Source organism: Schistocerca serialis, chromosome 3, assembly GCF_023864345.2.
Source record: "Schistocerca serialis cubense isolate TAMUIC-IGC-003099 chromosome 3, iqSchSeri2.2, whole genome shotgun sequence".
Classification (NCBI taxonomy): domain Eukaryota; kingdom Metazoa; phylum Arthropoda; class Insecta; order Orthoptera; family Acrididae; genus Schistocerca; species Schistocerca serialis.
Window position 1 is genome coordinate 914,780,151 of NC_064640.1, and position 72,089 is coordinate 914,852,239.

The 72,089-nt window shown below is 42.5% G+C and overlaps 1 protein-coding gene across 1 annotated transcript; it reads left to right on the forward strand.

Annotated features, from left to right (window-relative positions):
* The first annotated feature begins 15,198 nt into the window (after positions 1–15,198).
* Positions 15,199–57,925, forward strand: LOC126471319 (uncharacterized). The gene is made up of 3 exons (XM_050099441.1): positions 15,199–15,300; positions 28,246–28,312; positions 55,638–57,925. The coding sequence occupies exons 1-3, from the start codon at positions 15,199–15,201 to the stop codon at positions 56,000–56,002; spliced, it is 534 nt and encodes a 177-aa protein (XP_049955398.1). The 3' UTR covers positions 56,003–57,925.
* Positions 57,926–72,089: the final 14,164 nt, after the last annotated feature.

A 72,089-nucleotide genomic window follows, 5' to 3' on the forward strand; every position in this document is an offset into this window, starting at 1 on the left:
GTAAAAATTCCAAACAAGAAATAGGTCCTCTTGATTTCGGTGGTTGAAAATCAGAACGCATATCAATGAGTCAGTTGTGTGGCGTAGGGAACGTGTATTTCCTTTTTTGATAATTCCACTGGTTCGGGAAGCCAGAGCGGAGGTATTAAGTTGTATTTGGGGCCTCCCTCCCCACTCCATTCACCGACAACGTGATGGCAACTGAATCAGTATTGGGCCTTGACGGATGCAGGTCGGCCATTAGCGTCTCTCATACCTCACAGCGTCCATATCACGTTTCTGTGTGAGTCAAGCCCGGTTCTAGGTTAGTATCCTTCGGAAAGAATTGGATTACAGGTGTGGTGACGCGGAGTAAGGTAACAACGATCTAGCAAATGCCCTTCTTTCGAGGAATTACATCATACGCTCCAGTTTCTTGTTACGTGCCCTTGATTGGCTACTCGTAACGCCACAGGTGCACTGCAGACAGTTGGCCCCACTATCGGTGTGGGAAAATGTCGGCTGCGACCCTGCACTGAAAATGCAGCTCAGGCAGCCGTTTAACCTTCGGAGAACTGTATCATTCAGAGTATCAGACGAGACAAAAAAGAAGAAAGGTCCTTAGAGAGGTAGCACAACCTCAGATTGCACACAGAGCTAGGCAACTGACCGTGTCCTTTCGAAGAGAACAATTCCGATAGTTGCCTTAACTGATTTAGGGAGACCAACGAAAATCTATATCTGGCTGTCTGATTAATGGTTTGAATCCCACTGAAATCTCATTGAGAGAACATAGAAACGGATGTGAGATACTCGACTGCTGGCATTACGAACAAAACATTACATTAATACTTGTTCCATTGATCATGAATACGACATTTCGTAATGATGTGGAACGTGTCAATTTAATATAAGGTTTCTTTACACGATATAATGATCTTTTTTTACAATTACCACTTCATACCTAAAAATTCATGCATTGAGTCGAAGAAGTTATCATTCAGAAATTCTTTTAATTTGCTTTGAGGTGCTGGTTGGGTATCTGTCAGACTTTTAAGGTTATTTGGTAAATGACCCAAGACTTTTGTGACAGCATAATTCACCCTTTCTGTGCCAAAATCAGATTTAACCCAGAATAGGAAGATGATCCTTTCTTCTAGTGTTGTAGCTATGCACTTTGGCATTATTTTTGAATTAGGATGGTTTATTAATAACGAATTACGTAAGTGAGTATATGTATTATGAAGGTACTGTGAATATCCTTAGTTCCTTAAATAAATGTCTACCAGGTAATATGGGTAGGTTCCAGCTATTATTCTAATTACACGCTTTTGTGCAACGAATACATTTTCTCTTAATGATGAACTACCCCAGAATATGATTCCATACGAAAGCAGTGAATGAAAACAGGCATAGTGGGCTAATTTACTGATACGTTTATCACAAAAATTAGCAATAACCTTGATAGTATAATTAGCGGAACTCAAATGTTTCGGCAGATCATCAATGTGTTTCTTCCAATTCAATTTCTCATTAATGGACACACCCAGAAGTTTTCAATATTCTGCCTTAGCAACAGACTTCTGCTCAAAGTCTCTATTTAACAATGGTGTTATGCCATTTACATTACAGACCTGTATAGACTGTGTTTTCTCAAAATTTAGTAAGTGTCCATTTGCAGAGAACCACTTAACAGTTTTGTGAAAGACATTATTTACATTTTCCTCTACTAATTCTTGTTTGTTGGCTGTAATTACTATACTTGTGTCATCATCAACAAAAATTGGCTCTGCATCTTCATGAATGTAGAGTGGCAAGTCACTGATGTATGTTAAGAACAATAAGGGACCCAAGACAGAATCCTGTAGCACACTGTTCTTGATAACTTCCCAGTTAGAGGCCTCTGCTGCTATTTGCAGACTATCTATACTGCTAATTTCAACCCATATTCTTCCAGTTAAACATGAATTAAACCATTTTTGCACTGTCCCACTCATACCACAATACTCAAACTTATCTAGAAGAATTTCATGATTCACACAGCCAAAAGGCTTTGAGAGATTACAAAAAATCCCAGTGGCTGGTGTTCGGTTATTCAGTGCATTTAATATTTGATCTGTGAAAGCATATATAGCATTTTTTATCGAAAAGCCTTTCTGAAAACCAAACTGACATTTTGTTAGTACTTCATTTTTCCAAGTACATGAAGCAACTCTTGAATGCATAACTTTTTCAAAAATTTTGGATAAAACTTTCAGAAGTGGGACTGGGTGGTAGTTGTTAGCATAAGACCTATCCCCCTTTTTGTGCAATGGTTTAACAATAGCATATTTCAATCTATTTGGAGAAATGTCCTCTTTCAGTGAGCTACTACATACTTTGTATATGGCTGCGAATCTTACTTATTTGTTGGGAACAAGCTTTTAGTACTCTGTTGGAAATGCCATCAATTCCATGCGAGCTTTTACTTTTGACTGAATTTATTATTTTCCTAATTTTAGTAGGAGAGGTGGGTTGAATTTCATTTTTATCAAGTTGCATAGGTATTACCTATTCCATGTACAGCCTTGTATTTTCTAATGAACAACTGGATACTATTTTCTCTACAATACTTAAATTTAACAAACTTTTTATTGAGTTTGACAGAAATACGGTTTTACTGCGCTCTCAGTTGCCCTGTTTCCCTTTTAACAATGTTCCAAATTGTTTTAATTTTATTATCAGAGGTGCTAATCTCAGACATAATGAACATACTTCTAGACATTTTAATAACTTTTCGAAATACAGTGCTGTAGTTTTTATAACGTTTGACGGTTTTGGGACTATGTGATGTTCAGACAGGCATAGTGCATCTATTCCACGCTCAGTTTCTAAATCTTCTAAACAAACAACAAGCTCAGCTACTTTAATTATTAATCCCCTGATATTCTGAGACAATATGCTAATATTATTTTTCACTGTACTTTTATGAGAGTCTTGTGATATTTTAACATCTCTAGTACAGTACCTGCCTGTCTGAGCTTCTCATTAAACTTATATTCAATGTTGAATCATTGGGCACTGATCCTAGCCTAAGAAGTCGTACTCCCACGAGTTTCAGTGCGACCCCCTCCCCCCCCACACACACACACACACAAACACACCCTTAAAGATTTTGCTTTTGCTATCATTCCGGCCAATTTACACTATTGACCTTCCTGAAAGAGTTGTTCAATTGGCGCCGATTATACCGCATGAAAGCACGATCCAAGCCAACATTTGTATGGTTCCTTGTAGATGCTGTTATTGCTAGGTGACACTCAGTATTGTAGCCCTGATCCGTATCAATACTGTTTTGTGCTCCACCCACTATCACAACAACTTACTTTGTAAAACCCTTGCACAATGGTCCTACATCCTCTATCACTTGGCTAAGACATGCATTGGGCTTGAAAAAACTTATGACCTGGTACCTGTCGCCTAATTTTTCCCGCAAGATCTGGTCCACACTTTTTCCATGGTTACTACCTAACAACAATATACTATTAACATGAAGAATCTCTATCTATCCGCATTTATCTTCATTAATAATGGAACCAGCAACCGAAAAATTATTTTGGATTTCTGCAGTCATTTCTGTTATAGAAGAAACACTGAGTATTACTGCGCCACGTCAGTCCACCTTGTACTAAATGTGTCTGCATTAAGGTGAAACGATTTAGAGAAATCAACAGAAAAGAATGATTTGAAAAAGATTTGAACTCCGCTCCTTCCGGATGCGAGTCGGGTGTCTTAACGCATGCGTCACCACAGGTAGTGCCTCTATTAAAACATCCATAGTAATTCCCTAGGCGTAATTCTAGGAATACATTACTCCACCTGCATTCATCACAATGACTGAGTGACTGACATTCTACGATCCCTGCACCAGTCTGTAATCTTATCATAGAGAAGATATTCATACACGGCTGCCGTGATTCTATTTTGATCAGCTCGAATAGCTTAATATGCAGTATCATAATTGGCGAGACATTAAGGTGATCTAGTCCATATTATATCTCCGCGTGCTCGGGTAACAACCTTTGGTCTTATCAAAGGCCTGAGAGTCTAGTGCCTAGACGCAGTCTGGAATCGCGCGACTGCTGCGGTCGCAGGTTCGAATCCTGCCTCGGGCATGGATGTGTGTGATGTCCTTAGGTTAGTTAGGTTTAAGTAGTTCTAAGTTCTGGGGGACTGATGACCATAGATGTTAAGTCTCATAGTGCTCAGAGCCATTTTTTTTTTTTTTTTTTTTTTGAACTGATGACCACAGCAGTTAAGCCCCATAGTGCTCAGAGCCATTTGAACCATTTGAATCTAGTGCCTAGACGGTTTTCCGCTCTTGTCTAGGCAATCGCCGATCTGATCTCACATCTTGGTCGCTGAAACACGCACACTCACTCACTCACACACACACACACACACACACACACACACACACACAACAGTTAAATAACGAATAGACACTGTAAAAAGTTCACACGATTCACAGATCGATGGCGCATGAGTCCTTCCTTCCTTCCTTGGCGTAACTGCCGATTGCGGAGATAGGAGAGGCATCCAGCAGCAGAAATACAGTAATTACAGCGTAGGTGGGTGATTAAATTCTCCATTACTGACGTTGGAAAATGCAGATGATTCGCGTGATGCTATTTTCTCTAAATGCATGTAAGCAAACAACAATTTACGACTGCAGTTTGGTTACTTGAGTATTGTAGTATAGTATGGAAAATAAGGTCCGTTCGCAACTTCACAAGTTAATACATAACAGAAAGGAATTTCACACGGAAAAGTTAATAGCAAAACTTACAACAGATAAGCTACGACGCTAAGAACTAAGAACTTGTACACACTGAAGTCTCAGATACGGTGTATGAGTCTATTTTTTGATCCTGAGCCCTATTTTAAATTGTATTACAAAGACTCTTTAAAGAAAATAACTTGCCTAGGTATTTGTAATCCCTATCCTGTATCGCTTAGTTCACGACACGGGCTGTAGTGATGCCACCGTTGCGGAGAATAAATAGTGCACTAAATTTATTGTTGTTTGGAGGGAACAAAGAGGAAACAAAACAGGAGTGTTACTGAGCCATCATACTTCATCAGTTACTTAAAATATACCCTGTTTTTCTTGTTGCTTCCAAGGAACTATCATAATCTTATACTTGGCTAATTTCTGCTTTTCAGTTATCTATCTCATTTCCTTTTTTCTTTTGCGGCCACACACCCTATAACTCATAATCTGAGTTTCTCAACAGTGAGTTACAATGGTGAATGAGAATAATTTATACGTTCTGCATGTGTATCGCGTAATCATTTTGCCTCTGCAATTCTTCTTTAAAGTTGTAATGTTTGTGTAGCGAGGATCTTCGACGATTATGGAAACAGTCCATCATTAGTTTAAGAGTAACAGAAACCTGCCTAACAATCTCTGAAACTGAGCGGCGTCTTAGGCATCGGTCGTGAGACTTTATTCAATAACAGATTATTCTTAGCATAGCACGACTTTGTTCTAGAGATTATCGTAGTATGTTTCTTATGTCCTTTATACCGCGCGAGATTGACCTTCTTTACTAACCAGCTTCCAGAGGTTAAAACTCTCCTGCATCTCAATGCCTATCATTAAAAAAGTAGCTAATATTACTGCTCTAAATCCTAAAATAAACTTAAACTGATTTATTGAGTGAGTCATAAATGAGGATAAATAGCCGGCCGGTGTGGCCGTGCGGTTCTGCCGCTTCAGTCTGGAACCGCGTGACCGCTACGGTCGCAGGTTCGAATCCTGCCTCGGGCATGGATGTGTGTGACGTCCTTAGGTTAGTTAAGTTCTAGGGGACTGATGACCACAGATGTTAAGTCCCATAGTGCTCAGAGCCATTTGAACCATTTTGAACCATTTGAGGATAAATATTCCTAGGACCACACGCTGATTGGTACAATTGTCAAGAACCGTCATTTTTCACCTAAATTTAACGTTCAGAGATTAAAGAAAAAAGTTAACCATTTAACGAGACCATGATGACCTTCAAGATCTGGATATGTTATCCCCTTACAGATACATCACACGACACAACGAAGTCCCGATCTGCTTCAGCTGACGCTAAGAAGTTTCGGGAGAAAGAATTCATCTCGCTGTAGAGTACGAGCAGTCGTTTAAGAATTAGTGAAGCACACCTTGCCGACAGTGGCAGAGTGAACAGTTCTGTTTCCTAAGGCTGCTGTTTGTGACGCACGCGCTGTCTAGTCTACTCAAACCACAGACATTCTCAGGACTTTCAAGACTAATGTCCGTAATGACCTTTTTCTGCGGAAGAAGAAGCGGAACCACGTGAACAAGACTGATTGCTAGTCTTTCTGAGTATATGTCACAAAGCATGTACTCAAAGGCCAAAAGTAGTACCCAACAGTTATTCTAACGATTTCCACTGCCGTATCTGTGGTGTCACCGCCAGACACCACACTTGCTAGGTGGTAGCCTTTAAATCGGCCGCGGTCCATTAGTATACGTCGGACTCGCGTGTCGCCACTGTCAGTGATTGCAGACCGAGCGCCACCACACGGCAGGTCTAGAGAGACTTACTAGCACTCGCCCCAGTTGTACAGCCGACTTAGCCAGAGATGGATCACTGACAACTACGCTCTCATTTGCCGAGACGATAGTTAGCATAGCCTTCAGCTACGTCATTTGCTACGACCTAGCAAGACGCCATAGCATTTGATATTGAGATTATAACATGTACCGTCAAGAGCAATGTACACCAATTGTGGATTAAAGTTAAGTATTATATCAACTACGTACTTTATTTGCTACTATTAATTCCCTTAACTGTTCCAGACCTCGCGCCAGCCAGCGTGTAATTAAACGCGTGCATTTCGGCCTCCTCTAGCAACACAGTGTTGGCTCTTCTGCCAACACTTCAATATCGATCACTTTCCTAATTAGAATTTCAAATAGGGAATATATAATAGTGACGTAAGGCTACCACTGAACTTACCTACCTTTCCACGGCAGTGTACAAACCGAGAGCCAAACGCAACTTGTGCATACGACATCACTACACTCGATTCCGTCCGCTAGTAAAAATGGTTCAAATGGCTCTGAGCACTATGCGACTTAACTTCTGAGGTCATCAGTCACCTAGAACTTAGAACTAATTAAACCTAACTAACCTAAGGACATCACACACATCCATGCCCGAGGCAGGACTCGAACCTGCGACCGCAGCGTCACGCGGTTCCAGACTGAAGCGCCTTTAACCGCACGGCCACACCGGCCGGCCGTCCGCTAGTAAAAGGTCCCTGTAGTTAGGTCTGTTTCATGCTGTTTCGTAGGCCAACTACACTCCTGGAAATGGAAAAAAGAACACATTAACACCGGTGTGTCAGACCCACCATACTTGCTCCGGACACTGCGAGAGGGCTGTACAAGCAATGATCACACGCACGGCACAGCGGACACACCAGGAACTGCAGTGTTGGCCGTCGAATGGCGCTAGCTGCGCAGCATTTGTGCACCGCCGCCGTCAGTGTCAGCCAGTTTGCCGTGGCATACGGAGCTCCAGCGCAGTCTTTAACACTGGTAGCATGCCGCGACAGCGTGGACGTGAACCGTATGTGCAGTTGACGGACTTTGAGCGAGGGCGTATAGTGGGCATGCGGGAGGCCGGGTGGACGTACCGCCGAATTGCTCAACACGTGGGGCGTGAGGTCTCCACAGTACATCGATGTTGTCGCCAGTGGTCGGCGGAAGGTGCACGTGCCCGTCGACCTGGGACCGGACCGCAGCGACGCACGGATGCACGCCAAGACCGTAGGATCCTACGCAGTGCCGTAGGGGACCGCACCGCCACTTCCCAGCAAATTAGGGACACTGTTGCTCCTGGGGTATCGGCGAGGACCATTCGCAACCGTCTCCATGAAGCTGGGCTACAGTCCCACACACCGTTAGGCCGTCTTCCGCTCACGTCCCAACATCGTGCAGCCCGCCTCCAGTGGTGTCGCGACAGGCGTGAATGGAGGGACGAATGGAGACGTGTCGCCTTCAGCGATGAGAGTCGCTTCTGCCTTGGTGCCAATGATGGTCGTATGCGTGTTTGGCGCCGTGCAGGTGAGCGCCAGAATCAGGACTGCATACGACCGAGGCACACAGGGCCAACACCCGGCATGATGGTGTGGGGAGCGATCTCCTACACTGGCCGTACACCACTGGTGATCGTCGAGGGGACACTGAATAGTGCACGGTACATCCAAACCGTCATCGAACCCATCGTTCTACCATTGCTAGACCGGCAAGGGAACTTGCTGTTCCAACAGGACAATGCACGTCCGCATGTATCCCGTGCCACCCAACGTGCTCTAGAAGGTGGAAATGGCATGGCAAGTCGTTCCACAGGACTACATCCAGCATCTCTACGATCGTCTCCATGGGAGAACAGCAGCCTGCATTGCTGCGAAAGGTGGATATACACTGTACTAGTGCCGACATTGTGCATGCTCTGTTGCCTGTGTCTATGTGCCTGTGGTTCTGTCAGTGTGATCATGTGATGTATCTGACCCCAGGAATGTGTCAATAAAGTTTCCCCTTCCTGGGACAATGAATTCACGGTGTTCTTATTTCAATTTCCAGGAGTGTAGTTGACCCGTGGTCAGTCACCGGAATCGGTTAACTATACGTAGGCGGAAATGACTGAAGGAAACTGCAGCAGCATCATTTATTCGCTTTCATATGCATTGCCTGCAGAACTGTGTTCACCGTCATAACGGTAAGTGAAATACAGGGTGATTCAAAAAGAATACCACAACTTTAGGAATTTAAAACTCTGCAACGACAAAAGGCAGAGCTAAGCACTATCTGTCGGCGAATTAAGGGAGCTATAAAGTTTCATTTAGTTGTACATTTGTTCGCTTGAGGCGCTGTTGTCTAGGCGTCAGCGTCAGTTGATGCTAAGATGGCGACCGCTCAACAGAAAGCTTTTTGTGTTATTGAGTACGGCAGAAGTGAATCGACGACAGTTGTTCAGCGTGCATTTCGAACGAAGTATGGTGTTAAACCTCCTGATAGGTGGTGTATTAAACGTTGGTATAAACAGTTTACAGAGAATGGGCGTTTGTGCAAAGGGAAAAGTTCTGGACGGCCGAGAACGAGTGATGAAAATGTAGCACGCATCCAGCAAGCATTTGTTCGCAGCCCAGGAAAATCGACTCGCAGAGCTAGCAGAGAGCTGCAAATTCCACAATCAACTGTATGGAGAGTCCTACGAAAAAGGTTAGTTATGAAACCTGAACATCAACTACCCGAGGCGATGGATCGGCCGCCAGGCAGCCCGTGACAGAGCACTTCATCACTGGCCTCCAAGAAGCCCTGATCTTACCCCCTGCGATTTTTTCTTTTGGGGGTATGTTAAGGATATGGTGTTTCGGCCACCTCTCCCAACCACCATTGATGATTTGAAACGAGAAATAACAGCAGCTATCCAAACTGTTACGCCTGATATGCTACAGAGAGTGTGGAACGAGTTGGAGTATCGGGTTGATATTGCTCGAGTGTCTGGAGGGGGCCATATTGAACATCTCTGAACTTGTTTTTGAGTGAAAAAAAAACCTTTTTAAATACTCTTTGTAATGATGTATATCAGAAGGTTATATTATGTTTCTTTCATTAAATACACATTTTTAAAGTTGTGGTATTCTTTTTGAATCACCCTACACAACGTGATCACACTTCGATTTTATATTGCGCAAATTTTGTTGCTGTTGAAGCTGAACTCTCGTACCGGGTCGAATTCGTTATTGGCCGTTGGTACGGTAAGCCCGTGAATGTGTAACTTACCTCGCTGGAATCATCTCCACAGGCAGCCAGGACATAAGGCCATCCATGTGGGCAACTCAGTGAAAAGTATCCTGTGTTGAACATAGCATGTAAATTCTAGTATTCCTTGCCATTTTCGAAATTCTTAGTCTTCATATTACTTTATTCGACGACCAGTTAGCTGAGGGATAGTTGTGAGGGCGTGTTACTATTATAATTCTTAATTCAGTTACATGACACATTTACTTCTCAAATTTTCAGACGATTCTTTTAAAATACTGTATTTCTTTGGACTGCAATTTCTTGGAAGTTATGCAAAAGACGTGTTCTACGCACTATGAACAAATTATTGTTATTATTATCGTTATCATTATTACATTAAAATATTTCATATATTTGAATGCTGTTATTATAACGTAGTAGGGGAAAGAAACGGAAAGATGCCTAAAAAACACAACTCCATGGAGTCGCCAAGCCGCGCGGGATTAGCCGAGCGGTCTGTGGCGCTGCAGTCATGGACTGTGCGGCTGGTCCTGGCGGAGGTTCGAGTCCTCCCTCGGGCATGGGTGTGTGTGTTAGTCCTTAGGATAATTTAGGTTAAGTAGTGTGTAAGCTTAGGGACTGATGACCTTAGCAGTTAAGCCCCATAAGATTTCACACACATTTGAACATTTGGAGTCGCCAATCAATCAAGCCTAAAAAATAAGTCCGGGTAACAGAGCAACAAACATGGGACCCTACTGCGATGCAAAAGGCAACTGAAGCTGTGAAGAATGATAACATGCCTATTTCAGCAGCAGCAAAACAATTAAATATTCAACGTAATACGCTAAAACGAAGAGTCCTTGGGAAAAACAGAGACGCAGTTGGCAATAAAAAGATTATGGGCACCTAAGGTCAGTGTTCAGTGGAGAACACGAGCAAGAAAACCTCAATTACATTTTTGAAATGGAAAAGCGATTTTATGGAATTACGGTGAATGACCTGCGGCGATTAGGAGTCCAGTTGCCAGAATGTAACAAAATACCACATCGTTTCAACAAAAAGTCTGAAATGGAAGGAAAAAACTTGGTGGCGTTTTCAGACAACGGCATACTATTAGTCTTAGGAAGCCAGAATCCGCCTCTATGGCTAGAGCACAAGCGTTTAACTAGGTGAACGTAGACGAGTTTTTTGATATCCTTAAAACATTGTAAGATAAATGATCCTGCTTATCGTACTTAGAATGTAGATGAAACAGCTCTTCTGACAGTTCAGTCAAAGAACAGCAAAATCCCTAGTTAATCGTTGGTTTTCGTATTTACATCATTAGGAATAATTAATGCTTCTCATTTGTTGACCTTCTTGTACCAACAATGTATTGCAACACGTTTCTTTCTCATTTGTATTATTGTTCTCCTAATTATAATCAATGGTGAAATAAAAAATATAAGCTTGCACATTTTTGAACTACATAGTCTATTTGGGAGTGGTGGCAAAGGACTGGCCACTTTACCCCACTAGGTGGGGAAAATGGCTACTATGTACGCATTTAGAAAAACGTTTATGTATCCTGTAAAATATACTTACACGTTAGTTATGCCGGCCCCGGTGGTCTAGCGGTTCTAGGCGCTCAGTCCGGAACCGCGCGACTGCTACGGTCGCAGGTTCGAATCCTGCCTCGGGCATGGGTGTGTGTGGTGTTCTTAGATTAGGTAGGTTTAAGTAGTTCTAAGTTCTAGGGAACTGATGACTACAGATGTTAAGTCCCATAGTGTTCAGAGCCATTTGAACCATTTTTGAACGTTAGTTATCAATATTTGGTGTGATACCTCATAGTAAGTAGATTCGAGATGTATATGCCACAAGCTTTTGTTAACGGACATCATAACATGAAAATTCATTTTCACTTAGAGTAGCCACTTTACCCCACCTTCCCCTATTATCTGTCCGAGAAGATGAGACGAACACAAAAATTTTGTCGACATGAAGGCAACAAATATTAGACTGAGACTTATTGGAAGAGTAGGAGAAACTATAATTCACCCACGAAAGAGATCGCTTACAAAACCTTCATTCGGCTACGAGAGTGTGATGAAAAGTAAGGCCTCCAATTTCTTTATGTGAGAAGTCTAACAGCTTTTTAAATATAACAAACGTTATTAACACTCTACATTTTTATTCTTCATGTTTACATATTTGTTTCCTAGCATATTCATTCTGGCGACGAACACATTTCTCCTAACTGGACACCAATTTGTTGATACCGTCACTGTAGAACATTTGACATTGTTGACAAGGCCATAACCTCACATGAGCTTGAATCGCTGCATCACTATCGAAGTGAAGGTCTCGGAGGTGTTCTTTAAGTTTTGGAAACAGTTGAAAATCGGATGGGGCCAAGTCGGGACCTTATGGAGGATGGTCGATGGCAGTGAACTCAAGGCGCCCGATTGGTGCAGATGTCGCAGCGATCATGTGTGGTCTGGCACTGTGATGCTGAAGGAGAAGGTGCTTCATGTGTGGATGAACTCTTCGAATTCGAAACTCAATTACAACGCGCTGTTGCTCACGCACCGACATACACAGAAGGGCCAAAGAAACTGGTGCATCTGCCTAATATCGTGTAGGGCCCCCGCGGGAGGGTGGAGATCCCTTCTGAACAGCACGTTGCAAGGTGTCCCAGATATGCTCAATAATGTTCACGCCTGGGGAGTTTGGTGGCCAGCGGAAGTGTTTAAACTCAGAAGAGTGCTTCTGGAGCCATTCTGTAGCAATTCTGGACGTGTGGGTTGTCGCATTGTCCTGCTAGAACTGCCCAAGTTCGTCGGAATGCGCAATGGACATGAACGGATGCAGGCGATCAGACAGGATGCTTACGTTCGTGTCACCTGTCAGAGTCGTATCTAGACGTATCAGGGGTCCCATATCACTCCAACTGCACACGCCCCTCACCATTATAGAGCCTCCACCAGCTTGAACAGTCCACTGCTGACATGCAGGGTCCATGGATTCATAAGATTGTCTCCATACCCGCACACGTTCATCCGCTCGATACAATTTGAAACGAGACTCGTCCGACCAGGCAACATGTTTCCAGTCATCAACAGTCCAATGTCGGTGTTGACGGGCCTAGACGACGCGTAAAGCTTTATGTCGTGCAGTCTTCAAAGGTAGACGAGTGGGACTTCATCTCCAAAAGCCATATTAATGATGTTTCGTTGAGTGGTTCGCACGCTGATACTTGTTGATGGCCCAGGATTGAAATCTGCAGCAATTTGTGGAAAGGTCACGTTGAACGATTCTCTTCAGTCGTCGTTGGTCCCGTTCTTGGAGGATCTTCTTCCGGCCGCAGCGACGACGGAGATTTGATATTTTACCAGATTCCTGATTTTCACGGTACACTCGTAAAATGGTGGTACGAGAAAATCCCCACTTCATCGCTACCTCAGACATGCTCTCTTTCGCCGCCTATAATACAACGTTCAAATTCGCTTAAATCATAGTAACCTGCAATTGTAGCAGCAGTAACCGATCTAACAATTTCGCCAGACGCTTGTTGTCTTATATAGGCGTTCCCGACCGCAGCGCCGTATTCTCACTGTTTACATATCTCTGTATTTAAATACGCAGGCCTGTACCAGTTTCTTTGGCACTTCCGTGTATGTTTTTTTATATCCCAAAGATGATCTGATTTTGACCGAAATGGATAATCACAATCAAAATAAAGTGAACAGCTGTGTATTATATAATACTGTTCCCAAAATTCATGAAAGCTATCCAACACTACTCACATAAAATGTTTCTTACACTGCTGGCCATTAAAATTGCTACACCACGAAAATGACGTGCAACAGATGCGAAATTTAACCGACAGGAAGAAGATGCTGTGATATGCAAATGATTAGCATTCACACAAGGTTGGCGCCAGAGGCGACACCTACAACGTGCTAACATGAGGAAAGTTTCCAACCGATTTCTCATACACAAACAGCAGTTGACCGGCGTTGCCTGGTGAAACGTTGTTGTGATGCCTCGTGTAAGGAGGAGAAATGCGTACCATCTCGTTTCCGACTTTGATAAAGGTCGGATTGTAGCCTATTGCGATTGCGGTTTATCGTATCGCGACATTGGTGCCCGCGTTGGTCGAGATCCAATCACTGTTAGCAGAATATAGAATCGGTGGGTTCAGGAGGGTAATACGGAACGCCATGCTGAATCCCAACGGCCTCGTATCACGAGCAGTTGAGACGACAGACATGGCTATAACGGATCGTGCAGCCACGTCTCGATCCCTGAGTCAACAGATGGGGACGTTTGCAAGACAACAACCATCTGCACGAACAGTTCGACGACGTCTGCAATAGGATGGACTATAAGCTCGGAGACCATGGCTGCGGTTACTCTTGACGCTGCATCACAGACAGGAGCGCCTGCGATGGTGTACTCAACGACGAACCTGGGTGCACGAATGGCAAAACAGTGGACTTCACATTTCAGATGTGTTACGACCCGTGGCTCTACCCTTCATTCGATCCCTGCGAAACCCTACATTCCAGCAGGATAATGTACGACCGCATGTTGCAGGTCCTGTACGGGCGTTTCTGGATACAGAAAATGTTCGACTGCTGCCCTGGCCAGCATATTCTCCAGATCTCTCACCAATTGAAAGCGTCTGGTCAATGGTCGCCGAGCAACCGGCTCGTCACAGTACGCCAGTCACTACTCTTGATGAACTGTGGTATCGTGTTGAAGCTGCACGGGCAGCTGTACCTATACACGCCATCGAAGCTCTGTTTGACTCAATGCCCAGGCGTAACAAGGCCGTTATTACGGCCAGAGGTGGTTGTTCTGGGTACTGATTTCTCAGGATCTATGAACCCAAATTGCGTGAAAATGTAATCACATGTCAGTTCTAGTATAATATGTTTGTCCAATGAATACCTGTTTATCATCTGCATTTCTTCTTGGTGTAGCAATTTTAATAGCCAGTATCGTAAAAATATTACTTTCTTCAACATGACCAAGCCGATACAGTTCAGTAAACTGGGGCTTATACAAAAGAATGCCGACAGTTTTTCTTCCCGCGTATTAAGAGGAGAACCATAGACACAGTCAGACAGCTGACTAAATCTCTGTTTATCATATAAGTAACTCCGTTGTGTTGACGCAGCGTTTCGGGGCGTTTGCCGCGCGTCGTCTTCTGGTAATCGAAACGTTTCATCAAATTTAGTGAGAGTCTGCTAAGCGATTTACGACTGACGATGGTAGTTCCCTGCGCGCGGCTGGTATGGTCCCGCGAGAAGAGGAGCGCTGGCCATCCGGTGTGCGGACACACCGGTAGGTGCTGGACTCCTGAGGCCGCAGCAAGGCGCCAGCCTTGACTCTGTTTCGCGCAAGGTGACGAGAGTAAGATGGCGTCCCGCTATATAACGCAGTGGAGGACGTCGCCGGCGCAGTCTTGTGGTCGCAGTGATCCCGCGTCTTGCAGCGCGCCCCCTTCAGCCTTCAACACGGTGAGTCCACCTCGCGCTCATTCACTTCCCTCCTGTCGATTCGTCACTGGCACGAGTACCCTTCTCGGTTCATTGTTGACTGATTGTTGCGCTGTCATTATACAACGAGAAGTAACGCCAAGTGTATAACGCTAAGGACATAAGCGCTTGCTGTAAGTGGCAAACTCATAAGCTTGTATCTTATTAGGTAGAATTTCACCTCTTCAGGCGAAACTAGTTGCACTTATCAGCCAACTTGCGAGGCTTTTAAAATAAAGTTTCGAGTGTAGCAGTGTCTTTCACCAGGGCGCTGCGAACGTTATATACAATGTGGTACTATTGTACAGATTCGTTCCTCTTTTTACGGAAATTTGATGGTTTTTGTGAAGTTGATTACCATACTTGAAGGGTTATTTACAGTTTTGGAGTTAGAGTATTTTCATATTTCGTTTGTTTCCTAATTGTAGTATCAGTGTACTTATTGTACTATTAGATAACTCAGTAGTAAAATAACGTCATCCTGAGGTGCTCTTTTTCGTCAACCGTAATACATTTCGTTACAGTGAACACACATCCGTTAAACAGAGCTGCAAGGACCATAACTATAGATAGCGAAAAAATTATTTGCTATCCAATCTAATTGTTATATTTCATAAGCAATTGAAGATATCTAATTGAAGTTATCGGCTAATTAAAAGGGCAAATATTTTTTTGTATAACTAATACTCGTAATTTTTTATTTATCGATCTGTAGTTTAATATGACTTTTTTTTCAAGTGAAACAAGTTTCTTCTGTTTGAACGACACTGAGTGTGGCGTGGAAAGAATACTAAAATGATATAACTTCCACACAGTCTTGCCGGCCGGTGTGGCCGTGCGGTTCTAGGCGCTTCAGGCTGGAACCGCGTGACAGCTATGGTCGCAGGTTCGAACCCTGCCTCGGTCATGGATGTGTGTTATGTCCTTAGGTTAGTTAGGTTTAACTAGTTCTAAGTTCTAGAGGACTGATGACCTCAGACTGTGCTCAGAGGCATTTCAACCATTTTTCCCATCAGTCTTCACAATGAAACACTTCGCAAAACAGCCGGAAAGTGTGTAATTTTAAGGCTTAAGTCTACCAATATAGCGCTATGTAAACATAATTTAACAGGGCTGCACCGGCATACTTCGGCCTCGTTAGCAGCACATTTTCTATGGTTTTTTACGATAAGTTTTAGTACGAATGTTGACGTGAGCTTTAATCATTGTACTCGTATTTTCACGCGCTATGGAAGGTCGTTAAAAATACCTCGTTCCTTTAAACCACAAAGCTGCTTCTGCACTGGATGAGTAGAAGAAACTTTTTCACTGTTAGGTGAACAGAAAAATTCTTACCTCTTACGGTATATTGCGGATTAGAAGTATACGGAGTGTTAAAAAATGGCTCACGGTATAGTATGAGGATAGCTTGTTCTCAGCTTGTCCGCAGCTCGTGGTCGTGCGGTAGCGTTCTCGCTTTCCACGCCCAGTTCAAAATGAGCACTATGCGACTTAACTTCTGATGTCATCAGTCGCCTAGAACTTAGAACTAATTAAACCTAACTAACCTAAGGACATCACACACATCCATGTCCGAGGCAGGAATCGAACCTGCGACCGTAGCGGTCGCTCGGTTCCAGACTGTAGCGCCCAGAACCGCACGGCCACTCCGGCCGGCCCCACGCCCGGGTTCGATTCCCGGCGGGGTCAGATATTTTCTCTGCCTCGTGATGACGGGGTGTTGTGTGATGTCCTTAGGTTAGTTAGGTTTAAGTAGCTCTACGTTCTAGGGGACTGATGACCATAGATGTTAAGTCCCATAGTGCTCAGAGCCATTTGAACCATTTTTTGTTCTCAGCTGCCTCCAGAGCTCTTCATTGCAATAAAGCAGGAAACATTTTGCTGCAAAACCTTCGTCCGACGGATGAAGTTTCACTTTTCTCGAAATAACATCAACTTCAAGACATTATGAAGGTCGGTCGCCTGGTATTCAGTATCGGCCTGGGCTTCAAGTTGCAATGAATTTGAAGAACTGACGTTGTCGCACATAATACTCAATATCTATGTTACAGCAATGCGCTGCTGAGGCTTAGTAGTAACTGCTGAGAAATCTATGCTATACGGAATTAGATAAATACATTTGTTTACAACGCGGTCTCAGAAATAGTTTCGCTTAGGAGTTGCTCCTCCGCGGTCTGACAGCCCAAGAGCTGAAGCTGTGACAACAGTGAACTTCTGTTTTTAATTTTCCGCCTCTTGCTGGAGGGGAAAATTACTCCATCGGCTGTGGTTGGCAAGCGATGTAGTTACCGAGTGAAAGCTCACTGTCTCTCAAGCGTAATTAATAGCTTCATCAACAATCATTTTCGAAATTGCTTACCCACTCAAAGAGGGTGCGCATGATTTCCGGTTCCCGGGAGACTAAGAGAAGCAATAGGTTTAAAATACTGAAACGCTGTAGCGGGTGCACAGCGGGACCAATGCTTGGTAGCTCGTGAAGCGGGCAGCGTACACTTTGCGCAAGGCCCACTCTTGGTCAACTCGTAGGCAATGGAGCGTAACTTCTACCTCCGAGACGAAACTTTCAACCAATTTATGGAGCAGCGTGTTGCAAAATGAGGGCACCGTAACAGACTCACGACTGTCTCATATTCTCTGCTCCACAACTTATAATTGTGGCACGGAATGCTTACAGCACTCCACAGTGACAGTATTATGGGACAATTTACGAGCATAAGATGAAAAGTTCTCGGCCTGGTATGGAAAGACTTCATTTTTAACCAAAAACACATTTATTTGTTTTACTATTCACTTTTACGCCAATGTACCTAGACTAAAGTGCTTTCAGCAAGTAGATTCTATCCGTAAAGTGCGATTCCGAAAAGTTCGCAAATCATCTGTTTCCGATGCTATAACATCTTCACCCAGTTGGGCCTGAACCCTTGCTTGGTATTAGTCATTTATTCTTTTACTCTTTGCAAGTAATTCTATGAATAGAATTCCTTTCGCATCTAAAAACATTCTGTTCTTTTCGGCAGATTAAACCATTTCACCTTTGTTGTCGAAAAATTAGTTTTCACATTTGCTTTTGTTTAGCATACGACGCAAAGTCATGTCATAGTCCGTTCTTCGTGGTTTTTTTCTGATATGGCAATGAGCTTATTTATTTCGTACACCTTTAGTAGCTGATTGTCTAACACTACATTGTACAGATTTTCAGAGATGTCATATGTCGTTACACGTGGATCTTCACCCACAGAAACACAATCACGTATGCTTTCACCTACGCATTTCTTAGTTGCTGAAAACGAAGCAACAGACTCATATTGGAAAAATTTCCGTTGAAAATAAAACGACCAAAAGAAATAATTTTCCGACAGCGTAGTATTCCAATCATCCGTATGAGCGAAACACACTCATTACGATTGCTATAAAAACAGTATGAACAAAGTACTTTCACACATCAGTATGAAACATGACTTTCATTACTGAGCTGTATGCACCACCGTAATATGGTATTATTTGTATTATCAACGCCATCTCCGTAGTGGCTAAGAGCATTTCACTTTGTCCGTATATTCCACTTGTTTGCGAAGTGAAGGATCCCGGCATTGTAGGTTGTCCCGTGCAACTGGTTTCCTGATATGGTCGAACTATATGTCAAACGAAACCCTACGATTTATAACCGAGTGAAGCGACTGAATGCTTAAAACACTCGGCTTACATTGGGTATAAAACTCCGTTCACTGATCCTGATTTAGGAGTTCTATGTTTTCTCTAGGTCACTTGAAGCGAATGGTGAGATGGTTCCTTCCATAAGGCCAATGTGTGAGTTCGTCTGGATGCTCTCGCTGCTGACAGAACGTCAAACTCTGACGCAATTTCCTTGCTATAATTTATGAAGAATACTTTTTGTTATCTCTCTATCTTTAACGTTACTAAATTGTGCCAGTAACAGAAGTTCAGTCTGAGGCTACTTACCAAATTATCGGTGGGTCCTTGAGGAAATTGCCGAACAGTGGCGAGACAGCAAATACAACTACGTTTCGCCCTCTAGCATACAGTTGAATTCAGTAATAAAATCCGTGACACCGCAGAAAACACGAATTATATGATAATGTGATGTTAAAGATTAGAATGTGACTGAAGTTACTAAACACGCTTTTCCGAAGTTTCTTTTCAAAAGAAGACGAAGTGGATATTCCAAAATTCGAACGAATAACAACAACCAACATGAGATTTCTAGAAGGCTTTTGACACCGTTCCACACAAGCGACTTCTAATCAAATTGCGACTGGATTCGTGGTTTCCTGTCAGACAGGCCACAGTTTGTAGTAATTGGCGGTAAGTCATCGAGTGAATCAGAGGCAACATATGGCGTTCCCAAAGCAAGTGTTATAGGCCCTCTGCTCTTCCTGGTCTACATAAACGATTAGAAGACAATCTGAGCAGCTCTCTTAGATTGTTTGCAGATGATGTTGTCATTTACCGTCTTGTAAAGTCATCAGAGTACCAAAACCAAATGCAAAACGATTTAAACAAGATGTCTGTATGATGCGAAAGGTGGCAGTTAACTATAAAAGATTAAGTGTTGAGTCATTCACATAAGTACGAAAAGGAATCCGCTAAATTTCGGTTGGGTGATAAATCACACAAATCTATAGGCTGTGAATTCAACTAAATACTTAGGGATTACAATTACAAATAACTAAATTGGGAACCATTACATAAATAATGTTGTGGGGAAAGCGGACAAAGACTACGATTTATTTTCAGAACACTTAGAAGACCCAACAGATGTACTAAAGAATCTGCCTACGCTACGCTTGTCCGTCCTCTTCTGGAGTATTACAGCGCGTTGTGCGATGCGTATCAGATAGGATACACAGAGGCCACCGAAAAATTTCAAAGAAGGCCACCTCGTTTTGTATTGTCGCAAAATAGGGGAGAGAGTGCCACGGATATGATACCGAACTGGGATGCCAATCGTTAAATCAAATGCCTGTTTCGTAGCGGCAGTATCATCTCGTGAAATTTCAATAACCAACTTTCTCCTCCGAATGCGAAAATATTTCGCTGGCCCTCATCTTCCTAGATTAGCCATTGTAATAAGATAAGACAAATCAGAGCTTTCACGGAAATATTTAAGTGTTCGTTTTGCTCAGGCCCTTTTGGAGAGTGGAACGGTAGAGAAATAGCTTGAAGACGGTTCGATGAATCCTCTGCCAGGCACTTAACTGCGAATTGCAGAGTCGTCATATAGATGCAGATAACACAAGATAATTTTTCTCTTAATAGGCGATGACACAAAATTTTCTGATTACTCATCCTCTGTAGCATCTCTTCTTGACAACTAATTTGTTCACAAAGAATCAAATGTTTTGAAACGCGAATGTAGCTGCAGATCAAAGACTGCTTTTATGTATGAGCGATATCTCTCTCTCTCTCTTGCTTTTGTGTTAAAATGATTAATTAGGAAATGGAAACCCGTAAACTGGCCTACCTTAGGGAGAGGATATTGATAGATACCAGTACACTCATTGCAAGTAGAGCAGCAGCGCGTGGTAGCCGCGCGGTCTCAGGCGCCTTGCCACGGTTCGCTATGCCCCCCTCGTCGGAGGTTCGAGTCCTCCCTCGGGCATGGGTGTGTGTGTGTGTGTGCGTTGTCCTTAATGTAAGTTAGATTAAGTAGTGTGTAAGACTAGGGACCCATGACCTCAGCAGTTTGGTCCCATAGGAACTTACCACAAATTTCCAATTGCAAGTAGAGCGATTATTTAACAGACGTTATCCTCGGCGCTAAGGCTTTCAGAACTATCACAGGAACAATGATAATTCCAACAGTGGAATAAGTCCATCTGTTCCAGTGTCTTGGTAGAAAGATTTATCTATGACAGAACAGGTATTAAGCCTATCCTTGAACATTTTCACTAGTTTTCCGTTGTGCAGGTTTCGATGGTCGCGTTTACAGGCTAATCCCGTCTTCCAAACAGTAGTCACACTGGCAAATTTTAGTTTACGTAACCGCGCGGGAAATCCGTTCACTTACCGTTACCACTGCTCTGCAGGGCCGGTCTACAAGCTGGTCGGCATTGAGCGGAATGTTCTTGTTTTTTTGTGCTGCTACTACTGGTTTCGTTGTCCGTCTCACTGGACGGCGAATACCAGCCGTGCTTTTTACTTTACGTTACCTCCGGAATCTAGGAGACTGAGACCATGATCTAAATGTAAACAACAGCAAGACATGTTCAGCATAAGAGTCAACCTGAACATTATTTGAGTTTAGTTTTTTCGTGCATTTCGACACCTTATTACATTTTAAACGCTGTTTCTAGAGCAGTAGCTAATAAGTATCTAATTATTATAGATATTAAGGAGAATAGATTTTTCATTGCGGAATAGTGTAGTGTCTTTCCAGAATCTTATCTTGCTCGGAAGAGTCGACAAACATACTTATCGTATAATGCATGCCATCTTCTCTCCAAAACAGGTGGTGGTGGAGGTCAGTATGTTTTTGATACTAGTAACGACAACTTTCTGCTCTGGTTTCAACAAATCTGGATATGGATCACCCATGACATCTATCGAAGAATCACAGAATCGGAAAACTGCTGGAAGTGTAGATCAGTGTTGATAGATGCGGAATCCTCTTGAAAACTTCTCAAAATAAATCGAGATTGAAACCTCAGAGTTACAGGAAACTTACCTCTCTCCACTTACCATTTCTCTTGTTGCTCTCCTTCTAACTTTGTTCCGTTTGGCTGTGTGTCTGGTAACGTTCAACAGCACGCGGGACCTCATAACTGTGCATATCTCTGGTGAAATATTTCTGTGAAATAGATGCTTTAGAATGGTACCTAAACCCATGACACACTGGAGGTATATCTCCATACTGATTTTTACGTGTATACACTAATACTCATGGCGTATAATGTGACTGATTTATTGATCTTTTGAATGATTCCGACTACCTTGAGCTACTGATTTATCCACGCACTGTATACCCAGACAAATTTCTTTACTGTTGACTGTAGACCGTATAATAAGACAGAAATAAGGATTTTTTTCGGAGCAAAGAAGCAATCTCATACTGTTGGATATCGAAATTCCTGAGCTAAATTTCTTTACTGTTGACTGTAGACCGTAAAATAAGACAGAAATAAGGATTTTTTTCGGAGCAAAGAAGCAATCTCATACTGTTGGATATCGAAATTCCTGAGCTATCCATCTGTTAAAATTACAAGATTGTTTATGGATTTACATGACATAAATGTAACGATATAGATGATGGGAAGTACTTCCGCTAATAATAAAATTACTGTTTTATACTGTGGTCGCGAAAGTTAAACTCGAGATGAATTTAGGATTGCTGTAGTTTCGTCCACCTGTCGCCGACACTAGACACAACTTAATTTTTCTCTTCACAATATTCCAACTGTGCAACATACATAACGTTTTGGATACGCTGTAAATCAACCTTCACTTTAACTGGATATAATATTTTTTATTCCTCTCAGCATCCTTGCGTGAGACTAACATAAATCATATGAAAGCTAAGTGAAGGTTTAGATCCTGATAATGTAAATGTATAATAGTAAGGGAGTCTTATGGGCCTGGAAAACATACTCTGGACCAGTGCTCTTTGGCCCTACTTAACAATAACGGGAATAAAAATTAGAAACGTATAGTCGCATTAATTAGTTATTTTAAACAAGAGACAGTGAGATATGGTATCCCGCACAGTAGGACTCACCTCTTTACAACAATTTGCTTGAAACACTCTTCCGAGGATGATGCAGTTACTCACCAAAATTTTATGCAACTACAACATAATTACTAACGTCTGAATTTGTATTATACCGTCAGTTCCGGCCGAATATCGGGCAGTACTTTTACCGTACTAATAATATACTTACATAAGTAACAATCAAAATGGTCACTACTTCTTTGTTCCTTTTCATTTGTTACAGTGTTCATACAACCAAAATTACTGTTGAAACTCAGTTATGAATCTGAAGTTGAACATTTCAGGATGTACCTAAACACGAAATTAGAAGTAAATTTTTGTCTACTGTTCCCCAGTTTCACATCCAGTAAAGTCTTTGTTTCGTAGCCCTCCTCTCACATGTTCCAGAAGAGAGAAACTGTATCCCGAAATGTCAACTATGGAGCGATTTTCATTTAACGGTCTGTTACCTCCATTCTCGACACCTTTCTGTCTTTATGTTTCTAGACTCTTCCACCGTCCTTCAGAAAACTTTCTAAATTTAATTTTCTGACTTTTCCCTTTTAGGGTTGACAGCAAAGCCATTATCAGCGTACTATCACCGTCCCATTTTATTCAGGAATGGAGACAGTAATCATCTACGACGCTAGTGAAGCATTCGTACTTGGAAAAATGCAGGAACCCCGCGGAATAACCAAGCCAAGCGGATTTAAATCTGCCCCCTCTCGATTATGATTGCAGAATTTTACCAATACGACCCTACTTGTCGTCCCATAAAGTAAATCTTCTTTTCCCGTTTTTCCTCCTCTGGTGTTTAGTCAGGGCGAGAACGTCACTAAAAATAACCAATATACTCTTGCGGCGGACGCTTCAAGAAAGGTGTTGAACTTCGCCAACAGCCTTCGAAGTTGTCAGAGCCCACGTTGCAAAAGGAGTCAAGAGACAAACTAATTCCTCCAACGTTAACTCACCGGATAAAGTATTATCAACCTCCTTAAAAGAACACTGAAACAGTACCAGGCGATCATGAGACTGGCGTAAATCATGGAAGTGAATTAGTATGTACACTGCTCAGCCAGAACATTATTACCACCAACCTACTATCGATATAAACATGTCCAGGCGATAGCAGCGTCACCTGGCGAGGAATGACTGCTACTCATACACCTGTATGGTGCATGCAGAATCAGTGAGTGTGCTGTCCGTGTGTAGAACGGGGAAGGCGTGCGTTCGATCTGAGTTTAATCGAGGGCAGATTGTAATGGCCCGGAGTCTCGGCACGAGCATTTCGGAAATTGCACGACTTGTCGGGTGCTTGAGGAGTGGCGGGTGAGTGTCTTCAACACGTGGCGTAACCAAGGAGAAACCACGTCCAGATGTCGTGGGGTTGGGCGGCCACCGCTCAATACAGATGTGGGACGTCCTAGACTGGTAAAACAGGACAAGTGGCGAGCTGTGGCGGAACTAACATCAGACTTTAATGCTGGGCGGAGTACAATTGTGTCTGAACGCACAGTGCACCGAACACTGCTAACGACGGGCCTCCGCAGCCGACGATCCATGCATGTGCCAATGATAACACCACCACATCGGCAACTACGACTGAAATGGCCACGTGACCATCGGCACTGGACGCCAGCGCAGTGGCAGAGCGTTTTATGGTCTGATAAATTCCGATACCTTCTTCATTATGCCGATGGCAAGGCGCGAATCCGTCGTCTTCTAGAGGAACAGCTCCTTGACACCTGTACTATTGGACAGAAACAAGCTAGCGGCGGCTCCATTATGCTCTGGGGAACATTCGCATGGGAATCGACGGGTCCAGTGGAGCTCGTGCAAGGCACCATGACCGCCAAGGAGTATCGCACACTGGCTGCACACCACGTATACCCTTTCATGACGATCATGTTTCCTGACAGCAGTGGCATTTTTCAACAAGATAATGCGCCATGTTACAAGGCTAGGAGTATGATGTAGTGTTTCGAGAAATGCAGTGCCGAATTCCAATTGATGTGCTGCCCCCCCTCCTCCCTCCCCCCCCCCCCCCTCAAATAGCCGGATCTTAACCCGATCGAGCACATCTGAGATGCGATTGCACTTGGAGTCAGACATCATCGCCCCCTCCCCGAAATTCACGGGAATCAGGTGACTTGTGTGTGATGATGTGGTGTCAACTCCCTCCAACGACCTACCAAGGCCTTATTGGTTCCATTCCACGACGCGTCGTCACTTTATCCGTGCCAAAGGTGGACATACCGGCTATTGGGTAGTTGGTCGTGTATATGTCAGTCGGCTTTATCGAATCAGCAAAGTAAGATGGGTCAACTTGGAGACCTGACGGAATGACAAAAAGGAGCTATCGTACTTGGACGTAACCATAATAACTCCGTGAATGACGTTGGCCGTTTCGTTAGTGTCACTGTTCACCATGTCTGTAAAGGAGGAAGCAGCACTTGCACCCATGTAACGTGGGGTAAGAACAGTTGTCGTGGAAAGAGCCAAACCGTCAGTGACCCGAGTCCAATATCATGCTATGTTAGTGACAATCGGTTTCAAAATCATCAGGATATGCTGCTGTCAATGAATGTAGGTCCATCTCAACCAGTTTTCAAGCGAACGTACACGAAGGGAACTGCATAAAGTCGACATTTGCAGTTGGATACCTCGCAAAAGGCCATTTCTCACAGCATCACACCAAGCTTCACGTCTTCAATGGGCCAGGCAATATAGAAACTGGACAGTAGCTAATTAGAAAAGTCCAATATTGTCCTATAGGTCGCGGGTTTGACACTCTTCAAATAATGCAAGGAGATGAGTACACCGCAGTTCAGTGAGGCTCTTAACCCGCAGATGTAGTTTTGTGGGTCTTTTTCGTACCATGACTTGGGCCCACTCATTCGGGTTGCCGTGAACATTAACCAGGATGTGTATTTCAACGCTCTCGGAGATCAGCTGTTGTTCTTTCTTCTACATCTACGTCTACATAATTACCCTGCAATTCACAATTAAGTGCTTGGCAGAGGGTTCATCTAACCATCTTCAAGCTATTTCACTACCCTTTCATTCTCGAACAGCGCGCGGGAAATACCAACACTTAAATCTTTCTGTGCTAGCTCTGATTTCTCTTATTTTATTACCATGATCACTTCTCCCTATGTTTTAATTATTGCCATCCCAATTCGCGTATCGTATCCGTGGAACTCTCTCCTCCACTTCGCGACAATACAAAACGAGCTGCCCTTCTTTGAACTTTTTCAATGGCCTCTGTCAGTCCTATCTGATGCAGCTCCCACACCGCACAGCAATATTCCAGAAGACAACGGACTAGCGCAGTGTAGGCAGGCTCTTTAGTAGACCTGTTGCATTTACTAACTATTCTGCCAATAAATCACAGACTTGGGCTCGCCCTTCCTCACAACATTATCTATGTGATAGTTCCAATTTATTTATTGTAATTGTAATCAAATGGCTCTGAGCACTATGGGACTTAACATCTGAGGTCATCAGTCTCCTAGAGCACAGAACTACTTAAACCTAACCAACCTAAGGACATCACACACATCTATGCCCGAGGCAGGATTCGAACCTGCAACCGCAGCGGTCGCGCGGTTCCAGACTGAAGCGCTTAGAACCGCTCGACCACCAGAGGCCGGCGTAATTGTAATCCCTAAGTATTTAGTTGAATTCACAGCCGTCAGATTTGTGTCAGTTATTGTGTAACCGAACTTCAAATGGCTCTGAGCACTATGGGACTTAACATCTGTGGTCATCAGTCCCCTAGAACTTAGAACTACTTAAACCTAACTAACCTAAGGACATCACACACATCCATGCCCGAGGCAGGATTCGAACCTGCGACCGTAGCAGTCGCGCAGTTCCGGACTGAGCGCCTAGAACCGCTAGACCACTGCGGCCGGCAACCGAACTTCAGCGGATTCATTTTAGTACTCACGGGGATTATGATTTCACGCTTTTCATTATTTACAGTTAACTGCCACTTTTCACACCATACAGGCATCTCGTCTAAATCGTTCTACAGTCGGTTTTGATATTCTGATGACTTTACAAGACGGTAAATGACAACATCATCTGCAAACAATCTAAGAGAGCTGTTTAGATTGTCTCCTAACTCGTTTATGTAGATTAGGAGCAGTAGAGGTCTTATAACACTTCATGGGGAACGTCAAACATTACTCTGTTTTATTCGATGACTGTCCGTCGATTACTACGAATTGTGACCTTTCTAGCAGGAAATCACGAATTAAGTCGCGCAGCTGAGACAATACTCCGCAGGCACGAAATCCGATTAAAATCGCTTGTGAGGAACGGTGTCAAAATCCTTCTGAAAATCTAAAAATATAGAATCAATTTGAGATCCTCGGTCGATAAATTTAATCACTTCGTGAAATAAAGAGCTGGTTATGTTTCACAATAACGATATTTTTCTGCATTCTGCAGCTGTTGGCTATTGGTCAATAAATCGTTTTGTTCGTGGTAATTCATAATATTCAATCACAGTATACGTTCCAAGATCCTACCGGAAATCGACATTAGTGATATGGATCTGGAATTCAGCGGGTTAGTCCTATTTTCTTTCTGATGTGATCTGTGCAACTTTCCAGTCTTAAGGCAGGGATCGTTCGACGAGCGAACGGTTGTAAATGATTGCTAAGTATGGATCTATCTTATCAGCGTACTCTGCGTGGAACCTCAATGGTATACAGTCTTGACTGGAGGCGTGGCCTTTATTAAATAATTTAAGCTCCTTCGTTACACTGAGGTTATCTACGACTAAGTTACTCATTTTTGTGGTGAGTATACCGTGGACATTCCCGTCTCCCAGAATAATGGCAAGCATACGGTCCTGGGCCTACCGACACACTAGCATCCGATCGCTCGTTCATTGGTGCTTTAAATCACCCGATCTTAAGCCCACTGAAAATGCTAAAGGCTTCTTGAAATTACTGCAACCAGTCGCCTTTGGTTTTGTTCTTCAGTTTTTATTATCCCATTAACGGTTTCGAACAACCTAGCGAGTCATCATCAGATTGTACATATTTATTGATTTGCTGCAGCAGTGTGGGAGTCATGTAGCTGTGGCAAAATGTATAGATGTAACATGTAAGCACTGAGTGTAGCGAGAATTATTCACAATATGAGATCGATTTTATTGCGTTACTTACAGTTATTACCGTCACTGAAAAACATTCATTGTTTTCCAGAAATGTCCACGGTATACTCACCACAAAACTGTGTGCACCAACAACCAACCAATGGATACTAACAACTGTAAGTAACGCAAGAAAATCGTTCTCATAGTGTGAATAATTCTCGCCACACTCACTGCTTACATGTTCCGTTTATACATCTTGACACAGCTACATGACTCCCACACAGCTGCAAACAATCAGTAAATATGTAGCATCTGATGATGAATCGTAGGCGTTCGAATCCGATAGCGGGATAGTAAAAATTGGACAACAAAGCAAAAGTCGACTGGTAGCACTAATTTCAAGAAACCTTTCTTCATCAAAGTCGCAGTGATCCTCATCCACAATGGATAAAGTTTTATACATGGGACAGTTTGGAACAGCGGTTTAAAGGGAGCAATCAACATCCCCATAATTCGGTAGCTCGTCATGATCTAATCATCAATGCGTGTCTTTCGCTGGGTATGACATGTATGGAGAAACTTGTGGACACACTGCCTAGCCGAACTGAGGTCATTGTAAGAGCTAGAGACGATGTTACACGATGTTAGAGTTATGGCTCCTGGGGGTAACCAATTTTTTCTGATATGTGATTTTATCTTCGGTGTGATTATATAATGTATATTATGGTGTGTGTGTGTGTGTGTGTGTGTGTGTGTGTGTGTGCGTGTGTGTGTGTGTGTGTGTGTGTGTGTGCGTGTGTGTGTGTGTGTGACAGAAGTAACTGAAGCGAAACACTTGTGTCTCTCTTTCATTAGCAACAACGGACTATACAAGGGAAAATTACAACTGATAAGTAGTAAGTTTTCTTGCTTCCTTCTCGTTTCCATCGCATCGCTTCTCTAGTTCTTTGTATACCACGAGCACTCTTCTCCTGTAAAGATCTCATTAAATGTATGAAATGCGTCGTTCTCCTTGCCTGTTTCCTTTTTAGGCAAGAGTGAGCGAGGCCACATAGCGGTTAACTCGACGACGCATTCTCAAGAGACCATTCTGCCTTAGATTTCTCCCGACTTCCCTACATTACAGGAACGTCCCTACGAAAGGCGGCTGTCAGTTCTTCTCAGAACTCGAAATTTTCAGTTTCTTGCGGGCACATACTGTCGGAAAGGCAAATCTTAGCAAACTACACTCTTAGAGACGGAGTTCCGTGATACACCGAGCAATGTTGAGCTCCTATCCAAATACTAACATTCCGTCTTCTATGTACTGCTCAGCCGATGGCGCTAACGCATAATTAGGGCAGTGTCGCTAGCAAGTTTTAATCCTCCAGACAGAGTTTTCATAACCTGTATTCGGCGGGCGAGGAGACGGTGGGGTTAAGTTTCTCATCACCAGACTGTGCAACAACACGAGGTTCCGGGTTCGATTCCCGGCCGGGACGAGGTTCAAATGGCTCTAAGCACTATGGGACTTAACATCTGAGGTCATCAGTCTCCTAGACTTAGAACTACTTAAACCTAACTAAGATAAGGACATCACACACAGCCATGCCCAGGCAGGATTCGAACCTGCGACCGTAGCAACAGTGCGGTTTCGGACTGAAGCGCCTAGAACCGCTCGGCCACCGGGACGAGGATTTTCTTCGCTCGACACTGGTGTGTATGGGTTTTCCTCATCATCACTGCATCATCATAGACGCTTAAGTCACCGAAGTGGCACCAAACAAAAAGACGGGCGAACATCCCAGATAGGACTCCTTACCAATAAAGCCATACGCACATATCAGTGCACCAGCGCGCTGGACTAAATTTCAGACGTCCCCGCAATGTCTCATGGAGTGATGCCATGCGACTCGGTCCATCAGCGAGATCCGTTAGTATCGCTGCCCCTCTTGACACGACTCGGGAAGAGTGGATTATTGCTCACACCAGCTTTCAGCATTTTCGTTTCTTTCATGTCATATGCATCAGTTGCAACACTAAAACAGCGTTGCACCACATTATCACCCACTACAGCCATTCACATGGCACAGATACACGCCAGACATGATAACTTGTTGGGCCGAGGCATCGGGAAACAGCCTTCAATAGATCCCTGTTCAGGACAGCAATGCGGGATTCCTGCATTATTCCTGACGCTTGTTGCCAGAGTATGAAACAAATTTTCACCGGAACACTATTGTCACATTGCCCGCAGGCCACCTTACAAACACATTCACGCCTGGCATCACAAATAAAGCTTCTTAGTAGCGTTGGTCCGGGATGCAAACTCCATTTAGCCTCTCCTGTCTTTCCGTGGTTTCGTGCCCTCAAATTTCACATGATTCCGCCGCTGCTTCCTTCTCAGTCCTTTCTTAACTGGGCTGTTACTTCTTTTCCAATGAATTCAACGTCATCGGGATGTTAAATTCCAATATTTCTTTCTTTCTTGATAATTCTTTCCAGTGATTGGCGATGTTTCTCTGTCACGACAAACATTCCAACAGTGTTACACACGCAAGTTGCTGTCTTGCCTCGGTTTCTACAAACTACACTCTTAGAGACGGAGTTCCGTGATACACCGAGCAACGATGAAGTTATTTGTGACAGATACATCAGCCAACTATAGGCCGTCCTTGAACTGTATGTTCTCCGTTTTGCACGTCCTACCTAGGAATAGTGGTCACGATGGTTTCGAAATACGTGATATACAATACTAGTGGGGATAAACGTTGTCACAAAGACTGATAGTTCAATAAACAAGTACGCTAACAAAAGATCTCTTTTTGAATATTGTGGTTTTCACAACTCTCACTTCATTTCTCTTACGATTTTATTTTCATAGACGTTAATATGTGGCTATGGTTTGCTTATGACAGTAGTTATATCCCAGGCCATTTCTTATACGTCCTGGCAAGCCATATTATTCACTGGCACACTGGCATATATTAACTTTATTATCTGCCTTGGTGATATTCTGGAGTTTTACAATGGCTCGGTTACATTCGATAGGAAACCCGAGACACATCTGAATTAGTGACAATAGCTTGAAAAGAATGGAGACGGAAGCAGACCGATTTGTGGCCACAGACAGGCCGCTGCGGCCTTCACAGCAGACCAGTGTCCTTGGCCACACCCACGGTTCATGACATTCTCCGTAGCCACTGGTCGTGCTTTCTAAAATTCTGCTCCGCCAGAAATCTGTCTGTCCATCAGCTTGTCGGGAGGGTGTCCGGATCTGGGCATGACAGGCACCGTTACTACCATAGTAGCAGGCTGGTTTCATTATTATACGAACCACTACCATTTTCCATAAAAGAAGACACATAAGTTCGCCTTAAAAAGCTTGTCCTGAGGATGTGGACAACGAGGTTATACAGTGACAAGTCCCATTCGCTCCTGCAAGCGCGTGTGGCAGTGGTTTCTTTAGTCGTTTAGGTGGGCGTGTATGCTGATTTGTGCATCAGCTGCGCATCTGCACAGACGAGGGAGCGTTATAGGCATCCTGCGTGCGACGTTAGATGAACAGTGCTCTCCAACTTTCTTTTTAAAACATCCCGTCGACAGAGGAGTTATTATGGAGGAAGCGCTAGATCAGCTAGACAGATATCAAACATTCGTCTCAAGCAATTTAGTAAACCTGAGGAAAACTTAAATCGGAATCCTAATTCAACAACCCTGGCTCCTCCAGAGCTCAGCGCTGATGACACAATAGTAAATATCAGGAATACACGTTCAACGACTTAGCAACTGCCTATTATTGTTCTCAGAATCTCATAAACTAATTCACGTTTCAGACTGAATTCTGTGCTACAGAATGAGAATCATTCTAAAACCCGATCCTAAAAATTCGCTATGGCTGGAAAAAGTTCCTGCAAGAACGGGACCAACTGAAGAGAATCGTTCAATGTGACAGAAGTGCAACGCTTCCGCAAATTGCTGGAGATTTCAGTGCTGGGCCATCAACAAGTGTCAGCGTGCGAAGAATTCAACGAAACATCATCGATATGGGCTTTCGGAGTCGAAGGCCCACTCACCTGCCCTTGACGACTGCACGGCACAGAGCTTTACGCCTCGCCTGAGACCGTCAACACCGACACTGGACAGTTGATGACTGGAAACATGTTGACTCGTCGGACGAGTCTCGTTTCACACTGTATCGAGCGGATAGAAGTGTACGGGCATGGAGACGACCTCATGAATCCATGGACCTTGCATGTCAGCAGGGGACTGTTCAAGCTGGTGGAGGCTCTCTAATGGTGTGGGGCGTGTGCAGTTGGAGTGATATGGGACCCCTAACTCTGACAGGTGGCTACGTACGTAAGGATACTGTCTGATCACCTGCATCCCTTCATGTCCATTGTGCATCCCGACGGACTTGTGCAATTCCAGCAGTACGGTTCGACGCCGCACACGTCTATAATTGCTACAGAGTTGCTCAAGGAACACTCTTCTGAGTTTAAACACTTCCGCTGACCACCAAACTCCCCAGACATGAACATTATTGAGCTTATCTGGGATGCCTTGCAACGTGCTGTTTAGAAGAGATCTCCACCCCCTCGTACTCTTACGGATTTATGGACAGCCCTGCAGGATTCATGGTGTCAGTTCCCTCCCGCACTACTTCAGACAGTCGAGTCTATGCCACGTCGTGTTGTGGCACTTCTGCGTGCTCGCGGGGGCCTTACACGATATTAGGCAGGTGTACCAGTTTCTTTGGCTCATGAGTGTAAATCGTACACCATATTGAAACTTCCTGGCAGATTAAAACTGTGTGCCGGACCGAGAATCGAACTCGGGACCTTTGCCTCTCGCGGGCAAGTGCTCTACCAACTGAGCTACCCAAGTACGACTCACGCCCCGACCTCACAGCTTTAATTCCGCCAGTACCTCGTCTCCTACCTCCTAGTTGCTCGAAAGGCAAAGGCTCCGAGTTCGAGTCTCGGTCCAGCACACAGTTTTAATCTGCCAGGAAGTTTCATACCAGCGCACAATCCGCTGTAGAATGAAAATTTCATTCTTGTACACCATATTAATCAGCAAATTCCAAACAATATTTCTGCATAAAGAAAACAAAAATTAAAATTTTTGAACAAAATAGCCCTTAAGACGAATGAACATACATCGACGCACTTCTTAGCAAGTTTTGACTTAAGACTGACACCATAGCCGAAATGGCGATCGTAAATAAATAAATCCAGTTAACAAAAGTCGTTTCTAAAATATTGAAGGGCTGTGGATGCAAATAAATAAAATATAATCGAAAAAAGCAGGTTCTCAGTTTGTTGTCGATTTTTAAAAAAGTTTTTTCACATGATGCATCGCTCCGCTCTACCGCAGTCAATTAAGACGGCGCGTGAAGTCGGCGCCGCGTGTGATTATCAGAGAAGGTAAACACGGGAATGGCGGGCTTTATTATAAAGCGGCAGACGCGGATACACTGTTACGTCAGGACGGCCGCTGCGCTCCAAGGTCACGCACGGACTCCGACCTGACGGCTGCAGCTTTCCTTTCGCGTCGGCCGCTCCCTTTTTTATTCCCCCTCCCTTTACCTTGCCGCAGTTCCTCCACGTAAATGCCAGATCAAGGTCTCCGGAGGCGGAGGCGAGATTTTTGTGTTGCGAAATGGAGAGCACTGCAATGACAGGACAAAATTCGTGTAACAATCACGGCCAAGTGCCCCCCAAAATTATCCATACCGCTCAACGGGCTATGACTGCGCAGATGTTGTTCAGTTGTTTGCATCAAATCGAGACAGGTCAGTGCGTTACCTACACGCAGGCCCAATAGAGAGTGTAGGGCGGGGGACACATCCTCTGATTGAAGCTCCGGGTTCTGGACTGCAGCAAAGGTCCAGGACATGATGCAAGGACACATTTAAATTCTTTTAAAGTATGAATGTAAAAGATACAAATTTAAATTACAGAAGTTTCAATTTATGGCGAGAAGAATAGCATCTTCTATGTTACAAAGAAGAAAGGATACATAACAACTGGTATTCAGTTACGTAATGCGGATTTCCTTCATTTTTTAAATCATTCTACCTTTCATATATCGATATCGATGCCGTGTGTCGGAACAAAGGAAGGAGGGAAAACCGCTCTTCTGTGCCGTGCGAGTTTCCTTATTGCATTACCTGCTGTATTCGACATTATGTTACCATGTCTGAGACGTATTGTATTTCCATTGTTGGTGTAGTCAGAATTTGATTTACCAACAAAAAGGCAAGGTACGTTGTGCCACGAGCTTGATGAACTACAATGTGTACAGGACGGTTACGTTCATTTAATGCGTTGTGCAGTAAGTGTATTATGTGTTGCAGTACATAAGAATTTTTACATCGCTAAATCATAAATCATAAATGCTTTACTAATGTGTGAGTTGTTTGCTGTGTCGTGCTCAGGGGTGACGCGTTCAGTAACAAAACAGCGCTTTTATCGAAATGATGGTTTCATAGTCCACTTATAGGCCTCAAAAAACTGACGAATATATGGAGTACTTTTCGTAGTCAAGTCAGAGGGCTTGAGGAGAACCATCTCAGGACCCAACATGGCCATTCATACGCCAGTCTACATGCCATGTTTGACAGCGGGTGGTGGATGAATCGCACTTTCCATCTAAGAAGTTGTGAAGACTTTCAGCGTTTTAAGATACACTGCTTCACGTGCGTGCTGAGAGTATTGTACTGACCAACCATCCATACTGTGGAATTCAAATGATGATCTCTGTTACTTCACGGTTGTAATCAACGACAACAAGAAAAAAATTGCCCCGAGTGATTGCCACATAACACACAAACGTTTTGCCGCGCGGGATTAGCCGAGCGGCCTGGGGCGCTACAATCATGGACTGTGCGGCTGGTCCCGGCGGAGGTTCGAGTCCTCCCTCGGGCATGGGTGTGTGTGTTTGTCCTTAGGATAATTTAGGTTAAGTAGTGCGTAAGCTTAAGGACTGATGACCTTATCAGTTAAGTCCCATAAGATTTCACACACGTTTGAACATTTGAACACAAAGGTTTTATTTATTTATGTATTATTTTCAGTCCCATGGGTCCATTGTAAGAATGATGCGTGATCACGGAACTACGTCTACATCTACACTCTGCAAGTTACCTTATGGTGTGTGACTGAGGGTACTTTGTACACCACTGTCACTCCTCCTCTTTCCTGTTCTAGTCGCGAATGGTTCGCTGGAAGAGTATACCTCTACAATAAGCGGTTAATCATGAACCATGGACCTTGCCGTGGCGGGGTGACTTGCTTGCCTCAGCGATACGGATAGTCGTACCGTAGGTGCAACCGCAATGGGCGGGTGTCTCTTGAGAGGCCAGACTAACGTGTGGTTCCTGAAGAGGAGCAGCAGCCTTTTCAGTAGTTGCCGAGGCAACAGTCTGGATGACTGATCTGGCCTTGTAACATCAGCCAACATCATCTTGCTGTGGGTGGAACTGCGATCAGCTGAAAGCAATGGGAAACTGCAGCCGCAATTTCTTCCAAGAGCATGCAGTTCTACTGTATGGTTAAATGATCATGGCATCCTCCCGGTTTAATATTCCGGAGGCAAAATAGTGCTCCATTCGTATCTGCAGGCGGGGACTACTCGGGAAGATATCATCAGGCGAAATGATACTGACATTCTGCGGGTCTGAGCGTGGAATGTTAGATCCCTTAATCGAGCAGGCAGGTAGAAAATTTAAAAAAGAAAACGGAGAGGTTGAATTTAGATATAGTATCAATTAGCGAAATTCATTGGCAGGAGGACCAGGACTTCTGGTCTTGTGAGTAAAGCGTTGCGAATACAAAACCATGTAAGGATAATGCAGGAGTAGGTCTAATAATGAATAAGAAAATAGAAATGCAGGTAAGACACTATGAACAGCATAGTGAAAGCATGATCGTAGCCAAAATAGACACAAAGCCAACACCAGCCACAGTAACACAAGTTTATATGGCAATTAGCCCTGCAGATGATAAAGAGATTGAAGAAATGTATGATGAGATAAAGGAAAGTATTCAGATAGTTAAGGGAAGCAAAATTTTAATTGCGATAAGGGGCTGAAATTCCATAGTAGGAAAAGGAAAAAAAGGAATAATAGCAGGTGAATATGGTCTGGAGGAAAGGATGGAAAGAAGAAGCCACCTGGTAGAATTTTGCGCAGAACATAATTTAGTTATAGCTGACATCTGGTTTATGAATCATGAAAGAAGGTTGTGTACGTGGAAGAGGGCTGGAGACACCGGAAGGTTTCAGTTTGATTATATGACCGTAAGACAGAGATTTCGGAGCCATATTTTTAACTGCAAGATAATTCCAGCGGCGGATGTTGACTCTGACCACAATTTATTGTTATAAAGTGTAGATTAAAACTGAATAAATCGTAACAAAGTAGAAAATTAAGGAGATGGGACCTCGATAAATTGAAAGAACCAGAGGTTTAACTGATGAAAGGAGTGCTGTGTTGGTAAATGTGCCAACACCTTGTAGATAGAGGCGGCCTAAATGGAAGCTATCTAACGCAGACGGGCGTGAATTCTGTAACAGGATAAGTAGTGAATTCTCATAAGAAAAGTATGCAGCTCCTCAAATACTTATCTTTTATTCTTTGATGAATACAGCGTTCTTCTTGAGACATTTACACGATAACTCTCAAACTAGGTAAGGCTAATGGCGCCTTGCTAGGTCGTAGCCATGGACTTAGCAGAAGGCTATTCTAACTGTCTCTCGACAAATGAGAGGAAGGCTTCGTCCGTATTGTCGCTAGCAATGTCGTCCGTACAACTGGGGCGAGTGCTCTATCGTATATCGAAACCTGCCTTGTGGTGGCGCTAGGTCTGCGATCACACAGTGGCGACACGCGGGTCCGACATGTACTAAATGGACCGCGGCCGATTTAAGCTACCACCTAGCAAGTGTGGTGTCCGGCGGTGACACCACAAGGAGAAAATATAGTAATGCAGCAATTGAAGCAGACTAAATGGAATACAAACGTCTAAAAAATGAGGGTGACAGGAAGTGCAAAATGGCTAAGCAGGAACAGCTAGAGGACAAATGAAAGGAGATGGAAGCATGTGTCTCCTGGAGAAAGATCAATACCGCCTCTAGGAAAATTAAAGAGAAGGTGCTATACGAATATCAAGAGCTCAGATGGAAAACTAGAACTAAGCAAAGAATGGAAAGCTGAAAGTTGGAAGGAGAATACGGAGGGGCTGTACAACAGGAATAGACTTGAAGGCAATATTACAGAAGGAGAAGAGGACGCAGATGAAGATGAGATAAGAAATATGATACTGCAAGTAGCTTTTGACAGAGCACTGAAAGTTATAGGTCTAAACTAGGCCCCTTGAGTAGATGACATTCTATCAGAAATACTTATAACCTTGGGGGCGCCGGCCATAACAAAAGTATTCCATCAGGTGTGCAACATGATGAGACAGACGAAATATCCTGAGACTTCAAGATGAGTGTAACAATTCTAATTCCAAAGAAAGCAGGTGCTGACAGATGTGAAAGTTATTGAACTATTACTTTATAAGTCATTGTTACAAGAAACTAACATGAATTCTTTAAAGGAAAACGAAAAACAAACTGGTAGGAGCTGAGCTCAGGCAAGAACGCTTTGGATTCCGGAGAAATATAGGAACGGGCAAGTCAGTACTGACCCTACGATTTCTCTTCGAAGATAGGTTAGGGAAAGGCAAACCTATGTTGACATCATCTATGTTAACATCATTTGTAGACTTAGAGGAATCTTTTGACAATGTTGACTGGAACACTCTCTTTGAAATTCTAAGGGTAGTAAAGATAAAAAAACACGGATCAAAACGTTATTTACAACTTGAACAGATATCAGACGGCAGTTGTGAGTATCGAGAGGCATGAAAGGGAAGCAGCGATTGAGAACAGAGTGAGGCAGGGTTTTAGCCTATTGCCGATTTTATTCAATCTGAACATTGAACAAGCAGTACAGGAAACCAAAGAAAATCTTGGAATAAGAATTTAAAGTTCAGGAAGAAGAAATAAAAAGTTTGAGGTTTGCCGACGACATTGTACGCGTAATTCTGTCAAAGACAGCAGAGGACTTGCAAGAGCAGTTGAACAGAATGGACTGCGTCTTGAAAGGAGGATATAAGATGAACATCAACAAAAGCAAACACATGGTACTGGAATGTAGTCGAATTAAATCAAGCGAAGCCGAGGGAATTAGATTAGGAAACGAGACACTAAAAGTAGCAGATGAGTTTTGCTATTTGGGCAGTAAAATAACTGATGACGACCGAAGTAGAGACGTAGACTGGCAATGCCAAGAAAATAGTTTCTGAAGAAGAGAAATTTGATAACACTGAATAAATATTTAACTGCTAGGTGGTATTTTCTGAATGTATTCGTATGGAGTGTAGCCTTGTATTTTCCTGAAACGATTTGTGAAAACCACAGGAAACGTAAATCTAAATGACAGAACCACGCAGTAGGTATCCTGAATTCTACGCGATTTAGTAAGTTACAATTGCAAAAATCACAGTAAAACGTGTCTCTTGAAGTGAACAGAAAAAATTTAACGTGAAAAAAGCCTTCAACGTGTGCTTGAAAGTATGTAGTCCGTTTTTGATCGTATTCAATTTTTATAGTAGCAGAAGCCTGTTGAACATTTATTTTCCAGAATAATGCACAGTTTTCTGAATAATGGAGGAATATGTGCTCTCAGCGTGCGGACCATTTCACTGAAGGCATGCAGCCGTGTCAATTAAATAAGCACATATTCGTAACACAAAAATACCATGACAAGGCAAATGTACTGGGATGTAAGTGTAAATATCATAAGCTCGCTTTAAAGAATGCTCTACTGAAATTGTGAAGTAACATCGTATAAGAGCCACATGGCACGCCGGCCGTCTTGTCACGGTCCGCGCGGCTCCACCCCGTCGAAGGTCCGAGTCCTCCCTCGGGCATGGGTTTGTGTGTGGTCCTTAACGTAAGTTAGTTTAAGTCACATTAAATAGTGTGTAAGCTTAGAGACCGATGACCTTAGCAGTTTCTTCCCATAAGATCTTACCACAAATTTCCAAATTTTGGACTAAAAGTATCGCCTGTTCCCCGAACCCAGTTGCCTCAGATAATTACCACATGTGACAACACGTAGTTTTTTTTATTATTATTCATCTTCATGGATGGAACCTTCCGGGTGCTCCGCTGTTTTTCATTAAGATGCTGTTACTGGATTATCCACTCAGCCTTTTACTGTCGTTATTCAATACTGATTGATTTATAAGTTATACAATTTCATCTTCAGATGTACTTGTGGCAGTCCTGCACAATCGAAACACTGAAACAGAGTAACACTACTTATTTTAGATGTGGTTACGTTTTAGATCATTTTATGTGCTTCAGTGTTTCGGTTGAGTAGGACTTGCCACAAGCACGTCTGAAGACGGAATTGCATAATTAAGAAACCGATCATGTGACTTAAATGTCATAAAGAGAACAGTTGGATGGATTATCTAGTAACTAAAACATCAGCCAATTAACTTATGCAAGGCAAACCAGCGTAACAGTATCATAGGTGTCGCCGGTGGGCAATAGTGAAGGAAGCTGCGTTCAGATTCTGCAGACGATCATAAAATATACCCTTCACAGAAGTTTCAGAAATATGATGTCCTTCACATCACTGTTCAGGCCAACATTGTAAGGGAGTGGTTTTCCATCCCTAATGTAGTTAATGAACCACACATGTATCCGTCAGGAGAGCACAGAAGTGACAATCTTCAGTGAGATACAGAACCAGATGATCCACGGGAGTTCCTGTAGTAAGATCGCTGTACGCAGATTTGCACCTGATATGCATTCGTGAAGTAGCTCATTAGAACCTAAACAACTGGAAATTTGCCGGCCGAAGTGGCCGTGCGGTTAAAGGCGCTGCACTCTGGAACCGCAAGACCGCTACGGTCGCAGGTTCGAATCCTGCCTCGGGCATGGATGTTTGTGATGTCCTTAGGTTAGTTAGGTTTAACTAGTTCTAAGTTCTAGGGGACTAATGACCTCAGCAGTTGAGTCCCATAGTGCTCAGAGCCATTTGAACTAGAAATTTGTAGTTTCATTGGATGGGTCACGACACAGTTAGTTTTGAACAGACAGTTGGATTTAAGGTATGATGACCTTAGGGACTGAATAGATGCTGTCATGGATGATTTATTCAAGCTTGCGATGACTCAGTACACTTGTGAGATGTCTTCTCGTGGCTTTTAGTAGTGTGGTAGTGGCTATTAAATGACAGTTGGAAATCATTCACGTCCACCCTCAAAACCATTTGATTCTTGACCAAATTACTGTGCCTCTTACAGGACAAGGAACGTCCATGCCTGGTTTGTTGAAAATTTTGGAGAACTTCCAACAGTGGCCGATATGACCCACTCAAGTAAATATGGAGCCATGTTTGTGTACAAGATCTTCGAACAGAAAATTCGAGAGTACTGTGGTAAAATATGACTCAGGTATTCCACACAGCTATTCGAGCGAATGCCTCTGTTGCACGCCAAGTTGAAAAGCTTCGTTGAGCTGGAAGAAATACAAGCGATATTCACAGTTCAAAAAAAATGGCTCTGAGCACTATGGGACTCAACTGCTGAGGTCATTAGTCCCCTAGAACTTAGAACTAGTTAAACCTAACTAACCTAAGGAAATCACAAACATCGATGCCCGAGGCAGGATTCGAACCTATGACCGTAGCGGTCTTGCGGTTTCAGACTGCAGCGCCTTTAACCGCACGGCCACTTCGGCCGGCATTCACAGTTCCTTCCATGCCCAAAGTACTCAGTGATCTAGGTCTTCACTTACTTTTTGCTTGTGTCATCCTTTTCTTTATTGGGATGAGTATCTTGACCTTCAGCTCACGTGTGAGGTGGGTTAAAGAAACACGCCTCCACCGCTGAGGTCGCTAACACACTCCTGGGCGGTTGTATTCAACTTGGGGGTATGTTGTTGTTGTTGTGGTCTTCAGTCCTGAGACTGGTTTGATGCAGCTCTCCATGCTACTCTATCCTGTGCAAGCTTTTTCATCTCCCAGTACCTACTGCAACCTACATCCTTCTGAATCTGCTTAGTGTATTCATCTCGTGGTCTCCCTCTACGATTTTTACCCTCCACGCTGCCCTCCAATACTAAATTGGTGATCCCTTGATGCCTCAGAACATGCCCTACCAACCGATCCCTTCTTCTGGTCAAGTTGTGCCACAAACTTCTCTTCTCCCCAATCCTATTCAATACTTCCTCATTAGTTACATGATCTACCCATCTAATCTTCAGCATTCTTCTGTAGCACCACATTTCGAAAGCTTCTATTCTCTTCTTGTCTAAACTATTTATCGTCCATGTTTCACTTCCATACATGGATACACTCCATACGAATACTTTCAGAAATGCCTTCCTGACACTTAAATCAATACTGGATGTTAACAAATTTCTCTTCTTCAGAAACGCTTTCCTTGCCATTGCCAGTCTACATTTTATATCCTCTCTACTTCGACCATCATTAGTTATTTTGCTCCCCAAATAGCAAAACTCCTTTACTACTTTAAGTGCCTCATTTCCTAATCTAATTCCCTCAGCATCACCCGACTTAATTAGACTACATTCCATTATCCTTGTTTTGCTTTTGTTGATGTTCATCTTATATCCTCCTTTCAAGACACTGTCCATTCCATTCAACTGCTCTTCCAAGTCCTTTGCTGTCTCTGACAGAATTACAATGTCATCGGCGAACCTCAAAGTTTTTTATTTCTTCTCCATGAATTTTAATACCTACTCCGAATTTTTCTTTTGTTTCCTTTACTGCTTGCTCAATATACAGATCGAACAACATCGGGGAGAGGCTACAACCCTGTCTTACTCCCTTCCCAACCACTGCTTCCCTTTCATATCCCTCGACTCTTATAACTGCCATCTGGTTTCTGTACAAATTGTAAATAGCCTTTCGCTCCCTGTATTTTACCCCTGCCACCTTTAGAATTTGAAAGAGAGTATTCCAGTCAACATTGTCAAAAGCTTTCTCTAAGTCTACAAATGCTAGAAACGTAGGTTTGCCTTTCCTTAATCTTTCTTCTAAGATAAGTCGTAAGGTCAGTATTGCCTCACGTGTTCCAGTGTTTCTACGGAATCCAAACTGATCTTCCCCGAGGTTGGCTTCTACTAGTTTTTCCATTCGTCTGTAAAGAATTCGTGTTAGTATTTTGCAGCTGTGACTTATTAAGCTGATAGTTCGGTAATTTTCACATCTGTCAACACCTACTTTCTTTGGGATTGGAATTATTATATTCTTCTTGAAGTCTGAGGGTATTTCGCCTGTTCCATACATCTTGCTCACCAGATGGTAGAGTTTTGTCAGGACTGGCTCTCCCACGGCCGTCAGTAGTTCCAATGGAATATTGTCTACTCCGGGGGCCTTGTTTCGACTCAGGTCTTTCAGTGCTCTGTCAAACTCTTCACGCAGTATCGTATCTCCCATTTCATCTTCATCTACATCCTCTTCCATTTCCATAATATTGTCCTCAAGTACATCGCCCTTGTATAGACCCTCTATATACTCCTTCCACCTTTCTGCTTTCCCTTCCTTGCTTAGCACTGGGTTTCCATCTGAGCTCTTGATATTCATACAAGTCGTTCTCTTATCTCCAAAGGTCTCTTTAATTTTCCTGTAGGCGGTATCTATCTTACCCCTAGTGAGATAGGCCTCTACATCCTTACATTTGTCCTCTAGCCATCCCTGCTTAGCCGTTTTGCACTTCCTGTCGATCTCATTTTTGAGACGTTTGTATTCCTTTTTGCCTGTTTCACTTACTGAATTTTTATATTTTCTCCTTTCATCAATTAAATTCAATATTTCTTCTGTTACCCAAGGATTTCTACTAGCCCTCGTCTTTTTACCTACTTGATCCTCTGCTGCCTTCACTACTTCATCCCTCAAAGCTACCCATTCTTCTTCTACTGTATTTATTTCCCCCATTCCTGTCAATTGCTCCCTTATGCTCTCCCTGAATCTCTGTACAACCTCTGGTTCTTTTAGTTTATCCAGGTCCCATCTCCTTAAATTCCCACCTTTTTGCAGTTTCTTCAGTTTTAATCTACAGGTCATAACCAATAGATTGTGGTCAGAGTCCACATCTGCCCCTGGAAATGTCTTACAATTTAAAACCTGGTTCCTAAATCTCTGTCTTACCATTATATAATCTATCTGATACCTTTTAGTATCTTGGGGGTAAGCCGGTTCGAAACCTGGTGATAGATGAAATTTTCACCGCCAGTATTTGGCAAGCAGGAGAAGGAGAGGTGGTGGCGTAAGTTCCTGACCCTGTAAGCCAGCCTTTCCGCCAATGTCCTGGATTAAATTTCAGGCCTCTCCGCAGTCTCTCATGAAGTATGGGCATGTGAACTTGTTCATGGTGATCTGTCAGTTGGTTGGGGATGTTAAGTTCGGTGACCTCCTTCGTGCTATTCGAGGGGAACAACTTATGTACTGACATTTGGTTTCAGCCTCTTCCTCCCCTTCATCCATAACAACACAAATCCAACACCACACTGTACAAGCACCCATTATACTTACCTAAACTCTGTAGATACACATAAAACTCTCATATATCCACAATGTGCGTGGAGTAAGAACACACTTTCGGACAGGTGGCCAAACTCACCTCTCGGGATATCCCAGGCCTCTATGCCATACATTTACATTTACATGTCAGCTCAAGAAATAATTTAGGCAGTCGCGTGGCACCATTTGTGAGAATTATGAAAAATTTTACTCTCGTGAAGTATCTAACAGCGTGGTTTTCAGATTTAGAACCAACAGTTTAAACACAGCTACATATTTTAGAACTTAAACACGAAAATAAGTTTTTTCACTATAGTGGCGGTCTGCAGTGATACCACAGTGTTTAAACATATCTCTACCTTTGTTGCTGTTTTGGGATTAGGGTGCAAGACAGAACGGACAGGGTACCAGTTCACTGATGATTATTGGCTCACAGCACGTACATCATATAAACAAATAACACTAATCAAAAATACAATAATAACAACAAAAGCAATAGAAAACTGCCGGCCGAAGTGGCCGTGCGGTTAAAGGCGCTGCAGTCTGGAACCGCAAGACCGCTACGGTCGCAGGTTCGAATCCTGCCTCGGGCATGGATGTTTGTGATGTCCTTAGGTTAGTTAGGTTTAACTAGTTATAAGTTCTAGGGGACTAATGACCTCAGCAGTTGAGTCCAATAGTGCTCAGAGCCATTTGAACCATTTGAACCAATAGAAAACTGTAAGTAAGAAATACGTGTGAATCAGAGTTGGAAAATGTATGAAGAGATCCAAAGTTTAATAATTTTATGGTTGGCTATTAGAAGCAGCTTGAAGAACTTACTGACTCCTCTTTCGTATAAGTCGGGTAGTTCGAACAAAAAGGCGCTTGATAGTTTCTGTTTGCAGCCAAATGGACTGTTCTCTAACATGGAAAGAGGCTACACACTTCCAACTTTATGACTGAGCGAGATGGCGGAGTGTCTGGCACAATGGACTTGCATTCAGGGGACGTATGGTTCAGATTCCCGTCGGGTGACGGGCATTTAGGTTTCCTAGAGCAGAGTGAAGCTGGGGTACTTCCTTTGAAAATGTATGGTCGATTTACACCACCGCCTACGTCCAATCTGATCTTGTGCTGAGTCTAATCTTCTCTTCGTTCTTCCAGTATGTGGAATGTTTTCAACTACTTTATGACTTATTTTATTTCAAATTTAACTCCTGCTAAGATAAATACATTTCGAAAGTCACTTGCCTAACTGTTTTTAACTTATTAAGCACATACCCTTTTATTTCTAATTGTAAGTAGTCCCACGCCACAAGTAAAGCGAATACATTTAGAAACTTCATTTTTTCCCTTATTTATGAACTCAGCTGTACAGTTAGCTATAAAATATAGAAATTCTAATACACCATTTTTATTGCATAATTCTAGGCTGATTGTGAAGAAATCAAACGAACTGCAATCATTCTGTAACGAGCCATCGGAGATCACGAGTCTCTTGCTCCAAAATACTCAAATATCCCTGAACAACCTCTGAAATGTTGTCAATGGATTTCATGTTCACTCTGTATGAAATCGAAACTATCCTTCAATCATTCGTCATTCAAATGAGGCTGTAAAAATAAACATTTATTACGATGTAAATGTATTTATTTATTTATTTTTGTTACATAAATTCTTCTCTTAACAAGATTTAAAGGAGGCGACGTGCACTATCGTTGTCATCGGATACCCTTATTCCCTCCGTAATCAGACGACCCTGAAGAGCGAGAATATCTCGTCTCACAGCCACACTACGCATCCACTTTCTAGAAGGAAAGCTGTCCTAGACGTGTCTGCAGGTTGTGCATTTAATCCAGAGATTTCTAACCGGGTCCAAGACACGGTGGCCTGGGAAAGTCCATCTGCCGATCACTTTGCGGATTGCAGCCTGCTGGGCTTCTTTATGAGCCAACTTTCCACGTAAGATAACCGCTTTCTTTCCACGCGATTTTTGCTTCGCATCGACGGAAGTAGGTGGAAAAATACGTAACATGAATATGGCTTACGGCAGTCGACTTATTTGGTGCGTTAACACATATTTACTGGAATGTATTTTTATCTCTTTTGGGAGGTATTTTCAAATAAATTTGTAAAGCAATTATTTATTTGCAGCAGTCACTTCGGAATGTTTTATACTGTTACACATTACCGAAAACACACTGACAGAAACGGTAAGTGTTACAGTACAAAGCACAAGTCCGATATTAATCAAATATTTTGGAGTATTCAATGATTAAACTTTCATTGCATTCCAAACTGGACTGGCATTCGGGAGGACTATGGTTCAGATCCCCGTCGGGTCACAGGCATTTAGATTTCCTAGACTTTTGAAATTGATTTCATTATTATATATTTTTACGTTATTAAATGGGTTTCGTTATTATAAATTTTTAAATACGTCTGATGGTACGACGTATGTAAAATGTATAGTAATGAAATCCTTTTAATAATTGTCCATAAACTTAGAAATATTGTACCAAAATTATGTACCATTTACTTCGAGATAACCTCATAATGGCAGTTCAGGTGAAATAGATCTATTGTAAAATAAAAGCAATCGAACTTAGCAGTGTTCTTGGAATTATAATTATACAAAGTCCTTAAAAGACACGTAATACACAGCGGGCGCAGAAGAATATAAAATATCTTGAAACTGTTTGAGCCTGGAGACAAACAGCTTCTGAATGTCATCTTCAGGAATTTCTTGCCATACTTGACAACTGTCAGCTCATGACGATTGCTGCCTGGTACGAAAGTAACCGCCTTCTCATCGCAGCCCAGATATGCTCTATGGGTGACAACTCAGAGGACTCAGTTGTCAGACAAAAATCCGTACATTTGTCAAGGTGTTTGTGCTGTGAACTGCGGTGTGAAGTCTTGCATTATCCTGCTGAAATACGCCACTTGATACCCTGGCCATGAAGGATACTACAGCAGGGTTTATCGTTTTTGCCACATATTGGCAAGCATTGAGCCTCCCTTCAACAAACACCAAATCAGGTCTGTTGTCACAGCCAACAGCTCCCAGCATCATGATATCAGATGTTGGAGGGGTATCAGTCTCGAGAGTCGCTGCTTCCTGTGACCTTTCACCTGATCGTCTACGGAAACGTTCGCGTCTACCTGACCGCCACCAGCAAAAGTATCACTGAGAACCACAAAATGCCACTCGGCGTCCCGGCTGACTCTGGCTCTACATCATGCAAGTCTCTGTTGACTGTGCTATAGTGTCAGTGGTAAATGACGAATGGCAATTCGAGATCTCATCCTGGTTTCTAGTAATCTGTTCCCAACGGTTTGCGGTAGCACTCGGCCTGTAATCCCTGCCCATATTTCAGCTGTTGTCAACCGACTACACGTCAGATCGAGTTGAGCGATCATACGATCTCTCGTGACGTAGCCCTTGTGGAAGTACCTGTGCCCACTCTTGTCGTCATGCTGTTGTCCCGGGTCCATCTCATCACCACTCGTTCTGCAGTCATTGCACTATTGAAAACAGTCTGCGTGATCTTTCGGTATGATGGCCCCATGTCATGCCAGCCATTCAACTCTTCTCAGGCAGGAAGTACTGGAGTACATGTTCGACAGCGCGCCGCGGTTTCCCAATGCGTAACACTTTCCATTTCCTTCACGATTTTTACAGTGAAGTAGTAGTTGTTGCTGTAACTCAAACACTAGCGATACAAGTATCAATACAATAATAAGAGAAACACGTAAACAAATTATATTCTTTACATTGAGGTGGCTACAAGTGATTTATTTTACTCTTTCAAAAGAATTTTCGTGATACACGATGTTTTCCTCATCCGCCAAAAAGACTCTTTAAGTAATTTTATCCAAGATCAGGAGCTTTCAGTCTGTGTTTCACGATGTTTTCATTAATTTCTTTGCCTGTCCGAAGCAGGCTGTTTAGATCGGGGCACGTTCAGGAAAACAGAAAAGGTGCTCAAAAACACTGATGCTGGATACAACTAAACAGAGGGCACAAATATTTGACCAATGTGCTACAGTTTGTCCAGATAAAGAACAATTGAGTTAGTAATGCTGTGGTTAAGGCGCTAGACTTGCAGTCGAAAATAATAGGGTTCGTATCCCCGTTCGACAGTCGATTACTTCAGTCGAATGTCGGACAGATTTTCGCCCATATCCTGGGATAACTGACGATTAGCTGATGTTCCGTCACCAATGACATTCCCAATGACGTGTCTCTTATCGAAAACTTTACCGACAATCTCCCTGTAGTGGAAGAAACAGACACAGCTCTCTTGTTCACAGAACGTAGTTTTCGGAATGCTGCTACAGTCGAACATCGCAGTTACAGATCCAGAATTCTTCGCCTGTGACAGTGATATTCAAACACTTAGAATGCTATCTATCAAATATGTATTTTACATTCACCAGGAGGTAATGTTGATACCTACAACAAAAGATTCCTCCCTTTAATAAAATGTTGAGAGAGCGTGGACTTCAGTTGCAGATGGGTCCAAAAATTCCTGTATTCTCTGATATGACAACCCGGTTTTCATTGCTTTCTGTATGGCAAACACATTCTCTTCAGGGACCAATTAAAGCTGAGAATATTCTAGAGCCCCCTTGAACTTTCTGCACAGTATGGTTGGGGTCTCTTTTTTGCAAACCACCTATAGAATCATATCTATGTTTATTAACATTTGAAATATACCGAGCGAGGTGGCGCAGTGGTTAGCACACTGGACTCGCATTCGGGAGGACGGCGGTTCAATCCCGCGTCTGGCCTTCCTGATTTAGGTTTTCCGTGATTTCCCTAAATCGCTTCAGGCAAATGCCGGGATGGTTCCTTTGAAAGGGCACGGCCGACTTCCTTCCCCATCCTTCCCTAATCCGATGAGACCGATGACCTCGCAGTTTGGTCTCTTCCCCCATATCAACCCAACCCAACATTTGAAATAAACTGCTTATTGTAACTTTTACAACCATCTGAGTAGATGGAAAAACTATAGCCTCGGGGTTTTCAATCTGGTTTTTGTAGTGATACCATAAACATATTCCGGGAAAACCTTTTGCATATGAAACAAAAAGAAAACTGCTTAAAGGCCAAGAAAACTATAAATATTGTACTTGTCGGTGCCAGAGATGAATATAATACCAGACTTTTGTTCATGGGTAGCCTGCTACACTGATGTTTAAGAATTTATTATTTTTATAGATATTATTATTATTATTATTATTATTATTATTAAGCGCTGCTGATTTCACAATGCTTTGCCAAGTATTACAGCTTTGACATTTAAGTTCTCACTCCCTCGCACTAACATTCATGGAAACGAACTTCATTACGCATTTTATTCACACTTCAGAGCTTACTCGTTTTACTGCCAGCGTTACAAGATGATTTTGTGGTACGAAAATCAGCGGTTGGAGATGCACCTACATGCAACAAAAGTTTCTGCAGTGTAAGACAGATCTGGAGATATTCTACCTTAGCTGCTGTTGTAAGGCTTCATGAGTAGAAGCCCATATTTCACTGGTGGTGACTGGCGATGGCATGAGTAGTCCCGTATCTCAGCATGCATGTTCCATACACCTTCAGTTGGCGACGTACGTGTGAACGTAGAGGACAAGAAAGCTATTTCCATTGCTAACAGAGAATAAGACAAACTGCGGGTGATTGGGTCGGCATTCATTACTACTACTATTACTCTCTACAGCGTGTTGAGGGTGTCACGCCAAACAGATATTGCTTATCATGCATTTCCTGTGGCGCACAGTATCAACAAAAAAACGTCACTATGTTTGTCGTTAGATTTTTTTTAAAAGTGGAATTCTAGGCTCTCATTCGATAGAGCGACCCAGAATTGTTTAGTGCGATATTGGTTTAATGATGTAAATTAACAGGACAACATAACTTGAAAAACAGTCAGTGCTCCAGCAGCGAGTGAGAGTGCTACTGCATACTGGTAGTAAACATCTCGACGCGGACCGACACACGAGACGGAAAAAGATGTGGCGCACAAATGTTTAGCAATCTTTGTTGACTACAGCGTGGTTATAATTAAACTTTTCATAATTGAGCCGTGTAGACGGAAATCTATTTACTGTATGGGTATCCACCTTTATGGGAATGATGCACAAACCGTGCACTGCAGGATTGTTAGTAGTGTGTCATGACTTGCCGTTAGGCACTGCTATTGGTACGGCGACGTAGTGTGGGTGCCACCGTGGTTAAAGTATACCATGCATGGCAAAATGGCGCTATCCAAAATGGGCACCATGACAACTGTGGTGCACTTCGGGCCATAGATAACAGGGGTGAACGACGGCTGCGGAGAAGAGTACAGGCGAATAGACGTACAACTTTAAATGCGAACATTTTTAGGTTAAGCTTTACCGTGACTGCCTTTAGGCAGCTAATATATGTAACATGCAATCTTAAGACCCCTTGCCATATAAATGTTTGCTCTCATATAATCACTCTTTCCTCTCTATCTATCTCTCTCTCTCTCTCTCTCTCTCTCTCTCTCTCTCTCACACACACACACACACACACACACACACACACACACACACACACACACACACACACTTTCTCTCTCTCTTCCTCTCCTTCTGCCTCCAGCCCCTCACATCTGTTTATTAATCCCAATCAAAGAGTGTCATCTATGTATGATTTTACTGCTGTAGCCAATATGATCATTGTAATTCAAGTCTGTAACATTTTACCTAATCGTTATTAACAAGTATGAAGTTTAAGCTATTTTAACATTTCACCTTCTTGTATAAACGAGTACGAATGTTTAGCTGTTTTAACTTGTCAAAATTGGGTTTATATACCACCTGAAGCACACACACATGTATTCGATACCTCAAAACAAACACCTCCAAATGCTTTAAACAATTATTCTGTAATAATGTTGTTACGATGTATATTCTTTGCACTTTGCGATTATGTCTTCTCTTCTGCTATACGAACCTTGCACCCAGCTGATTCCAGTCGCCATATTTGTTTACAAATGTGGCAGTATACATGTGATGTGTTACGACAGCAAAAGGAACCTGTGACCACTGGAGGTACTCTAGTTTACTTATTTAATGTTTACCATTAGACATCAGTTTAATTTTTTGTCAAAAGTAATCATAAACCATATTCTGAAATAGTGTCTTGTTTCTCCACTAGGCAGTGCCACAAATTCCTCCAAAAATCGTAACACAACACACACACAAATGTCATACTAACTAATGTAAATCCACCCAATGATGGAGGTTTAAACCTTCGAAACGCGTCGTGGAAATAAATAAAACGGTGACTGGTAACAGTAAACTTGTTGTTTCATTTAAAGACGTGCAACTGTTGAACAAGTGACCGCCCAGATGAACCAAGGGGCTACCAGCAGTGTCTCCTCAGTGACGGTTCAGCGAACACTGCTACGTATGGGCCTCCGCGACAGGCGATTGGTTCACGCACCCGTACTGACTGCCATTCATCAGCGACGAAGGCTGGAATTTGCACGCCACTGCCGCAACTGGACGTCCACTGAGTGGCGGCAACTGGCGTTCTGTGCTCCATCAGACAGATGGCCGTTGGTGTGGCGGTGTGAAACGTCTGGAAGCAAATACCCTGCAACAACCAAGGGATCCTTTTGTTCTTGGGAATATTTTCGTGGCATTATCTGGGTGATCTCGTCATTATGGAAGACAAAGTGGATCAACAGAAGTATGCGGCTATCTTTGGAGACCATGTCCACCATTACATGCAGTTTGTTTTCCGTCGGCGCGATGGCGTCTACCATCACACGTCAGACAGTTCACAGTGGACGTGCGTGATTCGAAGAGCACCGCGATAAGTTTAGTGTACTCCCGTGGCAACCAAGTTCTCCGGATTTAAACCCATTCGAGAATCAGTGGGACCATTTCGATCAGACTGTTCATGCCATGGATCCTCAACCGAGAGACCCAGCGCACCTGGCAATTGCACTGAAATCGGCATGGCTCAACATTCATGTCAGTACCTCGCAGAACCTTACTGACCCTCTTCCTGCATGTCGAGCAGTGTTCCACGCTGCAAAGGGTGATTATTCAGACTTTTGACAGGTGGTCACATTAATGGGGCAGGAAAGCATATATCGCCAGGTGCAAAGGAACTGTTTCTACTTCTATCAATTCCGAGCATTATGCAGATACTTTTTTTTACATTCTATGTAGTCCCAAATTCACATACAACTAATTTTCACGTATCACGGGTTTCGTAGGCGACGGCCGTGCAGCAGTGGATACACCGGTTCCCGTGAGATCACCGAAGTTAAGCGCTCTTGGGCGTAGCCGGAACTTGGATGGGTGACCATCCAGCCGCCATGCGCTGTTGCCATTTTTTGGGGTGCACTCAGCCTCGTGATGCCAATTGAGGAGCTACTCGACCGAATAGTAGCGGCTTCGGTCAAGAATACCATGACAACGACCGGGAGAGCGGTGTGCTGACCCCACGCCCCTCCTATCCGCATCCTCCTCTGAGGATGACACGGCGGTCGGATGGTCCCGGTAGGCCACTCGTGGCCTGAAGACAGAGTACACTTGTGCGGGTTTCGTAGTGCCTGCGACAGATGAAGCAAGTGGTCATAATAATGCGACCAGGTGCAGGTCCAGGATTTGGTTCTAGGACGTCACCATTTGTTACTCTCTGCTTCTGCTACTGCTACACCCCATCCAAATATAACTTGCCGTCATCCCCAATTTAACATGATATGTACGCATAGAGGTTTAATAATAATAATAATAATAAAATATAAAAACATTTTTAATATAGCAATAACAATTTTTATATCTGTGCTTAGCACACCATTCTCGTATAACTTGGAAGACATTGAGTTGAGAGAAATACATTGTACGAAAAGCATTTGTGCGAAAATTCGAGTATTACGTATGCCATGCAATGGATTTAAGATCTACTGGGTGATCAAAAAGTCACTATAAATTTGAAAACTTAATAAACCACGGAATAATGTAGATAGAGAAGTAAAAATTGACACAGATGCTTGGAATGACATGGGGTTTTATTAGAACCAAAAAAAAAAAAAACAAAGTATTGCTAGACGCATGAAAGATCTCTTGCGCGCGTCGTTTGGTGATGATCGTGTGCTCAGCCGCCACTTTCTTCATGCTTGGCCTACCAGGTCCCCAAACCCCAGTCCGTGCGATTATTGGCTTTGTGGTTACCTGAAGTCGCAAGTGTATCGTGATCGACCGACATCTCTAGGGATGCTGAAAGACAACATCTGACGCCAATGCCTCACCATAACTCCGGTCATGCTTTACAGTGCTGTTCAAAACATTATTCCTCGACTACAGCTAATGTTGAGGAATGATGGTGGACACATTGAGCATTTCCTGTAAAGAACATCATCTTTGCTTTGTCTTACTTTGTTATTCTCAATATTGCTATTCTGATCAGATGAAGCGCCATCTGTCGGACATTTTTTGAACGTTTGTAATTTTTTTTTTTTGGTTCTAATAAAATCCCATGTCGTTCCAAGCATGTGTGTTAATTTGTACCTCTATATCTGCATTATCCCCTGATTTATTCAGTTTTCAAATTTATACTGACTTTTTGATCACCCGGTATAATAGTAGTGTACCCGAAAAACTTTGACAGCATAATCATTTATTTTATATATATATATATATAGTGAGCACTGCCTCAAGGATATGTGCTGTCAACCAATCCCTTCTTTAGTGAAGTTCTGCCATTAATTTCTTTTTTCCTCAATTCAATCAGTATCTCCTCATTAGTTATCTAATCTTCAGCATTCTTCTTTGCACCACATTTCAAAAGCTTCAATTCTCTTCTTGTTTGAACTGCTTATTTTCCACTTTTCACTTCTGTACAAGGCTGTTCCTTGTCATGGCCAAGTCAGGCTGCAGTCTTTACTCTGCAAAAGTTGTCTTGTTTAAGTATGTGGGGAAATTGACTTTTTGATGTCAACATAGGTCTCCTACCAACTGCTGAGTTCTTCTGCCAAGTTCTACCCACCAGGAAAAAGATAGCATATAATGCCTTCATTCCTCAGAGGGTTCCCATACTGCCTTGCTGTCAGGGCAGAATTTTACATATCAAGGCGCCTCTTTGAAGAAAAGGAACCATCCAAAATTTCGGCAGATTCAAACAGTTGTTGCTATTTTGATTAAACCAAGTAATTTCTCTCATAATGATCTTATCATAGATCAGATTCTGTGATACTGCTTTAAAGTACATAAGGAGTTTGGCTCTGGCAGCAATACATACCTGACAGCGACAGAGCGTGCTGCGAATAACGTCATCAGTATCATGTTGAGGCAATAACGCTCATTCTTCCTGCGGATCTGCTCGCAAATCTTGGAGAGTGATTGGTGGATGCTGACGTGATGCAACCCATCTCCCTAGTGCATCCCAGACATGCTCTATGCCGGCGGGGGAGGGGGGGGCGGGGGCGGCGAGCGGTTCTGGGCGCTACAGTCTGGAACAGCGCGACCGCTTCGGTCGCAGGTTCGAATCCTGCCCCGGGCATGGATATGTGTGATGTCCTTAGGTTAGTTAGGTTTAAGTAGTTCTAAGTTCTAGGGGACTGATGACCTCAGAAGTTAAGTCCCATAGTGCTCAGAGCCATTTGAACACGCTCTATGGGATTCAAATCGGGAGAGCGAGCATGCCACGCCATTCGTGCCGTATCCTCCGTTTCCGAGAAAACATCAACCACTCCTGCTCCATGAGGTCGAGCATTGTCGTCCATCAGTACGAAGTCTGGACGCACAGTACTTCGCAACAACCGTGTATTAAGTGTCAAAACCTCGTCACGATACGACATCAGTAAAACCTTTCCGATTCACCCATACAGTTTCATGAAGAGATGTTCGAGTGATCAACATAATCCCTGCCCACACCATCAGTGATCCTCCTCGATGTCGGTATCTTGCTTTAATTTTGGACACCAGTGTATTTGTGATTTGACGGGTTAGTGGTAACTACAGAAATATTACAATAATTATATATAAAACTTCCCGGCAGATTAAAAGTGTGTGCGGGACCGAGACTCGAAGTCAGGACCTTTGCCTTTCGCGGGCAAGTGCCCTACCATTATATAGAGTTTCTTACCATTTGCAAGACTCTTTGTTCTCATGCTACTTTATTCTCCAAAAGATAACTGAGAAATTTGGAAATTGACGTATATTCAGAGGGAACGCTTTGGGTAAAATATACGATTGGGGAGGGCGGGGGAGTTGTTATGTCCCTCATTACACCCCCCCCCCCCCCCCATCCCGTATCCGTGTCATAATGTGACCCATCCAGCGAGGTGCACAGAACACTGGACTCGAATTCAGGAGGGCTATGGTCCAAAGCTGCGTCCGGCCATCCAGATTTAGGTTTCCCATGACAGGTCGTGGTCTCGCGGTAGCGTTCTCGCTTCCCGAGCACGGGGTCCCGGGTTCGATTCCCGGCGGAGTCAGGGATTTTCACCTGCCTCTAGACGACTGGGTGTTGTTGTGCCGTCTTCATCATCATCATTCATCCCCATTACGGTCGGAGAAAGGTAATGGCAAACCACCCCCAGTAGGACCTTGCCTAGTACAGCGGTGCGGGTCTCCCGCATCCTCCCCTACGCTTTGTCAAGGATTATGGGACTTCATCATCATCATCATCATTACTTCCCTAAATCGATCCAGGCAAATTGTTGTAAGGTTCCTTTCAAAAGGTCACGGCCGATTTCCTACCCCACCCTTTCGCAAATTGAAATTGTGCTCCGTCTCTAATGACCTCGCTGTCGACGGAATTTTAAGCGCCAATCTTACTTTCATTTCATAATGTGACCCGGCAGTACATGCCGCTCGTTCGTGTTCTCCAGTTGCCATGTTTACAGCGTGCCTCTTTGTGTGTGCAGTGAAGATGCGTCAGCTGGTGTGTGCGATGTGCGTGGTGGCGTGCGCGGCGGCGGTGGCCCGCGCGCAGTTCTTCGTGCCGGCGCCCGCGTTCGGAGTGCCTCTGCCGCTGGCGGCGGCGCCGGTCGCGGACTCGCGCAGGGCTCTGCAGCACCGCGCCGTCGTGCTGAACGCGGAGGCCGAGGCGCGGCTGCCGCCCGCCTTGCAGAACCCCTTCTACAAGAACCCTCGCATCGAGGCGGCGCTCGCCAAAGAGAGCTGGTTCACGCCCGAGGAGATGCAAGTGCGCGAGCGCGAGGCGGAGAAGATTCCGCGCGCCAAGATCTTCTCCATCCTGAAGAACGCGGGGCTCGCCCGCCGCCGGTGAGGGCAGCAGCGGGGTTCCCGCCTCCTCCCTGCCGGGTTCTGTGTGTCTATCCCTCACACCCGTCATCGACGTCATCACGGACACACACGTTACCATTTCTTCCTAAGCGTACGAAGAAACCGATAAACGTTTCTTTCTCGGTGCACACTTACACGTACTCGACCGACTGCTGTTGTAGAGAGGGTCATCGAATTCGGGTGGAACAATACACACTGCACGGTATACGTCTAAAACATAAATCACGAATTATTCTTTCTCCACCAACTTTATTACGAAATGAAATCAGGAACTCTCAAAGTCCGTACTAAGCAAAAGTTTCCTCCGAAGCAGCTCATTTCGTGTGGACTTACTTGACACTATCACTGACAACATATACCGGGTGATCAAAAAGTCAGTATAATTTTGAAAACTGAATAAATCACGGAATAATGTAGATAGAGAGGTACAAATTGACACACATGGGGTTTTATTTAACCAAAAATATACAAAAGTTCAAAAAATGTCCGACAGATGGTGCTTCATCTGGCCGGAATAGCAATAATTAGCATAACAAAGTAAGACAAAGCAAATATGATGTTCCTTACAGGAAATGCTCAATACGTCCATCATCATTCCTCAGCAATAGCTGTAGTCGAGGAATAATGTTGTGAACAGCACTGTAAAGCGTGTCCAGAGTTATGGTGAGGCATTGGCGTCGGATGTTGTCTTTCAGCATCCCTGGAGATGTCGGTCGATCACGATACGCTTGCGACTTCAGGTAACCCCAAAGCCAATAATCGCACGGACTGAGGTCTGGGGACTTGCGAGGCCAAGCATGACGAAAGTGGCGGCTGAACACACGATCGTCACCAAACGACGCGCACAAGAGATCTTTCACGCGTCTAGCAATACTTTTTTTTTTTTCTTTGGTTCTAATAAGACCCCATGTCATTCAAAGCATGTATGTCAATTTTTACCTCTCTATCTACATTATTCCGCGGTTTATTAAGTTTTCAAATTTATACTGACTTTTTGAACACCCGGTACTTTAGTGTAACACTGTGGACATCCTACTATGGCGAACTACTCTGCACACGTAAAAGTAAGGGTCAGTCTTAAACTGTTCCTTCCACGAGCAACATTTATGCAAATGGGTACCCACTATACGAATTTTTAAATGAGAAGCGTTGTTAACTGAACGACTAGTTAACATTGCATGTCCACTTTTCCTCGTTTTACTTCCACGTTACAAGTCCGCCTAGACTTGATGCTAGTACAACGAGGTAACTCTTACTCAGGAATTGTGTCCCTCTCTACATTTCAGTAACTAACGCGACATACAAGCAGTTATTACTCACGAACGAAATGAAACGCGAAGTATATGAATGAATGGACAAAATGTTTGTGTCTGCTTCATGTGATTTCTGAAGAAAGTTGTTAATTGGTGGCCTTCTGTGTTAAGCTGCCATTGTTATTGTTTGTTACATTTATGTATTATTATCCTTTATTGAAACGTAATTTATGCTTCACCACAGCAAACAGCAGTGTGTCTAAAATGTCAATGGGCTTCATTGCAAATACGCTACTGAATACATAAATGTATTGAAACTCAAAGCCCAAAAGTCATAGTCATCACATTTCATGTAGTAAAACGGTCCTGTGCTCAATGTTTCTATAAAAATGCTATGATAAAAGTACAATGAAAAGCTTCCTCCTTTATAAAAACTAATTCCATTTAAATGCAAACTCACTTCATAAGTCACATACTGCCGAGACATTTCTTAATCATTCCTGTTATATAGTATTAAAGTAACACTCATCTTTGTAAGATTTATTCCTTCCTGAGTTTAGTTATAGGCCTAGTTAAATAAAGTACAGGAGTCTGATACTCAAGTGAATATCATGTACATAAACAAAGTTTTATAATAAACAAATATACCAATACTGCTGTGTTGTTCATTCGCCCACTAACATGCTCCAGACCCAATTCGTTAACACACTAGTTTCATAAAAGTGAGCGAAAAGCAGAAATGAAAACATACTACCTGAACAGGATATTGAGATGTGTAGCTGAATTACATAAAGCTAACAATCGTAAGATACTTAGTCATACAGCAACATAGAACACACACATTATAAATTCAGCAACTGAAAAGTGAAGACACGCAGTTAAAAATCAACGGAAGGTCTCTTCCACGAGAAAGCCGTTGACACTGGAGATGACACACGAGATCGACAGTGGTTAACGCAGCGGGTATCTCTGTCACCGAGAAAACCTGTCCACAAGAGTGGACATTCAGCATCATCCATGGTCGGACTTAAACTATGGAAAGTTGCACATGCGAGTGCAGTAATCTGTAGCTTTGGGGTTAACAATTCTCTTCTAATCAATAACAAAGTGTGAGGCTCTATACGCTCATCACGCCTCCACGCACTAATATCTCATCATGATTTCTGCGATTTTACTGGTGATACGTCCTACCACTTTCCTTCCAGGCTAATGTGTAATTAAAATAATTCTGAAAACGGAAGCGATGTTAAGATGTGAGGACCACATTCATGGCCCTATATCGGTGTCGCTGACTCCACAAGAAATAGACCCATCCTTGCACTGACACAAACAGGGCACTCATAGTCAGACGTAACACAAATCAAATGTGCTGAGTCTAGAGTCTAGAGAATCTCTGTTTCCTGTGAGATCCAGCTACTTTGTCTATGGACACACTGACATCAATCAGACTGCCACAAGCAGAAATCAACACCATAACTGAACGCCAAAGAATTTTGCGCAGTGTCCCATTGATGCTTTCTTTTTGTCATGCAAGTCCCTATATCCTATAACAGTGGTAAACAGTGCACAGGAACTCGAGATCTGAAACCAGCATCCAGTAATCTGTTCCCAGCAGTTCACAGCGACACTGCCTGGAGTTCAACTGTTGTCTTCTATTTGTCACAGCAGAGAAACCATTCCTATGAGCTTCTCCTGGCATCGTCCTTCTGGAAGGCTCTCAGCTACTCTTCTTGCCTCACTATTGTTCTGAGTCCATCTCATCATCATTTCTTTTCCAGTCAGCAATCACTGAACTACAACCAACTGTTTCAAAGTCTTAAAGATGGGGATACATTGCACACACATACATCCTCTAGGAATAAAGTGTTGCAACTGCAACCTGAAAAGTTCCAGAACTCACAACATTCTCCATCTATAACAATGACTTTTTATTGCACTGAAAATAAGTTCATAGAAGGATGGCATTTTAAATAACTCAATGCACAGACACTAAAATTGTGTTTTGTTGAGGTGTAACACTTTCCATTTCCCAGTGTAATAATGATGACTGAGAATAGATAAAATTTGTTATCTTACCGAATTCTATGTTCCAATGGCAAAAATAGCTTAAGCTAAACGTTTTGAAATATCTACTATATTTTTTGCTTATACAAAATGAGTGAGAGGCTGCATATTTTTGACAGTAGAAAATGGATTGCATTTTTAGGTTTTAAATTATCCAGTTTGTGCAAAATCAGTTAAAACCTTTCCCACAACCATTATTTATTATTTTTTTCATTGATACTTCTTTCTATTGCTTGATAATATTTGCACCTGCAAAAAGCTCTGACTGATTCTTAATTCTAGTTAAATGGCATATTATCAACACAGAGTAAGAACAGAAATGACTCTAATCTGCCAAAAGTTCATTGTAATTCATCCCCACAGAGATGATGTTGTGTCACTCTGTGAATTAGATTAACAGCTTCCATCCAGTTCTACGATATGACTACAGTATAGCAGCAGCAGCAGCACTCATCAGGAACACACAAAATTGAAACCCAGTTCCTCAACACCCTTTACATCACAATATCATCAGAATCAACTGACTGCAAGTACATTTATGGATTATCTGCAGGAAAATTATCTGCAACATCTGTTAATCAATTCTATGAAGACAGCTGACTATGTAAAGCTATTAACTTCTTATCTACTTGCAGGTCAGTTCCAAATTAGCCATTTAAGAGACTGAGAGGGAGGAGGTGGGAAAGGGATTTTAACACTAGAAGAGAAAGTTATCATTTAAATGTTTATGTATTGAAATTCAAGGCCATAAGCAATACTGAGAACAGCCTTCACAATTTATTGACAGAACAAAGAAATCCCTGCAGAATATATTATACAAAATATTGATATAAAATTCAAAGTGGACAGACATTACTGATAAGCCACTACACAGGAGATAGTAACAAAGTTGTTGAGAATGTGCCCTTACACTACAGGCTAGATTCTGCCTCTGCGCTTGTTATACTGTGGCAGAAGGATCTTACTCCCATTACCAAACTGACAATTCCTTGAAGCTTATTCTGATGATGATATGATGTAAAGGATGCCTCAAGGATATGTGCTGTCAACCAATCCCTTCTTTAGTGAAGTTCTGCCATTAATTTCTTTTTTCCTCAATTCAATCAGTATCTCCTCATTAGTTATCTAATCTTCAGCATTCTTCTTTGCACCACATTTCAAAAGCTTCAATTCTCTTCTTGTTTGAACTGCTTATTTTCCACTTTTCACTTCTGTACAAGGCTGTTTCTTGTCATGGCCAAGTCAGGCTGCAGTCTTTACTCTGCAAAAGTTGTCTTGTTTAAGTATGTGGGGAAATTGACTTTCTGATGTCAACATAGGTCTCCTACCAACTGCTGAGTTCTTCTGCCAAGTTCTACCCACCAGGAAAAAGATAGCATATAATGCCTTCATTCCTCAGAGGGTTCCCATACTGCCTTGCTGTCAGGGCAGAATTTTACATATCAAGGCGCCTCTTTGAAGAAAAGGAACCATCCAAAGTTTCGGCAGATTCAAACAGTTGTTGCTATTTTGATTAAACCAAGTAATTTCTCTCATAATGATCTTATCATAGATCAGATTCTGTGATACTGCTTTAAAGTACATAAGGAGTTTGGCTATCATTGCATCTTTTCTTAGAGGAGTTAATGTTAAAAGATATGCAGACTCTGCAACAAAATTTATATCAAAATTTTAAGTACACAAGCAAGCACGTTAGTTGCAAAGAAAGGGCCTGTATTCCATAGGAATATGGTTTTAATTAAATAGGGTCTTCTCATTCTCAAATGGCATTGAGGTTGCACTAATGCACGTCTTGACACATGGCAAAGCTAGCTTTAGTTGTAGCATCAAAAGGTTACAATCCAGACAAATACTTTCAGAAAAGACTTAAAACATTCCAATTTATATCATGTTAACAGATTTATCTTTTTCTAAGTGATTTTTCTGGCTATTGCCAATCTGAATTTCATATTCTCTCTACGTTGGCCGTTGTCAGTTATTTTTACTGCTCCTACAGCAATATTATTCTACTACTTTTGTCATTTTCTAACCTAATTCCCTCACCATCGCCCAATTTGATTCCACCACATTCTATTACCCTTGTTTTACTTCTTCTGATGTTCATCTTATAATCTCTTTTCAAGACAATATCCACTCTGCCCAACTCCTCTAGCAAGTTCTTTGCTGTCTCTGGCAGAATTGCAGCGTCATCAGCAACCCTCAAAATGTTATTTACTCTTTGAACTTCAATTCTCTTCCCAAATTTGTCCTGGGTCTCCTGTACTCTTTACTCAGTGTAATTGTATAACATAAGAGATACGCTATAGCTATTTCTAAATCCTTTTGCAACTGCTCTTTCCCTTTCACGTCCTTTGATTTGACCTGCATTCTGGTCTCTGTAGAAGTTGCGAATAATCTTTCAATCTCTGTATTTTATACCTGCTCTTTCAGAACTTTAAAATGTGTATTCCAGTGAAATTTTTCAATGGTTTTCTCTAATTCTACAAATGCTATAAATGTAGCTTGCCTTCTCTGCAGTCTATCTTCAAAGATAATTAATAGGGCCAGCATTACCTCTTGTGTTCCCACATTTCTCTGGAGCTCAAACTGGTATTCTCTCAAGTGAACTTCTGCCAGTTATTCTACTGTTCTGTACATAATTTGTGACTTGTTATAATCACAGTTTGATAATATTCACACCACTTAGCATCTGCCTTCTGTAACACAGCCACTATATTTTGAGAACTACTTTGAAAATAGCAACTCTGCAAAAGCAGTTGTGAAAAGCCTCATAAGGTAGGAGGAGTCAAAACACCATCACCGTAGTTGCAGCTATTGGGCCATACATGCACTGCAAGCCAAGCTGAGTATCACAATACCGACGACAGAAAATGGAGAGGACTACTGTGCGGGCAGGTGGCCAGTTTTCATACCAAGTGACACACATGCTATACCATACACGCTTAGAAGCAGTGCATTGGTACAACAAATGGGTTCCCAACCACTACATATACCAATCATTTCTACCCACAGGTGTTCCAGCCTGACAGCACCAACCATGATGAAAGGCTTATGCCAGGCAACAAGGTGATATGGCTGCAAGCAGCCACGTTGAGTTTGGGTCTTCACCGTCACAGGTCTGACTGCCCTTCTGACCTGGAGGGCAGCTGTTTTAGGGTAGTGCAGCTGCTTGCCTTCCTATACTAGTTCAGGCGTGCTGGTGCCACATGCCTTTGGCTGCAAGAGAGAGTTCCATTTCTGAGGGCTGACATTACCTGCAAGAACTACAGTAGACCTTTAAACCACTGGCATGTCATGCCATAAGCAACTACACAGTGTGCCTGTGCAAGTGCCACTGCATGGACTTCAAGTACCAGCATTCCTCTGGTCACTCACAAGTGGCTCTGGCCACCTGCTGACCTCAGGGATCCTCCATATGCTGTTCTCACCATTCACCAAAGAGAGATGTGTTCAATGCGAAGCAGCGCTAGAAAAGCTATAGCTTGAATCAAAATAAAATGTTTGACTGTTGATGCTGTTTTTGTGTGCTACCAATGTCCAACCTCCTGACAGTGACCCAACACTGCTACTCCAACCATGCAACTGTACAGCCACCCATCGCAGGTCACAAAACTTCTCTGAAATTAGAATTATTTCATTCCTGAAAGTGGAGGGTATTTCCCATTTCTCAAATTGTCTTTCATACCAGATGGAATAGGTTTAGCATGCCACACTCTTACAACAATCTCAGTAGTTTTGTGGGTCTTGTTTTGACTTAGGTGCTTCAGTGATCTGCAAAGTCTCTTCTCAGCATCATATCCCCCATCTCTCTCCATCTAGTTCCTCTTCTCTTTCTATAATATAGTGTTAAAGTTCATTCCCCTTAGATAGTCGCTCAATATACTCTGCCCACCTTTCAGCTTTCCCTTTTTATTAATACTTGCTTTCCATGAGATCTCTCTATACTTGCTTTTTTTCCTTCAATTATGCAAAATAATACACTGTCAATAATCATCATATATACATCTTTAGCCATGATAACTTATGCCTGCTACAAATCAGCTGCAAGTGTGGCTAATAATTTCCTAATATTATCAACATATCTGCCACTATGATTTGATGTTCTGTCCATCTGATGCCTCACCACCACAAAGAGATGCAAAAATAATTATAAATTGTTTTACTGATATAAAGTATCTTAAGATTAGCCAAAAAGGTTAACACTACTTTCTGTAAACTCGCACCATTCATACAGGGTATCCCAGGAGAAATGGCCAATATTCAAGAATATGACAATGATGATCATTCAAAGCTTTAAAATGCATACACCATAGTTTACAGATCTATGGTGTGAACTGCCCCCCCCCCCCCCCCCGCCCCAAAAAAAAAAAAAAACAGCAAAAAATTGATGTGAAATCGATATTTTAGAATTTCATGTAAAATATAAGAATGGTTACCAGATACAGTCACACCAGATGTTATATATACGTCAGGACAACGTAGGCATACTTGAAAATGGAAATCTTCCAAAACAGCAGTTGTAATAATCAATGTATTTTTTTGAGCTGGAACTTTACTTACAATGTCCTTCCAAGATATATATTTCACTGCAGACCCAATCAAGAAGCTTGAGGGGGAAAATCAAAATAAATGGGCATCTCATCAACACTGCCAATATGGTTTAGCACTATATGGGCCAAAGTGGATTTGTTGTGCTGTTGCAAATGTCACTTACACCAAATGGCAAAGTGTCCCTGGGTTCGGTAACTAGCCATGCACTGACCAGCAGGTGGGGGGGGGGGGGGGGGCAGGACACAGCTGGTGTCATGGCATTGAGCTGCACCAGCATATTGTGACAAGCATCCCCTTTACAGCATCGAGCCCAGGCTTGCACCATTACACTCTATCGCTCTTTGAAGAAATCAATCCTCCAAATTCTCTCTGTTGCTGTATCTGGAGCAAGTCAATTCTCTGCAGTTCATTGCAGGCTCATTTCATTAGTCTTTGACTCACATCTACAGGAGTCCCTCTGTGACACTTCAACAGCTAAGCATCTTCCTCACAGGTGTTGACACTATTAGTATAGGTGTGCAGGTGGAAGCTTGGTAGGCACTACCAAAATGACGAGTTTCACTGTTGTGGATGTTCATTATGGTTTTATTGTATATGACCAAAAAGTTGCTACATCAACATCCCACCACGTCAGTTGCTAGCATTTGGTCTATGGAAACAAGTAGGGCTGAATCCACAGTAATATTCATATAGGTCAGGTTTTCCCTGGGTAGAATTTCAAACAGGAGGACAGATGGATAGAGTAAGCAACAAGTGGTTTTTAACACTGTCGTTACAGTAATGGGCACAAGCAACCAGAAGGATGGACCAGAGATGTGTGTCACTGAGTATCAGATCCTGCACATTCAGTTCTAATTGTTGTGTGCCACTTAACCATCCCTGGTCATAACATGTGGAGCTGACAACTACCAGTAGTGCTAGTGTGAGCCTACCCATTGAAACTATTTGTTTCTGCTTGTGATCACTTCCTAAGGACAGTCATATGTAGGTTTCTCCATGTGGCATACGTTGAGCTCGCGTGATCCTGAAACCGTATGAACCAGCTTTGTAAGGCATACTGTGACTTGCCCAGCTTGACATTGCAGTGATTCTCAATTACAGAGTAATATGTGAGACTTCCTGTCAGGTGCTACCAGTAGTACATCATGCACCTTCAATCATACAAACTTCTACATGGAAGAAGATGACATAATATTCATTCCAGCATTCTCGTCAAGTCAGGGATATGTGCACACTGACCTGTACCTGCATACCATTCTAGGTGAAGTTAACCTCTGCCATATGGTAATACAAATGCAGAGCCCTTCAAAAGTTGCTAGTAATTCTGTGGGTGCTGGCTGAACTTCCTGTTCCCTCTGTAGACCTTTGAGTAACTGATCCGAGGGTAGGAGTAGTGAGATCAGGTGTCAAAATGTAGCATTGTCACGTGCTCCTTGCAGTGTGGGAGCCTAAATATGTACATCAGCGATGTAGTCTTGTGATTGTCAGCCGGCGGATAACAGCATTCAGATAGCCCTTAACTATGCTCGAGTCCTGATTTACCATGTCTTTAGTCTCCTGGATGTGGGACGTAAGTATGGTGGCCAGGCTACTGAGCTGCTGAGCTGCTGAGTATTAATTGTGAGTTCAACACTACCTTGATTAGACACCACATTGGTCTACACATGTCACAGAATAGAGTTTACCTTTCTTAAGTCTTCTGCATCAATAGTACTGAAAACTGTCTTCAAAATCCAACACCCCCCCCCCTCCTCCATGTCTATTCACCCTCTTTTCTATTGCTGCCTGACTTGAAGTACGAATTCTGCAGTCTCACAAAAACGCACCTGGAGGCATTCAGAAATAGATCAATAGCTGATGTTTCCCTTGAGCGTTGTTAAGCAACAGTTTCTCTAGAATCACGAGCTATAATTTTTTTGAGACATCATCCAACCAAAGAATATCATTTTTTACTGCTCATGCATGAAAGTCCATACACAATGTCCACGGATGATCGAAGAGTATCACAACCAATTGCTGAATGATCAGCACACTGCCATCCAAAGGCTGTACCTTAATGGACCCTACTACCCTATAACTGATCAACAGTTCCAAGACTGTCACCATAATGATGCCTCTTGCTCTCCCATTTTCCCTTGCCCAGTATTTGGTGGCCCGAAGTGGTGCCACCTGCTGTCCTCTAAAGATTGATTATGAATCATGTCCAGGCCATGCATTAGAGGGAAAGTAAATCCACAATTAGCTTGCTAGGTCACCATATGACCTTAGGGCATAAGGATACACTGGAGTGATTGTAGGCGCAACTCATTTCTTTTGTTGGCTCTTACTTTTCTTCCCTCTCACCTCCCTCCTGCTTTGGAGGAAGCTGCTGGTAATTGAGGCAGGTCTTCCCACTCACCCTTAAATGGTCGGACTTCTCACATGTACCACAGTTTACCAGATTGGTCATTTCAATTACCTGGTAAGGCCCTTGGTATAGCGTAATAAATTTCCTAGTTTTTGCTTTCGGAACATAGCAGTTGGTCAACATTACACATCGTCCAACATGGTATTTGAGCAATTTATCCTTCTCTTTTAGAGCCTGTTCCTGCCTCTCCAAGGCTTACATATTTGCCTTTCTTTTACCTAGTGTCATCTCCACCTCAGTTCTCTTAGCAACATTTCACACCACTAACACGTCATCCCGATGGGCCGGTTTACATAATTCAAATGGGGAGGCCATTTTCTGACCATAAGGCATCTCGCACAATGATAATCTTGTACTCTGGTGCACCTTTGAGCAATAGGCTGGTACCACATCTGGTAGTACAGCATCCTAGTAATTGCCCAAGCTACCATATCTGGTTTGGCACAGCAGCCATAGCCAAATGATGTGAAAGTGATCTATTGTAGTTAAGACACACAGATTCCCCACAAGTGTCAGTGTAAATGGTCCGAGGGTGTCCATACCAATTATCTGGAATGGGCTGTTGGCCTTTGGCCATCTATGTAATGTAATTTGTTGATGACTTAGCTTGGCTCTCTATACATAGGATACACAGTTTTTCACATATTGTTCTAGGTCCTGCTTGCACATTTTTCACCAATAATTTTCCACAACACAAAACTCAACACTATGCACCACTGAAATGGAGTTGTGGGCTGCCTCAAAATTTTTTTCCATGAACTCACCTGCACAGCTATAAACTGCATGCATTTTGTTTGTACAATGCTCCATCGCCAGCATAAAACTGGGCTTGTGTTGCAAACTGCTGTCAGTCTCGATCAGCTGACTGAGCCTTATGCCATTCTTTTACAGAAATACCAACATGTTCCACTGCATGTAACTTGAGACTTAATCCATTGGCATTGCTATGCGTCTTCTGGTGCAGTGTACTACTTCAAACTCAAACTCACTAAGCTATAAATGCTCATCATTTAAGTAGTTAGATCTTTAAGACGCAACAGCCATTTTAATGCTGTGTGATCTGTTATAAGTTTGAAACACCTACCACACATGTATGTGGTACCATAAATCTAGCTGATCATCATCATTATCTCCTCCTCCTCTCTATTTGAGTATTTCTTTTCTACTTCATTTAGCTTTCTCAAAGCATCAGCTATAGGGCACTTTGCCCTGTCTATTTTCTGGTTTTACACGTACCTCAAGGTGGTATAGCTGGCAGCTTAAGACAGTATAAACTGCTTTTGATAAGCTGGCAAAGTGAGGACAGGTCCAAACATCAACAAGTCTTTGAAACACTCAAAGGATTGTTCACAATCCAGAGTCCATTGAAACTTTACTCCCTTTTTAAACAGATGTGTTAGAGGCCTTGATATATTCATTATGTATCAACTCCACACGTTTAGAAGACTTATTAGTAATGTATCAAAATGTGTACCTGATACCATACAATTTACATTATTGTATTTTGCAGTATCTGTTGTTTCACATTAACAGCTATTTGACACTTCTCTTCAGTTAAACTTCATCTGTAGCTCAATGGAAATGAGACTGTGGAGGTAATTTAACAATAATACAGAAAAATTCCACTCAACCACAACAGGGGTGAGCCAATTATCTTTGAAATTGGTTAAAAAAATATATATTCATGTTTCACATATACTTCACATACAAGCCACATTTTTTAAAAAAGACACGCTGTGATCCTCAAGGCACTGGACTAAGCAAGTTTTAATTTTTCCTATCAAACAAGTTAAGAACTAGTAGGTAATTGTGTGATTTGCTCCAAGTCAAAAATCTTATGCCATTCTCTCTTTAAATAATTAATACCAATACAGACAATTTGGGAATAATTTTTGTAGCTCTTCGAAGTGTTGATACCACCTTTTCATCAATCTGATAATTCTGTAGTGTTTCTTTGACACCCTGATCAGTTTTTTTGTTTCACTGCCCACAGTTTGTTATCAAATAAATACTGTGCACCCACAAAAGACATAACATGATTCAACAGCAAGCAACAGCTTGCAGGTAGACTGAATATAGTACCAGAATGCGATTCCTGTAAGCCTCCTTTGCCGCTGCAACAACGTTTTTACTTGGATTCCACTGTACACAGCTGGCTGTTTCGTGGCTTTGCTTCTTTAATGAGACAAAGGAGCTCTGGATGATGCTGCCTTTTGGGTACATACCTTTAACACGTTGACTGCCACACACTTAGCTACTGATGTTTCACCACCAGAAGACAGGCCGAGCACATGGCATCAGGTTCTGCTGTGGCCACCGGTGAGCACATAGCATCAAGCGCGAGACTTTGCAGTAGCCACCAGCAGGCTCACAGTACTCAACATGTTAACTGACTGGAGAGGAATGAAGGAATCACAAGATAATCAAATACCCAAAATTATTTTATTCGAATTGACACTAGCTGTGGAAGTCTAAATACTTATAACACAAGAGACGAGTTTGTTCTGCCCTACAGCATACACCATCTGCTGCAGTGCTACCAAGATCTCTTACAACACTGCACTATGCAGCTGCACCCAATGCAATACATGGCACTTCGAATCACACATAAAGAAAATGTAAAAACTTTGGTGTTTCTATAAAATATTTTGAAAGACTACATTTGGATGGCACAGTTTTTCAATCTCTTGTCAAATATAAAGTAATTTTAAGTCCATTAAAATGTTGATTTACAGGTGTAGCTGGTGATGTCATCACTACCACAACTATTTGGCAAGCGCAATTCATCTCTGGTTTTATGAAGGAGGACATAACAGACTTCTTTCCAAGCATTACGAAATGTCCTTACGTATATCCATCCTACACCACAAACTACAGTAACTAATCTTAGCATGATTGTTATGTAATGAATTGTAAGCAATGTCAAATCCAACTCCCACATCAAGAAGTGATTGTTTGAAATTTCAGAGATGGTGGAACTGAAGTTATAGCTGTTTGTCTCAGCAAAAATATTTTGGCAATATAATGTTAGATCTCAGCTGGCAGTAGCTGCTATTACATGAAATACACTGCACCTCTCTTATCTCTTCCTGAAATCTTAAAAATTATTTCCCCATACCTTAACTGTCATAGTGAAAATTTCTGCTGTCACAATTTTGTTTTAATCTTCTTTATAATAAGTTGGTAGTTATGTTCAAATGCCAGAAAGAGCTTTTAGAGCTGGCCTGAAGGCCATGGAAATGTGGATTGTGCTTGTGAGGTAAGCCACCCACATCTAGACACTGATATCATTTGAAATAATCAGTTGGCTGTACAGACTACCATTCCCTGTGTGTGGAGGCAGAACTGCATGACAAATGAAACCAAAGGAGCAAGTGTTCACTGGAGTGCAATTCATTATTCACTTCCTACTGAACATTGCCTGCAAGAGCAGTAGAGCATCAGAGGTCAATGATGGCAAATGAAAATACAGCTGCGTTGAGAAGGTCGCTCTGTCCACTACTCAGAATAGAGAGTTCACCTAGTAACATAAGGTTCTGATTCATGTGCAAACCTCCTGGCCTTCGGTTTCATTAAGGTAATATATATTGACATATATGATTAGAGTTGTTCACTAAGCAACTGCACAAGTCACTCACGTGTGGGGAACATATAAGGAAAATAGCCAATCCACTTCTTTCACCCAATGGATGTACTACTATCTTGAGGTAAAATCCTTTTAGCATAGGGGCTATAAATTTAAAACCACTCACGCGCACCAAAAAGTTCTTAAACAACATACTGCACTACAGCAGCCATTTTACTTGTGAGTTTCTTCTGAAGCTTCAAATAATTTTTCAGTAAACATGGGGGAACTATAATGGACAGTTACGCATTTCTGGGACATGATAGTTTCCGCAAACTCCAAACTTAAGAAATGACTGTATAGAGAGCTGATGCTGCATTGGCCTTTTTGTTCCAACATAAAGAATTTATTTGTTAGAGCCAAAATTACGCTTCCCCAAGGTGCATTTTACTTGGTTATTAACACAATAAATGCACATTTGCACAACAGACATGGAGTTCCTTTGAAAACCTCTCTGCTGCATGTTTTGTAAGTTCTCTCCCCTAATGTTGTTAAGGCACTAGCACTTGGAACTACGTAGGTACCATACATGTAAGCCCACCCTTAATGTGCTCTGCGAGCATATTAAATTACAATTCATTGATTTCACTACTATTTTTTGACAGTGGTCATGCCATTTATTTCTAGTAGTCCATTAATTCATTTTTATTTGTATTTTCTAAAGGTTCTAATAATTTCTCACTTCCTCAATCAACAAAATAAGATAATTCTGATAAAGTGTTTTGTAACTTTCAACAATTAATTTACAGAATGTGTTTTTCACTTAGCAGCAGAGTGTGTGCTGATACGAAACTTTCTGGCAGATGAAAACTGTGTGCCAGACCAAGACTAACTTGGGGCTTTGCCTTTCGTGGGCAAGCGTTCAGTTGGTGGAGCACTTGCCCATGAAAGGCAAAGTTCGAGTATTCTGCAAGAAGTTTCATAATGCTGAATTTCTTTATTGTACTCATGGTTTTGTTCAGGTGTTAGGTTCTTCCTGTGGGCCCATTCAAGAAACTGAGTGCAATGACAGGCTGAAAGTAGTTTTTGAGTTCTTCAAAGAAACTAGTGTCATGTATGCCGCACGAATGTTACACCTAGGAGTGTCCTATAGCATGGTGACCAGTTCACAGACTTCGAACATGGGTTGAAATCATTAGAAGATGCACTGGTGATAGCAGATATGAGGTAACACAAGAATTCAGGTCTCTGTGGTCAACAGAGTGTAATGTGCATTTTCAACATCACAGGGCTTTGGAATAGTAATCAACATGGTTTTCGTGCAAAATGAAGCACAGAAACTGCAGTCATAGACTAAACCCAAGAAATAATTAAAAATTTGGAGAAAAACAAAAGTGTAGTAGGGATCAATTTAGATCTACCTAAAGCTTTCGATACGGTCTGTCATGAAATCCTCCTTGATAAGCTGGAGGCAGTAGGTATTAGAGGAAGAGTTAAAATGTGGTTTGAGTCATATCTCAAAAACAGATCTCAGATTGTAGAGCTCACCACTGTAAATTCAATTAAAAAAATAAGGTTAGTTTCAGAAGCAAAAGAAGTTCCTTTAGGAGTACCCCAGGGCAGCATCTTAGGGCCACTACTCTTTCTCATATATGTCAATGATTTACAATTACAATATGATACAGCCAAAATTGTATTACATGCAGATGACACAAGTATGATAGTGAGTGACTTTAAAAACTCGTTACAATCAACTACTGACAGAATCTTAAAAAGTATTGAGACTTGGTTCAGTGCAAATAAACCTACACTCAATGCAAAGAAAACAAATTCCATACAGTTTGGTAAAATGATTCAGGTTGAAGACATTAATCCAGAACTGGAGGACAGACTAATAGAGAGAGTGCATTTTGCAAGTGTGTTAGGAATGCATATAGATGAAGCTACGAGTTGCAAACACCACGTAAAATTTCTTACACACAGACTTAACTCAGCTTGCTTTGCACTGAGAGTTATAGCAAATGTTTGCACTCCAGAAGGCATCAGAATGGCATACTTTGGCTACTTCATTCCGTTGCCTCATTTGGAATAGTGTTCTGGGTCAGCTCAAAATCTAATTTGAAAGACATTTTTATTTTACAAAAATGGGCTGTTCGAATAATTACCCACAGTCCAACACAAGCTCACTGCAGACCTCTTTTCAAAAAGTTAGGAATACTTACTCTGCCAT

Coding starts and splice junctions, on each gene's coding strand:
- LOC126471319 (XM_050099441.1), top strand. CDS start 15,199: ATGGCGTCCCGCTATATAACGCAGTGGAGGACGTCGCCGGCGCAGTCT. Junction 15,301..28,245: donor CCCCTTCAGCCTTCAACACG/GTGAGTCCACCT, acceptor ATTGTTTTCCAG/AAATGTCCACGGTATACTCA. Junction 28,313..55,637: donor ACCAATGGATACTAACAACT/GTAAGTAACGCA, acceptor TTGTGTGTGCAG/TGAAGATGCGTCAGCTGGTG.